We start from the raw sequence: 67,264 nt of genomic DNA, 5'->3' as shown, positions 1-67,264 counted from the left end.
GTTTAGATTAGGGATGGCAAAACAGGCCAGCCTGATTCGTTTTAGCCTGACCTTATATTGGCCCGTCAAAAACAGGTCACGCCAGGTTGGCCTATTAATTGAAAACGGGTTGAAATTTAGAACCTGACCCGTATAAGGACGGAATGGCAGGCTGGTGGGCTGGTCCACTTGTTTTAATTCGCGATCCAGTTGAGCCCAACAGTTTTAATTTTTCTTTTCTTTTACTTCACGATCCAGTTGACGAAGGCCTAATTGTTGTGGCTCTCCCCCATTTCATTTTTCATTTCTCATTCTAGACACTCACTTCACTTATTTCATCTCCTCTCCAAAATCAACTCTCATTTCTTCCCACCATCATCCTCTCCCGAACCTTCATCTTCTCCATCTTAAATCCAAAAACCTCGTAGGGTTTCTTCTTCTTCATCCACGCGAGGGGCTTCTCCCATATTCTTTATCAAGGTTTTTTCTTCTTTATATATCAAAACGTAAACCACAACCTCACCCCAACACTTGTTCTTGCCGTTGGGATTTGCCACTATCGTTTGCCACCGCCACCATGCCATTTTGTTGCCATTGTATTGCGTCGTCACTGATGGTTGTTCACAAGTTAATTTTTCAGGGTTTAATTTCAATTCAACTTAAACACTGCACTGCATTAGAGCTTGATGCTCAATTTTTTCTTAACAAAAGAGTCGGGTAGCGGGTTGACCCGACTTAACCCACAGGCTGACCTATCAAGTTAACAGGTAGGCGACCCAGGTTGGATCGGGTTCATAGGCTGAAAACTCTGACCCAATCCGACTTTTTTGGGTGAGCTGGCAGGCTAGCCCATCAGACTTGATCCATTTTTTCATCCTTAGTTTAGATATTATATAAAATTAGCAATACAGAAAGAAAGAATTACAAACGTTAATCATTAAATACACAGCATTTAAACCCTTAAACCAAAAGGTGAAAAAAAAAAGAGAACAAACTTTAAACAAATGTTAAGCAAAAATGAAAAAAAAGAAGCTTTGATGGGTTTAAAAGAATCTTTGGAAAACCATTACTAGATGTGAAAAAAAATGATGAAAAATTCATATCTTAGTGTTAAACAACAACACATATATACACATTTGAAACCCTAATCATAAAAAAGAAAAAAAAACCTTTCACGGCTTAAAGAAAAAAATTTGAAAACCAAAAAGATATTATACAAAAGGTAGAACATAAATATTAAAGATCCATGACTCAACTTTATAACTTGCCATGATCAATAAAATAGACATTGTGGTGCAGAGATTGAGAGAAGAACGCAAATGAGAGAAAAACATAAACATGAGAAATACAAACTTTAACGGTTTAAAGAAAAAAATAAATTCGAAAAAACAATAACAAAAATAAAAGGGAAATGAAAGAAATATTCAGATCTTGTAAATAAAGAACAATACAAATACACATGATTCGAAACCCTAATCACAAAAAACACACTAAAATTTTGGAGTTCTTACTGATGATTGTCCTTACTTAGTGTGGTATCGAAAGAAAGAAATGGATGAGAGAAAAAAAAAATTGAAAGAAAGAAAAGAATGAGAGAGAATAAAATAAAATAAAAAAACCGTTTCTGGTTGGTTAATGAGAGAGGGGGAGACAAAGTGTGTCTGTGACGATTTGAGAGAAAGGGTGCAACTTGTGAGATGGAAGGAGAATCGCGAGTGGTGAAAATAAATCATATAACGCTTTTAATTATCAAAGTTAATTATTTGTTGATAATATAGAAAAAAAAATTCTCAAATCTCCTAAAAAACTAGAAAAAATATGTAATTCCAGAAATTATTGTAAATTATTTTTAAAAATAAAAATCTAAGTTTTGTATGGATCAAGACAAACTAAAATTGAAAGTTTTTTATTTCCCTTTCTAAAAAGAATTTTCAAATAAGTATTTATCATCATCTTCTCTAATTAAACAAAGATATTATATTTATTTAAAAATTTGCAACATTCACTGTTAAAAAAATATATGAGTGATATAGTTGCAATAGAAAATCGAAAGAGAAAAGAAAATTCTTCAAAATATCGTCCTATATTTACCCCCATATGAATTTTATATATTGTTATGACTTAATTTTATAACACAAAAGAATTATCTAGAGTTTAAAAAGAGTAGCAAATACCTGCGAAGTTAAAATAAAACTATACTAGAAAATAAAGGCTACGAATGTGAGACCATAGTCAACTAACCCAACTTCAAGTAATGGACCCGATCCAAATATTCTCCTGGCCCAGCCCATTAATAAAGTGTGACATAAATAGATAGGCAATGCAACACTCCCTTATGTAGTAAATAGAACTTGTAAGTAGTAAAAATAATTTTTATTTGTATTAGTACGAAATTTATATAATACTTGAAAAGAAATATAATAGTGTACATTCACAAAAGAAGATAAAAATAATTAAAATTTCAAACTTTAATTGTCCTACATATTCAAATTTCACAATAAGTAAACATTAAATTAATTAATATAAACTTCACATGCTAAAATAAAATAAAAAAATTAAGGTTTTTAATTACGCTTTTAGCTTTCTCATAGCGCTAGGAAAATTTTAGTTCTCCATATTTTAATCCTTTAGTTTTCATCCTAAATTTTTATATTGTGTAATTTTGATCATAATATTTTCTACACTATCCAATTCTTTTCCATTAATTAACTTTATATTTCATATATAACAGAGATGCCAATACTATGAACATATGTTCACTCATTAAAATATCCAAATAAAAATTAAACGACAGAAGATATAATTTAATACAGAATATAACGCCATCATTAAAATAAATAATATTCAACATTCTAAGTTAATGTAATTTAATTTTAGAATATCACATAAATTTGTTTAGAAATAATAAATATGTACACACATATATGAGATATAAAATAAGTTATGTATCCTAATGATTCTTGTATGTATAATGTTAAAAGTATAGAATCATGAGTACAAACCCTATAAGCGCACTATAATAAATTATATAGAGATTACAAGCTTAAACTCAATAATTAAACCGTATTTAATATATTTTTATTATTTTTCTCTCTAAAGTGTCCTTTTACGCATGTCTTTTAGTGGTGATTAATTTTGAAGGTTTCTTTTACATTAAATAAATCTATAGCACTATTCATTTAGTTAAGTATATGTTGACTTTTCTACTAAAAATATTAAATAGGAAAAAGGAACAAGTGAGTTTGCTAGCTATTCGTAGGACAAATATAGTACATGCTACTATATTGCAAATTTATTAATTGCCACATGCATTTAATTAGAGAGTCAATTATAGTTAAATTACATGTTTACATTTTTAGTTAAAAATGATTAAGTTGAATTCTACCCCAGAATTAGTTTTAGTCTTTCAAACGCTTTAAAATACCAAAGAGTTCTTCAGTCAAAAGACAACGTGGCTCACACTTCCCATGCCCTATAATATCAAATTGCATTTAATAATTTGAATTGCACTAATCACTTTTTTAATTAGTAAAGTATGTTTTCATATGAGTTGTCATGACTTTTGACTACAAAAAGAAGAAGAAAGTTTTGTTAAGTAGAAAGATATGTTATCCTGTTGAATTAATTAGTTATACAAAACCAAAGTACACCAATTTAATCATTCTGAGAAATATTTTACCAATTTATGACCACAAACCGCGTTGTGTTGATCAAGAAGTCTCTTATAAAGAAGACTGAAATTAGTCATAACCTGTTCTTCAGTATTATTCTCAAGGAAATTAAAAATTGTCTACTCCTGACTCTATCAATTCGCACATGGTGATTTGAAGTCCTAATACGACAGATAATAATCATAAATATATATTATAATTTGTGGCAGGGGAATCTGAACACATAAACTGACAAAATGATTGTCAAATCTATATATTCTATATGTAAATGTCATTTAAATGATTGGATAGTTGTATTTGTTATATAAATATTTAAGATTATATAATTAATGAATTGAAATTTTAATCTTATACAAGTTTTTGGTTTGTTTAATCCAGGTATTAGCGGACTACTATGATATTTGTTTCAGCAAGTCACAAAATATATTTCCTTTATAAATTTTAAAGAGACGGTTTATCTTAGTTCTATGTGCTATACATTTAGACTTTTTAGTTTTTATAGGATTGTTCTCAGACATTCTCATTTTTTTTTTTCATGTTGAGAAAAGAAGAACTTTGAGACTCATAGGTACATGACATTGACGATCCTTTTTCATGTTATTGACATTCCTTTTCTTGTATGGTCACATTTCATAAGAGGACATTATAAGATTTTTTTTTTATTGACCAATTTTTACTATGGATGAATATTATCGATAAATTTTAGAATTTAAATTATTATAAAATTCATCGATAATATATTGGTTAGTAAAATCTATCAATAAATTAGAATTTGTATAATCGGCAAATATTGATTAGAATTTGTATAATCGACAAATATTAATGTCGGTAATATATCCGATAAACAATTTTATTGGTAAATTTTATTGATAATTTGTGATTTTTATTGTTAATGAATATTTTCACCAATAAAATAAGCAGTAAATTTTCTTCCAAATTTAATATGTTTTTTTTCTTCTTTTTGTATATTAAGAGATGGATTAGAAGAAGAAGAAGAAGAAGAGAAGGAGAAGGAGGAAGAGGAATAGAATGAGGAGAAAGATATAAAGAAAAAGGAGGAGGAGGAGGCGTGATAGCAAAACCATTGTGGCACGATGGTGACTCATCAGTGGTGAAGGTCAAAGTTGGAGGAGTAAGTGTAAGAAGAGGAGGAGGAAAAGGAAGAGGAAGAGAAAGAGAAGGAGGAGGAGGAGAGGAGAAGAGGAGGAAGAAGAAGAAAAGGAAAAAAAGGAGAGAAAAGGGAAAGGGAAGAAGAAGCCCAAATCATGACATTTACTTATGAATTTTGAGGTTGTTACACTTACCAATGGATTTTTGGCCATTGGTAGGTTGTCAATAAACTTGAATTATCAAATAATTTTTACTATTACGAGAGATTGTGTTCGTCGATAATATGTGATTTTCTTGTAGTGAAAACATTGCAATTAAGGTCCATCACTTTAAGTGAACATTACTTTGGGCGAACTAAAAAGACAAGAGAGGTTATCATTTTACCTTTTAGAAGAGGGTATGGGCTCCCTTCTCTCAAAGGTTAGAATGTTATCTTCTTTTGAGCTAATTTAGTGTCTAAAAGGTGAAGGACTGATCTACCTTCTAGAATCTTTTGTATTGCCCTCTAGCTCGCTCAACTTGACCTATATAAGGAGCCTTTCTCACCTCGTGTAAAGTGTTGATCATTATGAGCAATATATATATATATATATATATATATATATATATATATATATATATATATATATATATATATATATATATATATATATATATATTCAACCAAGTGTGAGTGCTTCTTGAGTTTTCGTAGCTTTTAGGTTTATCTTGAACTTTGGTTGAAGTGGCATCAACTACCACTTATCTTGTGTTGGTTCATCCCCAAGCATAGTAGGATCTTAGTAGTGCCAAGGGTCTTCCCAATTTTTTTTAAAATTTTTAAATATTTTATATTTTTTAAAATATATGTATTATATATTATATTGATGAAAATTAAATTAGATACTTTTTTATAAAGTATAACATTTAATGTTAATAAATAATTAAATATAAAATTAAATATAATAAAGAATAAAAATATTTATTGAGATATTTTGTATGTTCTCCCTCGTTGTCTTTTAAGTTTTTCATATATTGTGTTCATCTTTCATTGTTGCATCTTCTCTTCTTTATGAAAAAAAATATAGAAAGTTAGACACAAAATTCATTCCTTCTACTCTTATTTTTCATCTGTTCTATTCTTTTTTTTTTAAAGATAAATAAGGTAACCCTCTCTTGTATCTTGATAGTGAAATATTAGTTTAATAGTTATTTTTTTCATCTCATGATTTTTTTGTATATTAATTTTTTATGAATGTAGAAGAAAAAGTTATGTCCAATATGTTTTTTCATAACAATTTTTTTAATTGTGACTTGATTATCATAGATTTTTCTTCTAGTAATTACATCTTTCAATTTCCGATTAGATTTTGATAAATTATTTTTTATTCTTAATTTAAAAAAAAAAGGTAAACTTAAAAAAAAAAAGGTATATTGATGAAAAATAAAATAATAGATTCATTTTCTTAAGTGATAAAAGGGAAGATACAAAGTGGAAACAAGACGGATTTAATCTTCACATATTTTTCAAGCATGATACTAAGGATCCAATTGTTGAATTAGAAGAATCATTTATTACAAGATTCACAAAATTATAGGTGGAAAGTTTCATATTAATTCTTTGGAATTTATTCTGGAAAAATGTTCTCACATATGGAATATGCAATGAGTGAAAGAGATGAAATTAGAAACACTTATTTAAAATGTGTTCCATATCAAATACAACTTCAAAACTATCATTCCTCTAAGGAGGAACATATATTAATATTTCAATATCAAGTTATATATATTTTGTTGTTATATTAATAAAAATAATTAAATATATAAATTTTGAATATACTATTTTGACCTCTTCAAAATTTTTGGTCAAAATTCATCATTGTCTAAGTGATGTGCCTCCTCCTTTTCTAACCTCATTCATTCTCTTCATCTTTTATTTCATTTCATGTTCTTAGTTTTTTTTTTTATCTTGTCATCTATACCGTCGCATTCTCTACTTTCAATTCTCTTATATCTCTTTGCATAATTGAACTTTATTTCTCCTCTAGAGATCATAGGAAATGAAAATTTACATCTAAATAACCTAGGAGATTTATCTTTATGTCTAGAGGAGATTTCATCAAACTTTCTTAATCAACTTAACTCACACAATATATGCTAATTATAAAATGAACCTATATTACTCTATATATAATTTAAAATAATTTTAAATAAGAGTAATGAATTAACCAAATATTTTATAATATTTGAAATTTGTAACTTATAATAGGTTTTATTTTCATCAAACTTTCTTGTTGTGATTTTTTGTCATACATATTTTGTTCTTATCTATGTGTTGCGTGTCTTCGAAAGACTTATTCTGCTCCTGTTTGTCTTGACATTTTGACAAATCAAAATTATGAATCAATAAAACCGATCAATTAATGATTCAGTGAAATGTTTTTCTAAATAAAGTCAATATAGCGCAAAATATTCTGTTGATTAGCCTTTGATTTATTTGTTTGAATTAAGTTCAATTCATATTAAAAATGAAAGCCACGAAAAAAAGACTAAAAAACAATTTTTTACGTTGCCACTCATATATTGGAGCCTATAGTGACAATGGGTGACTTGGAACAACAACAGGTGTATAAAACATACGTATATGTACAATATACTTTGTCATTTTTGTTTAATTATGTTTAAAGATTTTATCTTAATAGGAACAAAATCCTTAATAATAACACGATTTATGCAAGAGAAAAAAATAACGAAAAATAGGAAGAATAAAAAAAAATGAAAAGGAAAGAGATGACGTTAAATAAAAGAAGATAAAGGTTAGAAGAATCTTTGGGTGGGGATGCACCACTTAGCTCGAGGTTCCATAGGTTATACTTAATCTCAGAAGTAAACAAAGTCACATAACAAGAATAGAACATTGGGTCAACAACACATGGATTTGGGAATTGGTTTGGAGGAGACAAAGACTTGTTTGGGAGCAAGCTATGGAAGTACAACTCTATCAGCTAATTAATAGTCGTACATTTAGGAAAGGCAATCTGGATACTTGGAGTTGGAAGGAAACTGTAGAAGGAGCATATGCTGTAAGGTCTGCATATATATGAAGATGATAGGTAGCTTCGAAGGGGAAAGTGACAAGGTGTTCACAGAATTATGGAATATAAGAGTGATTCTGAAGGCACAATTATTTGGGTGGAAGCTACTCTTGGATAAGTTACCGACAAAGGATAAATTATCGGTGAAAGGGGTCCAATTACAACATTCTTTGTGTGAGTTATGCCTAGATTGTGAAGAGAGTGCATCACACCTATTTTTCTCTTGTATAATGTCACAAAATGTGTGAAAAATGTGTGATAGCTGGATAGGGGTGAGCTCAGTGCATCACAACCTTAGGATACACTTTCAACACTTTCATATGAGTAGCTTGAACACTAGGCAAAACATAGTGTGGAAAGAAATGTAGTTGGCTATAGTTGGGAAAATTTGGAGACATAGGAATGAGGTGATCTTTAAGTAAAAGAAAGTTGACATTGAAGAGATTTTTAGTCTTGCTCAAGTTAACGCTTGGGCTTGGTTGAAACATAAAATTCCTTCAATAAATTTTTCATATAGTGATTGGTACTTCGCTCCTATTGTGTGTTTAAAATCTCTATGATATGATGCTTTCTGTGTTTAAGTTGTCAAGTGAGCATGAAAGGGATTCCCATGTCTAAAGCAACGAATTCTTCATCAATGATTATACACACTTCTTTGGTTACTTTGTAACAACCAAGAGAACATAGTCTCGGGAGCGCAACAAACCATGCATACATGGTTTTGTATTCACTTTCTGTGTAATCTTGTAGACTGGTCGGGGAAGGTGCAATTTGGGTGGCTAATCTTAAGATTCCTACCCAGCTTGACGTTGGGAAGACATAACTTTTGCATTAAAAGTTCAGTTTTAATTGTTCTGTCAGATTATTATAGTAGTATATTTTGTTGTTGGCGCCTACTCAAACTCTATTTCCTTTTCAAGAATGTTGCTTAGAAAGTCCCTATGATATATATTTTATGCCCAATGTCTAGGAGAGTCTTAGCTTTTGTACATGAAAGTTTTATCGTTATTTTGACAGGTTTTGAAAATACACCGCATCTTTCTCTCATCTTTTTGTAAATTGGTTAAAGCACCTCTCAAGTGCTCTATTATTAATTTAATTTAATTCTTTGTCGATAAAAAAAAGTTTAGAATATGTAGTAATAATGTCATGACATTTTACGGAAGTTAGTGAGAATTGACAAATATATTTCTTGTCTTACAAAAATAACTTTGTTAAAGAAAAAAAAAGGTGAAAGGAAGAAGAAATTATAGGAGATTGAAAGTTTTGATTTCTTCAATTACAAAGATTAAGTGGGTTATTAAACAAATTATAAAATGACTATTGTGGGAGTTATTATATGGTCCAATCAGAACAACTTAATTACCACACGCTAATTAACACACAATCTATTCATGGGGATTAAAAAAAATAGGGATGTTATGTTTGCAAGATATTTTAAGGAAACTAATGCGATTAATTTCAAATAAAAAAAAAACTGAAAAAATAGTCCATAACAATTGGTTTAGTAAAAAACCCGTGATGAGTACATTGAAATAAAGACTCATCAAAGAAAAAATATTTAAAATTGACATAAAACACTATTGAAATTTTAATATATCATATAAGGAAATTATTAAATAATAATCAATTATAGATTAAAAAAATAATTAATCATTATATAAACTAATTTTGATACTAATTTATAAATTAAAAATTATTTGTGCATAAAGAATAAAAATTATAATTAATTTATGAATTAAAGTTTAAATTGTTCTTTAATATGTAGTGTTAAAAATTTTAAACGCGAGAAAAAACTTTGTTAAACATTTTGTCGTACTTGAACACTCAAAGCGGAGAGTTGTGTTTCGTTAAGATATCACATGACGTTCTTATGCATGAAGTTCTCAAATTTTCCGTTTCTTTTTCCTGTTTCAAGAGTTTACTAAGCTGTTGCAAATACGGTATAAGAGATTGTTTTCCACTGATAAGTTATGCATCCCAAAACTTTTCATTATATAAACACACTTTGAGACTTTGAACTAGAGCAATTTCTATAATTTAATAACATCAAATAATTACGATGCTGGATTTTTAAATATTAGATCAATATAAAACCTTTAAATATCAACTAATTTTAAAACATAATCAGTCATGATGATAAATTTAGATATTAATTTATAAATTAAAAATTATTAATATCTAATAATAATATTTATTTTAAATAAAAGATATATAATTGGATCGTGAATTGATGACTAAACTAGGTTTTAACTTTAACTAAAGATTTTGATAAAATAATTTAATGTCTATATCTCTAATTGTTTAAGTATATACAAATTAGTTATTACATCCTAGTATCACTATTTATATACATTTTTTTTACTCACGAAAAAAGATAGTTCCTGATATTATAATATAATATATGTATACGTAATACTTAATATTACTTTCTCATAATATTTAAGTCACGAATTCAACTATGACTTCAATATTCGTTTGGCGTGAATAAGATGCTTTCCAAGAGGAAATTACTCTTAAAAAAGAAAAAGAAAAAGAAAAAAAATTACTTTAGTAAAGTTACAGCGTAACTTTCTGGTTCGAATAGTTAATTTTTTTTAAGAAAAGAACTATGTTGAAAAATAATAATAAATGCTTAAAATTTTAAATGATTTTAATCCTTGTTACCAATGAATAATCTGTAAATATCATAATATAAAATAGTAACATGTTTGGAAAAGAATAAAGTGTATCTTTATGAAATCTTCATTATTAATGATGTCAGCGTCAAAAAGAAAAAAAAAACGGCTCTCAGATTAAGAGTAAAGGAAGAAAAAGAAGGCAGGATTGGATCTCCCAAACACACAATACAATTCCAATTTTAGGAAAAAGTCTAATTTCAGTTTTACTTTCAGAAAAAAAAAAAGTAATTTTTATTTTAATTATTACGTTCAGTTTCTTAAAAATTATTAGTTTAAATATCGTTTTGATTTCTGAGATATGTTTGAATATTTTAGTTTCAAAATATTTGTTTTCACCTATAATCTCTAGATAAGATTTTATATTTTATGCATGTAAATATAATTCTATTAAGAAATCTACAAATTCTCACCGTAAGAAAATTATTAAATAAATTAGAGACAAAATATTATTAGTCAATTACTAAGTTAAATACTATTTTATAAATTCAAATTATTAGTATTTAAAATATTCTTTATTGTTAATAAAAAATTATAATTAATTTATGAATTATAATTTAAATTGATTTATAATATTAATTATAAAGATTTTAACTATTTATTATTATTGATTCTAAATTAATTTTTATTTTTAAATTAGAGAATAATTAATTAAAATCTTAATAAAATTAAATTATTTAGAGTCTAACTGACAAATTAATTATGATATTTTATTAATAATGGAACTTATTTTGGATATTAATAATTTTAATTTATAAAATAATGTTTTAATTTTTTTATTTAAGTTTAATTTTTATTTAATAATTTTCTTGTTGATTTTTTTTTATCTTGAAGTGTTTTCGATATATTATTTTGGTGCTGGAATTCTTTTAGTATTAGATGGGGACCTGTAAATCGAAGAGAATCAATATAAAAACAGAAAGAAAATATAGTTATACATTTAAAAAATAAAAAAAGATATTTAAGAAAAAACAAATATATATATATATATATATATATATGTTTTTAATACTGAGAACACCTGTTGACTTGACGTGAGTTTACTGTTTGCAGGTTGTGTTTTGTGCTCGTGGATTTTCCTCACGTGTGTTGATTTTAATAAGGAGGGTTCATGTTTCGTGTTACGTTCCTGGAAGATACTAGCGACCATTATGTCTCTATCCTTACACATTAAAGCAAAGTATAAACACATTTTTTGACCGTTTATAATAACGTCACAGGTTAGAGCCTGCTGAGAAAGACCCTTATTCGGAAGTCACACGAATCTTTTCTTAATCTCAATCAATTTAATATAGTATAAACAAATAGTATATACAACATGAAACACGTTTTGGATGTGAACGCGTTCACCATATAAATAAGTAACTCACCATTCACACAATGAAACCATTCTCACACACACACCAACACAACTGAAACATCCTCTCACATCAACGCAAAAACCACAAACTCAAATTCCCACAGAACTGAGTGAGTGAGTTCACTAGTTTTTCACAAAGATGGTGAGAACCCCGTCTTGTGACAAAAGTGGGTTAAGGAAAGGTACTTGGACTCCGGAAGAAGATATGAAGTTGGTTGCTTATGTTACTAGGTATGGATGCTGGAATTGGCGACAACTTCCCAAGTTTGCAGGTATATGTTTGAAAAAACACTTTTTGAAAATTAAGCTGAACAATTACTCAGGATTTATAGACATAGGAGAAAAGAGTAATAACTCTCTATCTGATGATGCATTTCAGGTCTTGCAAGGTGTGGGAAAAGTTGCAGATTGAGATGGATGAACTATCTAAGGCCTAATCTCAAAAGAGGGAACTTCACCCCACAAGAAGAAGAATGCATCATCAGAATGCTCAAAAAACTTGGTAACAGGTAGATATCTATCATCACTTCCTAATACCTTGCAAATTGTTATTTGAAATGGGTGAAAAACGTGGATATTGTAAAATTGGAAGCTAATGTCTGATGATTCCTTCATTTGCAGATGGTCGGCTATTGCGGCTGAGTTACCAGGAAGAACAGATAACGAAATAAAAAACCACTGGCACACCACTCTCAAGAAAAGGTGTCAACAAAGTACAGTGACAAATGAAGAAGCCAGAGCCTCCAAATCGAAGAATAAAGAATCCAGGGCAGGGACAAACTCGGTTCCGAACAAAAATGGTGTTACTGTTAGTGTTCCAGCCACTTCCCAGATTTCAGATAACTCATCAGACTCATTCTCGCCGGTTTCATCCTCCAGCAGCGAGTTTTCTTCCATAACTTCAGATCGTTCTAGCATGGGAAATTTGGTGTTTGAAGATGATTTCGGTTTTCTTGATTCGTATGTGAATGAAAGTTTCTGGAAAGAACTGAATCTTGATGGAGATACTAGTTGTACAGAGATGGTTGATTCTTGTGCATTATCTCCGAATCAATCATCGAGTGAAAGTGTGGTTGTGGAGAATGACTTTGGCAGCTTTCTGGATGCATATGGTGAGGTAACATTCGATAACTTTTGGTCGGAACCATATGTGGCTGACGTGTCCCACGTTCCTAGCGAGCTACTTGTTCCCTCCGTGGTAGAATCTGAATATTTTACACCTATGTACGATGATCTGTGGGGTCAAAGTCATTTTGTACAATGAAAGTTTTTAGCTTTATCTATCCTAATCAACAGCTTGTAGTGACTTATATACTTGTACAATAGTGATCTTGCAGTGGCTATCTGTATTTCTCCTTTATAATTTTAATATAGAAAGTTGCTTCTGCTCTACTTCTTTTCTTACCGTACATGTCTTAAGGTTTTCTCTATGACTTGTCACTTAGATATACTCGGTGAGAAAACTTATGTTGGTTCGGACATACGATTAAATATATTTTTTTTTCATTTTTTTTTTTTAAAATTGGAATTAATATCTTTTTAAAATTTAATTCAATTTAGTTAACTTTAAAAATACATGAATTTAGTTATTTCAATCGAATTTTATTAATTTTATTTGACGTTTTAAATATATTTTATTGATAACTTTTGAATTATTTTGGATCATTCAATATATTTTTGCATTAATGTTAACTAAAAAATACGTTATGGTAGGCTACCCACCCCCTCCCTCTTTTCTTTTCTTTCACATTTCTCACTTGTTGAATCGAAGAAAAAAAAAATGAGTGGTTTCCAATGTTTCCTTCTCTTTAGGCCTGTGCAACAAAATAAACATCCGGCATGAGAGAAAGCAAGGATACACACTCCAAATACTTTTCATGCTCCATTATCTTAATGACAGAATTTTACATCAATAAATTAACCTTCAATATATTATTTTCATCAAGAACTCTACCAAGTTTAGTTCTTTTACAACCTTGCAATGCAGACAAGAGATTGAATAGAAAAAGTCTTCCACAAATCATCTCTGATACACAACTAGAAACGAACCTCCAAAAAGTGTTACAAAAAGAGAATCTAATTTTAGGATCTTTAGTCACAAAATCGAAGATTAGAAAACAAATTGAAGAAAATACGAATTTATGGGTGTGGTCAAACTTGTGGATGTGGTTGTCGTCGTGGGTGTTGTCGCTAATGATGGAGGGAAAAAGCATTCTTTGCAAGTGGATTTGTTTCGTTCTCTCTCTTTCTATCTACCTCCTCTCTCTCTCTCTCTCTCTCTCTCTCTCTCTCTCTCTCTCTCCCTCCATGTTGCGTGCGGGTTTGTCTTATTGTTGAAGACGAGCAAATGAAGGGTGGTTGAACCAGTGGGTGTGGTCGCCACTGTGGGTCGCCACTGTGTTTGTCTTATGAATTGAGGCAGATTGAGATTTTTATGCCTCGGTTTTAAATTGAACTGATGTAGAATGAGGGGCTTTTATGCCTCGGTTTTAAATTTAACTAAGGCAGAAGGGTAAGGTTAATAAACGCTAAATGAGAAACAAATTTCCTTTCTTCGTCTGCGAGAACATCTTCTTCTCCATTTTCTTCGTTGTGCGCGCAATGAACCATCACCACACCATGTTGTCGTTGCGTCGTCGCGTCCACCTACTACGCCTACTACCATCGTTGTGCCTCTAACCATTGTTGCACGACGACGAGAACGACAGTTGCACCACCATGTTTGTCAATGATTAACAATGGTATTTTTTGCATTTTTGTTTCGCAATTTGAGTCCATCTTTTTTGCCCATTTTTTGATACATTTTTGTTGTGGTGTACTGAAGTGATGATTGGTTTGTACCTATTCTTGAATTTTCAACTTCAAATTTGAGATTATGATGATTTAAGAGTTGTTGGCGTTGTTAGTTAGTTTGGCCAACTAAAACCCAAACTAGCATACTAACCAAAGCTAAGCCCAAGGGTGACAAGATGGAACTTGCAGGACGATGATCGAACGACAGTGACAAGGAGAAACTCAGCAACCATCGAACGACAATGACAAAGAGGAATTCAAGCGACGATTTATCGAGGGGAGAAAGTGCAAGTGAGAACGAGAGTGGGTTTTTTTTTATTTATTTTTAATCTCACTTTTCTACCTCGATTGCCTTAGAACCGAGGTAGTAAGGGCTAAATATGCCTTGGTTGTGAACCGAGACAGAAAGGTCACCATTTTTACATCGACTAAATATGTCTTAGGTCTTAAAATAAAGCCAAATGGCCAAAATAACCACGGCCGGAACCTTTTCCTGCATTGGTGGTTGAGTCACCCCTCTTCCTCAACTTACTTACATTTTTTTCTCATTTAACTCAAGTTATCTTCCAACCTCGGGACCCCAACTCCATCTAAATTTTCTTTATATTTTCTTAATCTCATCACAAGCACAAGATATTTCTTCAAGAAAGATACATAGTACGATAAAGTTATAAGAACAAATTTAAATGGGAACACTCGACCTATAAAGGAAAAAAAGAAACTATCTTTCCCTCTTGTTAATTTATTCTTATTTTATTCACCACTCATTCCCAAACATAACACGTTTCATTTAGTTGTTTGTCTAACAACTGTATATAGCCTTTCTCCAATTATTGAAAATAAGAAAGGAGTTAATAAATCACCATTTTTGAGTCCTTTTGTTGGCTTAAACTCACGAGTTGGACTTTCAATAACCATAATTGAAATTGTGGATGATTTTACCCATCTCTATCCACCTAACCCATGAACTCCATAAACTCCATCTATCCAACATGTAGAAAAGAAAGTCAATCAAGTCATAAGATTTTTTATAATTCACTTTGACTATTACACATTGCTTCCTTTTGAATCTTTTCACCACTTTATTAGCCACTAAAACACTATCCAATAACTCTCCACCCTTAATGAATGTTCATTGAGTAATATCAAGAATGGACACACTTTAGTCTACATTTAAGCTAACAGGGTTGTCAGTTTTAGGCATAACAGATATAAAGGATGACGAATTACAACCCTTTTGTATAGACACATTTAAACAAAAACTCTTTGTTCTCTCATATTGCCAAATGCATTTTTTAATCTCAACCTCTTATATGCAACATGTAACTATAAGAATGTTGGGTACTAGCCATCCTTAAATAGCATCAATTAAAAAGGAGACATTATCAGAGTCGATCAAGCAAACTCTAACACAACAAAAAATAAAATATAAAGAATAGAGTGGGTCAAGCACACTCTAAATGGATGCAAATTAACCAATAAATATAATAACATTAAACATTGTGCGGGCCAAGTTGACTACAAAATAATTTTTTATTTATATACATGTCAGTTTATCCGCCACTAAGGTATGTCTAACCAATAGGTTTTAGGAATAAACATATGCAAAAGGATGTCAAATTTTGCTTAAATTCTTTTTATTAGGGAGTTGTTAACACATTTTAATTCATGAACAATACCATTATGTGTAAAGGAAACAAATAAAAGGAATCATGTGTTGTATTTTATTGAAAGAAATAAAAAAATATATACAATAGAGAGTATCTATGATTAATATATACAATTCCTACAATTACTCTATTATTCCTATAATAATACAAAAACATGCAAAATTGTTCCTATAATTATAATAATACAACCAACTTGCGCTTCATTGTAGAGAAAACTTCTTTTCTCAGTGGTTTAGTGAACACGTCAACAAATTGTTCAGCGAAAGGTACATATTTTGTTGCAACTGAACCATCTTGAATCTTATCACGAATGAAGTGGCAATCCATCTTTATGTGTCTAGTTCTTTCATGAAATACTGAGTTAGCCGCAATGTGTAAGGCAATTTTATTGTCACAATACAACAATGTCGGTTTAGGATGAATTATCCATAAATCTTTCAACAAAGGATCGTAACCAAGTCAACTCACAACAAGTACCCATCAATGCTCTATATTCAGCTTCTGCTAAGGTTAGAGAAATTGTCGTCTGCCTCTCTGTTCGCCAAGAGATGAGGGAGGATCCAACAAAAAACACAATAACCTGTAGTTGATTTTTGGGATACAGGACAACCTTTCCAATCTGAATCACATAAAGGGCACAAAAATAAATCATTTTGTGAAGGAAAAAACAGACCTTGAATTATTCTAAATTTACATTCTCGGATCAGCATATAAGTACATTATCACCATTTGCAATTCTAATGAATTATATTTTAATGATTTGACATGAGGTTAGAAAAAGAAATCATATGATCAGTTGCTGTTGAATAAAAATCCAAACACCCTAAGACAAAGGTCAATATTATTAAATGTACTTTTACCTTTCAATGGTAGAGGATATATAAACCTTTCATGGTATAGGTATATATAAATCAAAGAACTTAATGGTGATTCAATAATTGTTTTCATATGATATAATTTCCCTTTAAATGCTTCCATACTAACAAACAAAAATGGTAATAAAGATTCAATCCTCATCTCTTTCATTTATAAAATAGTACTATATCAGAAGTGTATTAATGAGTCTCCTCTTAGTAATATACAATAGATTCTCAAAATGGATTTTTGAGGACTGAACAATTCTAGAAAAAAAGTCCAAATTTGTTTTCATGAGCTCAATTAATGTCAAACAATATACTTAAGAGTTAGTTGCATGACTATTAATACCAAAGCGTTTACAGAGTCAAGTATATATTTTAACATTTTGTTAAGGTTAAGTTGAATTGTATCTGTGATAGATTTGCACACGCTTCGTATTACCAAAGAGTTCAATAGTCAAAAACAAACGTGATTCACATATCCCATGCATAATAATATAAAATTGCATTTAATTAATAAAAATCACGTAGTTTTACTCCGGTAATACCTTTCTGACCACGTTTTTGTCTACTATTCATGATCTGCAGTCAGAGAAAACTATATGGTAGATGAATATTTCTACACTAACTGCCACGAGTTTTGACCAAGAACTTTTGGATATAAAAGAAGAAAGTTTAGTAAAGTACAAAAATGGTAACCTAATTGGTTAAGTAGTTAATAGAAAACAGAAGTGTCTGCCATAAGTAAACCAGAAAGTGTCTTCTCTATTTTCAAAACCTGTTTGTTTCTTCTGAGTAATATTTTACTGGTTTATATATATACCAGAAACCGCGTTGTTCTTCGTAATAACCACAAAAGACTGACTTGACCTCAAATTCTCGATCAAATTGAAAAATACCTATGTTCCTGAATCTAGCAATTAGCACATGACAAATTGAAACCCTACAAAAGACATAATAATAATAATAATAATAATAATATTAAATAAATAAATATTAGCATGATATGTTTTTTTGTGTATTATAGTAGCTAGTTGAAGGGGAATCCCATGCTGAATTATTCTTCTCTGGTGTTTTCGTGTACTGACAAAAGGTTTTATCATATTAATATTATGTCCAACTTAACGTCTTATTCGCAATCTAAGCTACTATAAGGCTCATCACTGCTTCTGACGTACGTTGTGAGTATTATATGAAAGAAATAATAAGTTTTGGTGGGGTTTCTGAATTTTTTAATTAGATTTCGAGATTATAAATTTCTTTGATGAGCAATTTCGAGATTGTAATGTATACATTTTGATCATTGTTCTTCTACGTCTTTTTCTTTTAATTTCATTGCGCAGATTATTATTTTTTTTAAAAAAATCTAAATGAATCAAATCACTTCCAAGTTTTACTTTTAACTTTTTTTTTTATTTCAAATGATGAATTTAAGAGGGTGAAAAAGGAAAAAAATGAGACTGAGGAAAAATAACAGTGAAAATGATTATTTGGATTAGAGGTAAAGAATTCGAAATGAAAGAAAAATTGGTGAAAATTTGTGAACAAATCGATAAATATAATAATTTTAAAACAAAATTATAAAACGAATAAATTATCTTTATTATTATAAATTTATTTTAACTAATTATTAAATTATAATTTTATTATTGATATTAATAACATTATTATTTATTGTTTAATAATTTTTTACAAATGTTATATTTCAGAAGACAAATTAAAATTGTTTTACATTAATTAAGTTAAAAATTTCAAAATTAATTGCTTGAATTAAAAAAAGAATCTCAAATTTATAATTTTATGTCTACATGTATAATAACAAACTGGGGTAAGGAGGACAAAGACGAAAAAAAAAGCATGATACCACTTTCTTTCTCCTCATTTTATCTCCTCAACCCCAGCAACCTTGTTTTTTTCCCCCACATTTCTGAAAATAAACAGCATATACAAACACCTACTATCCATGCCCTTCACCATTTATTGTTGAAAATTCAAGTGTGAGTCTAAGTTTCATACTGAGTAAAAATGAAAATATTGAGCACTATATATATAAGGATGAAGACCCATAAACCCAACGGCGGACCATCATAGGGATAGGGGGAGCCACGGCTCCCCCAAAATTTTTTGGATTTTTTTTATATATATTTATATATAGATTTTAAATTATAATTATATATTATTTATATTAAGTTTATATTATGGAAAATAATAATAAAAAATAAAATAACAAATGTAATGGAAACATTGATTTATAAAAGAGATTAAGGTTTTGTTTTTGCTATAAAATTTTTCTACCATGTAAGTTATTATGAAAGTGTGTGAGGGCGAAAAAAAATACGAAGAGATAGATTGGAAACAGAGGTTGGAAAACACATAGATTGAGATTGAAATATACATTTATGGATGATCTCTCACATATCAAGCTTATATCTTATAATGATTCATGTATGTTAGATTTATGACTCTTCTTAGGATGTTTATCCAAAATTAGTATAAACCCTAATTATGATTTTAGGGATTTTTTATGAAATTGGTATGAACCCTATTTATAATTTTTTCCAAATTAGTATAATCTTTAATTATGAAATTTAGGAATTTTGTGTTTTCCTGCCTATGGTAAATTTTGTAAAATTTTGAATCTATATAGGAGAGATGATAAATTTATATTAGAAAGATTATAATAAAGAGTAAAAGAATTAATTCTTCTTTTTTTTTTGAAGGAGGAAAGTTTGTGATAAAGGTGAAAAAAATTGCATCTATGTTAACTAAACTTGAGAAATTTCATGAGAACTAAAAATTCTAGACAATGAAAAACAAATCTCTAAAGTTCCTAGAGTTACATATAATGAATTTAAAAATTCATTAGAACGCAATCCGAGTTCAAATTTCACAATACTCACCAAATAAAATTAATGAGATACGAAGGGGGCTTATCTAAAATGATATTCATGGTTTGGTATTATGATATAATAACGAATGATAGTCATATTTTTCTGAATTTTATTATTATGTGTGGTTGTTTTAAGTAGAAGAAACGAGAAAAGAAAATGAAGAGCTTTTTTTAACTAATATATATACATATATATATATATACATATATATATATATATATATATATGTATATATATATACATATATATATGTATATATATATATATATATATATATATATATATATATGTATATGTATATATACATATATATATACATATACATATACATATATACATATACATATATATATATACATATACATATATATATATATATATATATATATACATATATATATATATATGTATATGTATATATATATATGTATATATATACATATACATATACATATATATATATATATATATACATATATATATATATATATATATATATATGTATATGTATATGTATATATATATATGTATATGTATATGTATATATGTATATGTATATGTATATATATATGTATATATACATATATATATATATATATATATATATATATATATATAATATAATTTGGCACCCCCAAATTTTTTGTCCAAGTTCTGCCACTGCATAAACCTTTTACCTTAAAATTTTGAGTTAAATGTGGTGTTAATCTCTTATGTGTGGATTGAACTCATGTCCTATTAATGTTGTATCTCTCCAATAATTCCCTATCGAAAGACCTAACAATGGTTTCATAAGCCTGATTCGTGTAGTGATTGGCTTAGACATATAGTGTGGTATATCAGAGTCTATTTCATGTGGTGATCAGCTTAGACAATGCCCAATATCGAAAGTCTTCCTGATAGTGGGTCAGGTAAACATGTCTAGTTAAGATGAACAACGATACTAGTAAGGGGGTACTCGTGGCTAAAATGTTTCCGATTGTTGAGAATCCAAGTATGAGTTTAAATCTCATATTGAGTAAATATGAGAAAGTTGAGTACCATATAAGGATGAAGATCCATATGAGGATGAAGATCAATAAACCTATTGTCTTAAAGTTTTTGGTTAAAGGTTGTGTCAATCTCTTATGTGTGAGTTCAACTCATATTTTATTAGTGTTGTATCTCCTCAGTTATTCTCTTTCGAAACATCCAACATTTGTAAAAGGTAAATAAGTGATGTATCAATTTATTTTAATATCAAATTTATTCAAACTTAATAAATAAAAAATATAATTAAAGAATATGACACTAAAAATAACTAGCCAAATTAAAAACATAGCAGGTATTTATGTTATGCTATTATTAGTATAATTGTGTCTTAGTTAAAGACATAACATCTCTGCATTACAACTTAGTTGGGATGAGAAGATCGGAAGGAGATATTCTTTAAGAGTATGAGTGAGTTTGGGAGGTCTATGGATTTGAATTTTTTTATTGAGTTTTTTTACCGTTTTTATGCTGTATTTTAAAATATATCATTAGGTTAAATATGTTTTTGTCCTTTAATTCTCAGTAAAAATTTGAATTAGTCTCTCTTCAAAACTTTGACCTAATTTAGTCTTCCAACTTTAAAAATGCGTGGATTTACTTATTTATAAAGAAGAAGCACTAAATTGGTTAAAAGCTTCGAAAAGTAACTAATTCTAATTTTCACTGAAACTTGATGGACTAAAAACATATTTAACCATATCTCATTGATTTTTTTATATATATTAAAAAAATATTTAATATATAATATTTTGAAGAGTCAATAAAAGACAATACTAAAAAATTAAAAAAAAATGGACTCGAGTTCCAAAGAATATCATTTTTCATTTTTCTTTACACAATTTATTCACAGTTTTGTAAATATTTATATCTAAAATACTCTTATTTGTTCTTGAGAAAAAAAACGTATAAGATATTTGCAAGGATGCAACAGAAATAGGAACACCGATTGGAAGTTACATTTTTATTTTTTTTAGAAAAGGTTACATATGTAGAATCAATTCTATCTGAAATAGATAAAGGTGAATTCAAAATTGACCTATTTTAGTGATCGTAAGGTTTATCCGAATTTCTTGATCCCAGCCAAGACTCAAGACTCCTGTGTGACTCAGAGTAGAATAACAGCACAAGATAAGGTACATATATAATATAAATCACAAAATGCAATAAATACATATGTATTCAATGAGGCTCAACTCAATAACCCAACAAAATATAAATATAGAGAATTTAAAAGTTCCGTTATATTTATGTATTTATTTATTTCGTTGACAAAAAATATAAGTTATAAGACAATTATATGGAATGTTGGTTATTTGCAAAAGAATTTAATAAAATCTTTGAGGCTTTCGAGATAACTGCAATTGGAAATATCCTATCTGTTTCCTACTTATTATTATTCTTTTCTATAAAACATAAAAGTTGGCATCTCCTATTTTGTTAGCTTTTTTCTATAATGGGAAAGCTAGTAATAAAGACAAATTATTAGCTTTAGTATCATTCATAATCTTTTTAAGGATCGACCGGAGCATAAAACACGAGTCAATTATATAAGATGGTATGCTACTTCTTTTAATTTAAAATTTTAAGATCATATGTGTCAGCCTTTTCTTTATATATTACCTTTTTTTTTATTTAATAAAAAAATTTCAACTTATTATTTAAATTTCCAACCCTAACAAAAATTAAATTAAATTAAAAAAAACATAATATAAACTGACCTGGAAAACCAAACCAAACAAAAGAAAAGTTACAAATATATATATATATATATATATATATACATATATATATATATATATTATTTATTTGTGACTTTTTTTTTCTAAACCAAACAACTCTATTTCTAATTGAATTCTATGAAATTTCTGTGCAGGAGCAACATTTTCTTTTAAGAGTTTCTATTTACTTTGTATAGCATAATAGTACTCCCAATTGGAATTCCACTAAGGCTGTGTAGGTCCAACTGAAGTTCAGCTGAAATTGATGTTAAAAGGTACTCTCTTTGTTGGGTTTTCTTTGCCATCTAATAAGCTACTCTGAATTATCACTATATTAAAACTGAATCCAACCTTAATTTACTTTAAATTAAAAAAAAAAAACAAAACCACATATTTTTAATAGTTCGAAAGTCATTAATTAATTTAACTGGCTTTTTTGTCGACCGATGCATCACCCTTACAAAAATATATATGAAAGTGTTACATTTTTTGAGTTAGTTATATCACCATGGTGTACTGATACTTCAATTTGGATCACGTATCCAGATCTGGTATGTATATGTGTCCAATACTTTATTCGTATTCGATATTTTAAGATATTTTACTGATACTTATCAATAAAGTATCTAATCAATAAAACATTAATACTTTTGTAATGATAATAATTTATAATTTTTTATGTTGAAACTTTAATATATATATTATTTTAATTTAGATTCACACAATAACAATCATATATATTTATCATGTGTTTAAGAATTATTTTATATTTTTCAATAGGCATATATCGTATTCTTGCATCATGGATTCATAGGTGATTTGTGATACCGGTTAAAGTGTTAGTATAAGATGTTAACCTATTTTTATCTTCTGATTTTCCGTAAATACTGATTAAATGTATTTAGAAAATTTGAATTTATAGTTTTAATTCGGATGAAAGAGTTGTTTCTATAATTATGTTGATTTACATTTATGAAAATTAGGCATATGTCATGCAACTTGATTTGTATAATTTTTATTCCATTGTATTCTCATAGTTCTAATTCTTAATTAAACACAAATCAGAAATATAATTCAAACTTTTTCCTTTTTTATTTATTTCGACATAAAGTCTTTTATTTTTTAATTCTTTAATCAATATATTTAACACGCTCCTCGGTAAGATTTATACTGTTCCGAAAGAAAATACTAAATAAAAAGCTGAAGGCATATAACGTTTTAAAATTAAAAAAAATAATTAAATGCTTTTTTCCTCTGAGGTAATGATTATTCCTAGAAAAGGAGATTAATAAAAATATATTGTTCAACCAATTAATTTTTTCTTACCACATGCATTAATTGGTAGAACTTATAGAGGACGGGGTAACCTCGTCTCCCAATTTTATTGTCAGATTCACTATTTTGGAAACCTTTTTCAATGTTACACTTTGCTGGAATATATTATTTTAATCTCCTAAAATCATTTATTGAAATTCGTCATTCAATATATTCAGGCATTAAATTTTGCTCAGCTTAATAATATCAAATAATCACGTTGCAGAATTTAAAAACAGAAAAATATGATTTTTTTTTTTTTACGTTTAATAATCTTTGAGTAGATTGCCTATTTTCTAGCCTAAAGGTTTTCTCCTGCTACTTTTCATAAAATTAGTTTTAAAAGAATTTAATTATGTTTTGGGTTATACTGAATATATATATATATATATATATATATATATATATATATATATATATATATATATATATATATATATATATATATATATATATATATATATATATATATATATATATAAAGAGAGAGAGAGAGAGAGAGAGAATATATTTTTAATGAAATAATGTAAAAAAACTTCTACAAATGCATTTACGAAGGATTGATCCTTGAGTATTAATTTGGCCGGAATAAGATATTGCAAAGGAAACTACCATCCAAGAAGAAGAAAAAAATAGTTTTAATACTTTCACCGAATTTACCACATCGTGATTCCAGAAAAAAAAAAGTAGCTTTAAGTAAAGTCATTATTCTTAATAATATTAGAATTGAAAAAAAAAAAAGTTTTCCAGAAGAAATAACAAAAGTAGCTTTAGTGAAGTCATTATGATTAATGACACAAAATTCGTTGGTTGAAAGTAGTTAAAAGTAATTTTAATACCTTTTCATATATTTTTTTCACGCAAACAACTTTCTCTAAAAAAAATATATGATTTCCAATTTCAAAAATAATATTTATTTTGTACATATTTTAGTTTCCCTATCATAGAAAAAACAAAAGAGAAAACGCTCTCGCTTTGTTGAATGCGTAATTGAATCAACACAGTGAAAACTGTTACTTTTTGTATTATTACGTTGAACTTCTCCAAATATATATTATTTTGGTGCAAAGTATGAGCGGTTACAAGAGTTGACCGTAATTATGAGTTGCGTTTATGTTGTAGATTTTGGTCACGTGTGGAAATGCAAAAGCGGACACAAATTTCGTGTTACGTTCGTGGAAGATACTAAGTAGAAGTTTACAGATGATGTCGCTATCACCCAATATATTTTAGTGCAATAATAAGTGTGAAAGCTCAGAGAAACACTTTGTTTGACTAGTAAGTACGAAACATGATCACGTGAACGGTTACTAGCAGCTGAGAAAGACCCGTATTCGGAAGTCACATGTATTTCTTAATTATGGTGCTTTGTGGTATAATTGAACATGATACACGTTTTGAAATGTGAACGCGGTGAGAGTATAAATAAGTGACTGGTCAGACACAAACCATTCTTGCTTCAACACACTGGATTCAACACAACCAAAATTTCCTCTTCCATCCAAACGTAAACACTGACTCACAAAGATGGTAAGAACCCCATCTTGTGACAAAAGTGGACTCAGGAAGGGTACTTGGACTCCCGAGGAAGATAGAAAATTAATTGCATATGTTACTAGATATGGTTCCTGGAATTGGCGCCAACTTCCCAGGTTTGCAGGTACATATTTCAACACTTCTCAAAACTAAATAACCCAAACAAAATTTATTCAGATAGTAAAAAAACCAAAAAATAATTACCTTTTTGCATTGATTTTTAGGTCTGGCAAGATGTGGGAAAAGTTGTAGATTGAGATGGATGAATTATCTGAGGCCTAACGTCAAAAGAGGGAACTTCACTCCACAAGAAGAAGAATGCATCATCAGAATGCACAAGAAACTTGGTAACAGGTATATATCATCATTTCCTTATATCTACCCTTCAATGGCGTGAATATTGAAACACTGGAATGTTAATCTTATGATTCCGTTGGTCGCAGGTGGTCGGCTATTGCGGCTGAGTTACCAGGAAGAACAGATAACGAAATAAAAAACCATTGGCACACTACTCTCAAGAAAAGGTCTGAACAAAACACACACACAAATGAAGAAGCTAGAGCCTTCAAATCAAAGAACAAAGAATCCAACCAAAGTGGTGTTACTGTTACTCTTCCATCCAATTCCCAGGCTTCTGATAATGCATCAGCCTCGGTCTCACCACTGTCATCTTCAAGCGGCGTGTTTTCCTCCACAGCTTCAGATGATTGCAGTGCTGCCAGCATGAAAAGTTTGGTTTTTGAAGATGGTGACTTTGGTTTTCTGGATTCGTACATGGAGCCGATGAATGAGAGTTTCTGGAGCGAGCTAAATCTTGATGACATCTCCCACAGTGCAGCATGTGAAATAGTGTCAGGAGATACTACTAGTGGCGCGATTCAAAGCACGGATGATACTAGCGTTCATGATTCTTGTGCAATGTCTCCGCATGGATCGAGCAGCGAAAGTGTTGTTGTCGATAATGGGTCTGGCAGTTTTCTCGATGCATATGCAGAGGCAACGGTTGAGAATTTTTGGATGCAGCCATATGTGGCTGACATGTCCCACGTTCCGAGCGAACTTCTTGTCCCCTCCGAGGTAGAATCTGAATATTTTACTCCGATCTACGATGATCTGTGGGGACAAAGTCATTTCTATTAGGTTACGCTCGTGAACGAAACCACTAGTTGTTTTTAGAGAAACCATAGTTTTGAGAGTATTATACAGAGTTATGAATAATGATGTAAGATAACTGCTGTTACTTATTCGAGGTGTGTATTAGTCAGGCTAAACAACACTATATATAAATAAAGTATTTTGAAGTTGTTTCAGTTTTTTTCTTTCGCTCCTAAATCTAAATTTGGCAAATTTCTTGTTGTGATACTGGTAGTTGTTGTTTCTATAATCATAGTAAAGAGCAGACATTTAATGTACCAATAGATCATTTAATGGAGGAATGGACATTCAATGTGAAATCCAAAAATGTTTGCTTAAAAGAGTAGAAATAAAACGGTTAAAAAATATACTGATTTAGTTCACGGATCAGTAGTGAATATAGTGACTATATCTAAATTAGTGATCAATATAACTAATTCTTTTTTTTCTTTTAATTGATTGTTATTTAAGATTTTTCTTATACTGTTACCTACGGATTAGGTAGAAGAAAAGTTGCAAACCAAAAGAAGAGGGAGGAGCATGGATTAAAGACATTAGGTAGTACTAATATATCATTACAAGCTAAATGAAGATGGAGTAGGAGTAAAAAAACAAGGGCCAAGGAAGGATATTTTAGAGTCTAAGTTTGCCTCATGGAGAAGCTTAAATGTCAAAAAAAACACAACATATAAATCTTGATGATGGAGAGATGTAAGAACAAAAACATAATTGGTTTGATAACCCTGTTGTGTGGAAGGTCAGATCAAGTAATAAGATGAATTTTGGAAGAATAAATGGTTTGGTGAAATATTACTAAGTAACAAGTTTCATAAACTATACAGTATGACAAAACGAAGGTCGTGTGCTAATAATAGCCAACCTTGTGGATTACACAATGTAATTGCAACAAATATCAATAGAGGGATTGAAACTAGATTTCTAAGATATAGTAATAACCATAGTGTAAATTATAGAGATGATATGGATATGAGCTTGCACAAAAAGAAAACTATTCACATAAGTATTGGGTTAATTAAGAGTTGGAAATGCAAAGGTAGACATGTAAAGAACAAGGATAATCATTAAGGTACATGCAAAAACAATAGGGGAGGTGCCATTCTTAAACAATTTTGTTAGGAGACATGGTTTACTATATGGGAGAGTAAGAATAAAAACTAATAACATAAAACCATAAAGATGAAGTACAGATGATAATAGGTCGAATCGAAAATATATAGCGTCTATCCAATATTCGCCTTACTATCCACTAGATATATACAAAAGAATACCCACAAATTTGTTTATACCTGTGCGTACCTATAAATATCCACTAGATATATACAAAAGAATACCCACAAATTTGTTTATACCTGTGCGTACCTATAAATACCTGCAGATACTTTTCTAATTTATTTATTTTTAATTTAAATAAAAGTATTCTAAATCTAAACTTACATAAAAAAGTTAATTTTAAAATATAATTCAAATAAAATTACACACTAGAATGTTAATGTTAATAAATTTGATCTCTATAAAAAGGGTTAAATATATTTTTGGTCCCTTAACTTTTAGTGAAAATTGGAATCAGTCCCTCTCCAAAATTTTGGTCTAATTTAGTCGTCTAACTTTACAAATTTTTGGATTTAGTCCTTTTAACAAAATTTTGTTAAGTTTATTTGACGTTTCAAACGTATTTTAAGACAATTTCTTAGTTAACATTGAAGCAGAAATGTGTCAAACGGGATAAACACTCAAATGCTTTCATGAAACACGTTTAAAACGTTAAATAAATGTTAAAAAAATTGGTTAAAAGAACTAAATCCAAATATTTGTAAAGTTAGAGAACTAAATTAGACCAAGGTTTCGAAAAGGGACTAATTCCAATTTTCACTTAACGTTAAGGGACCAAAAACATATTTAACCCCTATAAAAAATATAAATGAATTGCACCAAAATATAAATTTTAATTTAAAAAATAAATAGCTTCAATTTCATAGTTTTAAATACAAGAAATATAACTATGAAGTCAAATTTTACTCAATTCTTCAATAATTAATATTCATTTCATTAATAACCTTATTTTAATCACTTTATTTAAAAAGTAAATCTCAAATAAAATTCACTAATCATTATTATTGTGTAATGAATATCCGTAATATTTATTGCTCTATCAGCAAACAGACAGTTAAATATCCATACTTACCTATTACAGATGTCCACCTAACATTTGTCACAAATTTTTTCTGGAAATCTCAAACATAATTTTCTTTTGTCATTTCTAAAATGGAGTAAGACGGAATAACAAGCATACAAATAATAAAAGCTTGCGGGAGAAATAAGTTGCAAATTTTGTACAGCACTTGACTATGACACATTAATAATCTTGTTTTAATCACTTGATTTACAAAAATTCAAATAAAATTAACTAATAATTGTCAGCAGGTGGTGAATCACCCTATTAATAGTATTAATAGGTGGATAATTAAATATTTATACCCGTTATTTGTATATATCAATTAAAATATCTATCCAGCCTTCATTATGATTTTTTTTCTCAAAATTTTTACGTCATTCCTAAAATGGAGTAAGAGAATAACAAGCATATAAATAATAAAACGTTGTGGGGGAAATGAGCTGCAAATTTTATTGCAATACTGCAATTGACTATGACACTAGGCGAAATAGAAATAGAAATAGTTACAATCAAGGGATTTGACCCGACTCATACAAGTTGATTCATTAAGAGTTAGGTTAAAAATGAGTGAATTTAATCCGGTTTACTTAATAGTGAATGTGAGTCATGAATTTTGATCCGGCTCAACCTACTATGAGTTGGTGGATTAAGTCGGTTAGTTCACCAACTCACATAAAAATATTATTTATTTATTAATTTTTAAGTATTCAAATATTTTAATTTTTAAGCAACTCATGAGATAACAACTACAGTAAAATTAAGAACCAATGTCTTCATCATGCTTACCACCAATATATGATGAATTGTTTCCAATAATAGTGTCTATATAGTCCAAGAAAGCATGAGTAATATTACACATTTTCTGTCATGTTATTCAACAAAATATAAATAAAAAAAAACTACAAATTTGTGTCATGCTAATTTAGAAAGTAATTTATTATAAAGATTATAGTTAAATATTAAAGTATCAACGTATATAACTTGACAATCAAATTAATTAAACATTCAAACTATTTAAATATTATTGAGCAATATTCTAGCATTTAAAAATATGAAATTGTGAACATATATAATTAGAAGTACTAAATAATTATTAAAAAAATTGTAAAAAAATTGTGGATTAAGTGGATCAACCCACCTTCAATCTGGCTCGAATCCATTTAACCTGTGGGTTAAGTGAGCCGGGTTGAGTTCAACCCACTTTTAAAAAAACTGATTTTTTCTCAGTTCAGCTCGGTTCAAACCCGTGATGAGCAGGATTGGTTCACGGATTGATACATATTTTGACATCTCTAACTCCAGAGAATAGATCTATGATTACCGAAGAGTGTTACACCTGGAAAAAATAACACATATATATAAGTAATAGTTTTTTTAATTTATTCAATTAAAAATATTAGTATGATTAAATATATTTTAATATATACTAAAATAAAAAATGAAAAAATATAAATAAAAAAAAATAACTGACCTATGGTGAAACTGGTCAAAATTTCTAGCTTGTCGATCTATTTTTTACGGACCAGATCAAAAGCAACGGCCAAATGGGCCGAGCTACCCGTTTTCCTATTACTCGTATATAATTCAAAATCTACTGTGTTGTTGGAAGCACATAATTTATGTTTTGTTGTCTAGAAAATACGAAATAATAAAAAAAAAAATGGTTCTTGTCTGATTCTTCTTAGTATATGACTCTAAATAAAATACTGATGAACGGCTTTTAATTAGGATTTATCTTGGTCAATCCTTCTAATACGGAGATTCATTGAAACTAGAATGAAACAACTTCGATAATTGATAAGAACGATATGAATAATGTGATGATTCTTTGACGCAACATGCTTACGCTTATTTCTTTTGGTGTATGTCACCCTATGTTGTCGTGACTCGGTACATAAATCAATAATTAATTATGTGCTTGAGTGTGCTAAATTCAATTATGAATACTACTATTGATTACTATAGTTATACAAACGTGCGGGAACTTAAATTAATCAAGAACGAAAATTCCATCAAGTAGTATTATCTATCTATAGGAATATTAGCGAAACGCGTAGACGAAATCACGTAAGTAATATTATAAGATTTTTATTTAATTAAATTGCATGTTGTAAAATATTTTCTTTAATATTAGAAAAAAATTAGTGTGGAAAAAGGCTTTGACACCCGTTGTTTTGACCATTATACACTGTTCGACAACAGAAACATATCCGGATGAAGTGAAAAGGTGTGAATTTTGGCATCAAATATCAACTAAGACATAAACTTCAATCTTAAGTCTCAGTTCTAGAGAACCAAAACATAAAATCATTAATAAATAATAATAATAATAATAATAATAATAAATAATAAGAATTTCAGAGTGTGAAAGTTGAGCAACAATGGAGATGGAGGAGGATGCAATCTTGGACGTATTCTGGAGAGCTAATCAATCTCGTCACAATGCAATGGTACCTTAACAACAATCGCTGAAAAAAAGTTCAAACTTTACAAAACAAGAACTCAAGAAAGATATGAACTCTATAAAAAAATGCAAGAAAATTCAAAACAAAACACTCACCAGACGTTGAGTGGTAATATATTGAAGTTCTTCACTTACGTGACAGAGAATAAAGGGTAGGAAGAATGATGGAGAACGACGCAGAAAAGAAGAAGAAGAAGAAGAAATCAATAAGAAAAAGAAGAAGAATCACAAAGTAGTTGGGAGAAGAAGCAATGAAGACAAAGAAAAATGCACAACAACAACAAATTTTACAAAGAAAAATAAGAAATGAAGACTCTGCATTTTTTTGCAAAATTTAACCCAAGGTTATAGGACTCAATTATTAAAAAGCCTTAGGCAGTGGCGGATCTTCGACCAATATTTCGGGGGTGCCAAAATTTTGGTTGAATTACTCTTTTGTTCCATTTTTTGTTAAAAAATGTCAAGTTGGTTTTCTATTTTTTTTAGCCTCAATTTGGTTCAATTTTTTTAAAAATTGATGCAATTTGTTATCACGACTGACTCTAAGATTAGGTCAGTTACACAAACAAAGCAAATCATCTTTATTCACAACTTCAATTTTGATTAAAAAATCTTAATTTGATTCAAAAAATTTAATGAAAAATAACCAAATTGCATCATTTTTTCAAAAATCGAGAATAAATTGGAACTAAAAAAATTGGAGGACTAACTTCACATTTTTGAACGAAAATAAAAATTAAAAGATTAATTTCAAAATATTTATATAAACTGGTAAAAACATTGTATTTACTTTTTTTAAGATAATAAAAAATAATAAAATTATAATTATTGTTATAATTATAATTATAAAATAAATACAAATAGTTTTTATAATTTTACTATAATTATTTTTCATTTATAATAGTTAAGTTTCAAATAAAAATAGTTAAATAGAAAAATGATTAAATTAAATAAGTGATCACTTGAAAGATAATGTTAATAAAATAATTAGTTTTATTTTTAAAAATATTAAAAAGGTAAAATTGAAAATGTGAAAAACAAAGAAAAAAGAATAAAAATATATTAAATATAGATATATAAAAAATTTTAAAATTTTAAAATATTAAAAATATTAATTTTTAAATATACATTTAAATTATATATTAATTAAATTATGTAGATATAAAAATTTTGGACGACCATGACCTCCTATATCCCTTCATAGGTCCGCTTCTAACCTTTGGCCTAAGTTGGTTTCTTTAATAATTAAGGCCTAAACATCTACTTTAAGTAAATTAATTAACAAAAATAGTACAATTTTTAAAATTTTATTATAGGTTTCAATTTTAAAAAAACGGAAGCATTTAACCTGTATATGTCTCAATTTTGAAACAATCAACACCTAGATATCAGTATAAAATAAAATAATTAAAATAAGTGACAATTTTAAAATTTTAAAAAACATCTCAATTTTGAAATAAAGATCTCAATTTTGAAATAATTGATATATATGGTCTGTTCTGATTCTTTAAAAGTGTCCATTTTCCCATTTATGCATATAATTTTTTTAAAACGGTATAAAATATTTTTTTGTCATCTTCTTTCTCTTACTTTTCATGAATTCGTATATGAAAACAGATGACTCTTTTTCCTTTTCATGTTTAATTAAATTTACAGTTTAATTAAATGAAAATTTCAAAATTTATTAAAATGTGATAAATGTTGACGTATTATGCTTTAGTTACTAATAATTTATTAATATTTGTTAGTATAGTATTTTCTAACCAAAACTAAACTTTCAATATCGTAAAGTTATACTGAAAAATTATTAGAGAATGAAGTAGAGGAATGGTATAAAATTTTGTAGAACACGAAATGAGATATATTTGAGTCTAAAAACTGTATGAATAAGACGTTTCCTAATAATTTATTTATGCAATAAAAGCATTTAATGAGTAGTAGACTTGAATAATGGGAATGCAATAAAAGTATTTAATGAGTAGTAGATTTGAATAATGAGGGAAAGCGAGAAAGAAAAGGTGAATTAAAGTGGTGTGACATGGAGCACGGAGCAGCTTGACTGTGACTTGGAATTCCAAGTCTTTCTATCTTTGTCCTTCTCCTTCTCGGAAGGAGCAATTCTTTCAAAACAGTAACAACAAATTAATAATGTTTGACAATGATGTTTCTCTTTTTGAACACGAGTCTAAGAATTTGGAGATGAAACACGTTTTCGTCGAATTTAAAGATTTCAAGTCAGCTGGTCACAGTAAGAACAGAAAACCACTATTCCTGGTACGCCAAAACAATACCCTACTTAAGTCAGTTTTGGTTTTTCTTCTTTTTCTTTTTACGATGTCGTTACTAATTTTTTTGTTTTTTTTTTTCCTTTTCAGGATTTTGCTCATAAATTAATTAGGGTTAAATATATATATATATATTTTTTTTTTAATTTTCAATAAAAATTAGAATCAGTCCCTTTCAAAATTTTTGATTCAATTTAGTCTATTAACTTTAAAATCGTCTGAATTTAATTTTTTAAACTAAATTTTATTAAATTTATTTAATATTTCAAATAAATTTCATGAAAATACGTGTTAAATGTTAAATAAATTTAATAAATATTGATTCAAATGATTAAATAAGCACAATTCCTAAAATTGAAAGACTATAGGATCAAAGTTTCCAAGATATACTAATTTTAATTTTTCCTATAGATAAGGGACAAAAAATATATTTAATCCTAATTATTAATTAGAATAATTTATAGTATATAAATAAGATAATTTTTTAATTATTTTATAAGTAGTTTTGTAAAGATAAATTAATTATAAATTTATCTTTTAATATAATATTAAAATTTATATTATTTATTATTGGACAACTTACAAATATCTTACATAATATAAAGGAGAATAATTTTTTTTTTAAAATCCAATTTTGTAACGGTGAATTAAATTTAAATTCACCTCCTAATATTTCTTTTATGCAAAATTACTTCACAAATTTTAATAGGCTTATAAACTATTTTACAAAATAAAGTCTTTGAATTTTTATGTGTTTTTCAATATATGAAAATTATTTGAATTAGTTTTGTAATATTTATTTGAGATAAATAAATTTTACCATGATCCATAAAATAACACAATAAATCATACTTCTCGAGTGTCAAACCCTTCAATGAACGAGTAGTGGAGTATCCAAGATCTTTGGTGTGTGTAGTCACCATGTAGGTTTTTGAGAAAAATGATAGCTCAGTCTCACGATGGATGCAAAAATGTTTCGGGTGTCGAGTCGAATGTCGACTTAAACAATTTTTAAGTCTTTCTAGTCTCTTGTCTTGCTCTTTGTCTGATGTTCATGTTTGTCAACCGATCGGGGGGTACTTCTTAAAGGTACGATGCTAAAGTTAGCATATGATCTATCAATTAAAGTAATAAGTTGTTATAATTAATGCAAGATAAAATTCTCAACAACCATACATTTGACCTATATTTATTATAGTTTTGCTCATGGGCCCGTGATCAGGGTCGGCCTAAACGGCTCAATCCTCCTTAATCCTGATTACTTACCTATTTATTTTAATTAAATGATTAACTGACTTTTAGGTGTACTGTTCGGTCGACCGATAGACGACACATAATTTGTATAAAGGACAAAGATTGGAATCTTGTGCACAGTCCAATTGACGTCTCCTTGAAGGAACTACACGGTGCGAGCGAGCTCACTTATTTATAGGAATGGTACAAAGGTTAGCATGTCCTAAGCCGAGTGTGTTCCCTGATGGCAGGTTGTGGAGTCCCAATTGTAATTCTCAGTAAGATGACAATGACTAAAAAATTGAATATGTGGTAATAGGCACATAATTTCCCATAATCAGTTAAAGGTGTGTTATAACCAACAAGTCGATAGAATCTCTAGAAACCTTCTTAGAAGTACCCTTCGTGATCGGTTCTTGTTGAGTTGAGCAGCCTGCCACTCTCGACTTGACTAACTCGCCCATACAGTATACCAATCATAATTGAATGTAAATATAAATAAATAAATATAACTAATGCATGATATAAATAAAATAATAGAAGAAAGATAAATTAGTACTAAAAATAATAATAATAATAATAATAATAATAATAATAATAATAATAACAATAATAAATTATAATAGAATATTCAATGATATTAGAATCATAGAGTTAAATATGTCTTTTTTCCTTATATTAAAAAAATTGTGTTTACTCCCTAAACTAAATACAAGTCTATTTCATCCATATACTTTATGAGACCATGTTTAGTCGGTTATGAAACATCTTTGTTAGTTAGTCATGAAACTATGTTTTTGACTAGGGATGACAACAGGGTGGGACGGAACGAGTTTTGCTATCCCATACTCATCCCTATAAAGAAAATACATCTCCATCCTCATACCTAAACCTAACGGGTATCAAATTTTTGACTCATCCTCATGCCCATCGAGTAACGGGTATATTCTCGTACTCATACCCGTATCCATTGTCTTACTATTTCAATATTAATTGATTAATTTTTATAAAATAATAAAAAAATTATGGTAAATGAACACATAAATTATCAAATATTCAATATTAAGAGGATGATTGTTTCTTCAATATCAAATATTTAGAAAGAAATTATAATTGTATACGTTTCAAATTAGAATACCAAATAAAATTTTATGAGAACCAAAATATTTATTAAATTTGCAAACATTAATGGAAACTAGTTGATGAAATTTAAAAATATTTTTACAAAAATATAAAAGGAAAATAAATATTCAAAAAAAAAATCTATTTTAAATGTCTATTTAGTTCAATTTTTTAAGTTCTAATGAATATCTTATTTATACTCTAATAAAAGTTATAATACATCAATTGATCAAAATCATGCAAAAAAAACAAATATTAAACTAGTAATAATAAAATTTTAACATAGATCATGTATCTTTTGAACTTCAATATATTTTGGATAGTGATAAAAAAAATTTAATAGCAATTACATTAAATTTTTATATTATAGTATTAATAAAATTTATTTATACAGTTATTTTACAGTAAGATTAATAATGAGTTAGAAAATAAAAAATAATTATATAAAATATATCAAAATAGTATTCTACATGATAAAAATAAAAAACAAATAAAAATACTAAAAATTATTAAATGTCTACCTTAGAAACAAACTATTGAATAAAATCGCATAAAGAAAAAAAATATATATAATTAAGGATATGATAAGATAAAAAAATGCCTTAGAGTTTTCAAATATCAACATAGTCAGTAGTTGAGAAATAACAAAAATTATTTTAGCAAACAAAAGAATTATTCAAATGAAACAAAAACTAATAATAAAATAGTAAAGAAGATAAATTTTTTATATTACCTAGTAAATGAAAGTTTTATACTTTTAGACACTAAAATTGAAAGTGTTAAACATTCTCATTTAAAAGAAAAATATATAATAAATAAAAATATTAAAAAATAAAAATATTCAAATGTGAGATATAAAAAATATTCAATTGACATACATCATTTGAATATAATTGCATAAATGTTGTGATAAGATGAAAAATACATTGGACATGCGAATAAATTTCATGAATTATGACAAATCAAACAATTAGAAGAAATAAAAAATATAAAGTGTGCAGTAATATATATATATATATATATATATATATATATATATATATATATATATAATTAATTAATTGTGAATATTTTTATAATTTAAATGGGATGGAGATATGACGAAGACAAATATGTACATCTCATATTATATTTTTCTAAAATTATTTTTATATAATATTTTTTAAATAGTAGCAAAATAATTAAATTATCTAAAAGTATAACTTTAGATCATATTATCAACTTTAAGATCTAGAAAGTGTGAAAGAAGAATCAATCAGGTCTAACAGGGAAACAACACCAACAATTTTTGCTTTGGGTTAAGGTAAAATTACAAAAAGTATTATAAGTGATTTGTATGCATTTCAAAATGCTGATACAAGTACTTATGTTATACTTTTATTTGGGTTTTGTCTATTAAAATTATAAATGTTAATGGAAAAATTTGATTTTAACACAAATAATACGCTGCGTAATTAGTTAATTCTTCTATTCTGGCAATAATTTATTTATTTTTATATTAAAACTTATTTCTGGGTGAAGAACATTATTGGAATTAGTTATTTAGGTTTTAAGATCATAAATGACGTTAATAACTATTAGAAAAATGCTATAATTATTTGGGCCAAATAAAGGGTCCAGCAGGTGAGCTACGCGCCCAATTCATAGCCACGTCCTGCATATTGATACTTTCCTTCTCCACCTCCATAACTTTCTTCCTGTATTCTTATATAAAAGAAATTTCCCATTTTATCCTGAATTAATAAGTAATTTTTTTCACTTCCATGTTATACAATCTAAAAAGGAAATTTTTATAAGAAAACTTCCGAATTGTAAAATCTAAAAGTAAAAATTAAATTTTAGATTATATAATCAAAAAATTAGAGATGTCAAAATGGGTTGGAATTTGTGAGCCAACTCAGCTCACCACGGGTTCGGACCGGGTTGGGTTGAAATTTTTTTATAAATTTCAATACGGCTTGATTTTTGACCCGGCTCATCTAGAACCCAGTTCACCCGGGTTGAACCCGTGGTGAGCCGGGTTGGCCCACAAACCCGCAGATAAAATGGTCACACAAGTGTTTTTTATTAAGTTGGGTTTTACATTTGAGTCATGTTAGATTGTTTTTTTAACCAACACATAAATAATTTGTATTTTTTTTATTTTGGTTTGTATTAGGATTGTATTAAAGTTTATTTAGATTTTAATTAGAATTATAATTTAGTTTTGACTGAAAAAAAATAAAAAAATGTATTTTTTTAATTATATGAACCCGTGAGCCAACTCGTTTAACCCGCTAACTCGTGGTAGGCCGGGCTGGGTTCGAATTTTTTTTGACTCGCTAAAAAATGAGTCGGGTTGAGTTGGCTTACTAAATCATCAACCTGTGGTGGGTTGAGTCGGGTCGAGTCAAATTATTCGTTTTGGCAGCTCTAAAAAATGAAATGATTTTTAAATTATATAATTTAAAAATTATTTTCGATTATTTATTATATAATTCAAAAGTCAGAACATTTTATGTAATTCAAAAAGATAATTTTCCAAATTCCGTTATTTGTATAACCAAGTATCATTTTTAACATCCAAATTATACAACCTAACAAGTTTCAACAAACACAATTTCAATTTTTTTATTTATTTTCATATTACATAATCTATATAGGACAAAATGAGAAAATAATTTTATGTGGAAGTGCAGAAAGAAACTGTCATGACATATATCTATATATGGTAAGTTCTCCTTTTTACCTACCTACACTTTTATTCAACAAAAAAAAAAAAATAGTAAATACCTATTTCGATTTTGACTTCTGTATAATTTCTACATTTTATTACTAACATATATTTTAAGACGTTCTTTTATGTGAGCCATCAACACCTTAAAAATAAATATTAGATGATGAATTCAGGAAATTAGTTTAAGAGCAATATGAAAGTTGAAGAACGAATACTGAAAAAAACAAGAAATTGAAGTTAGGAAAATATTATAAATAAAAAAAGTATGAGTTCTCATTTTTTCAAGACAGTAACCACTTTTAAAACTCTTTCCCTAATTTTCTATGACCTTTTTCTTAGATTGCTTGATCACCTTTTATCTTTTTAAGAATCAAAGACCCTGAAAGTGTTTCTCTTGTCAAGTACTACAAAATTTCGATCAATTTTTTTATTTGGGTTAGTCAATTTTTCCTTCCTTTAAGCTTCAATCTAACATGTGAGTGTATGTGACTTCTCTTGGTTGCATGTAGTGTTTTTATGTCCAGACTCGGTATATATGATTCTATAAATTGAACAGTATGATCCAATCGTCAAATGAATCTTTCTTAGTGTAGAAAGAAATAAGATTAGAAGAACGACTCAAACTCCGACGAGTTTGAACTTGTGAGAAAATAGATAGGTCGGATCATGAATTTTAATCCATCGATCAATACCAACCCGATTCATTTGGCCCTTAAACCAATTGGGTTGCACATGAGAACGATTTGAATTTAAGAACTAAGAACAATATATTAAAATATTCAAATATGAGAGTCTTCGTCATATGTAATTGTGTGAAATTAAAAGTTTTAATTACAGTCATAAGCTACTGCTAATCTTGTTTTCATCAAAGTCACTTGGATAAATCCAATGCAGAGTTTCCAAGAAAAACAACTTTTAAGTCCAAATCCTTCATTCAGATACATCCAATGCAAACATTTCAAAGATGCCGAATGTTCAGTCAAAAATTCTACCGAAAGTCTTTGCACGCAGTAAAATGTTTATGCATTCCTTTTTTTTTTTTTTTTATGGTTTATTCATCAACTTTTGACTTTTGTTTTCACATCTTTTCTTTCTTTTAGTTCCTTCCTTTTCATTTTTCATTTCTGAACTTGGATCTCGGATATCAAGGACTTTGCATTAGTAAAACTGTTCCTTCATAAATTCTTAATAGTATTTTATTCTATTTGATTAATTTCTAGAATAAGTTAATTAGATTAAGATTGTGTGAAAAGGTTGACATTTAATTACGCAGCACAGGTTTCCATTTTCAATGTGTTTAAACTGAGAAGATTTGCTTAACCGAAATTCCAAGTCATCAATAAAAATCCATTGATAAAATATATATATATAATAATATATACTCTTTCTTTCTCTCAGAGTCTATTTTTTATTTTATTTTAATCACAGTCAAGTGACAAGAATTAGTTTATGATCCGTGTTCAATCTAATAAAAATTAATTATTTATGCAAAGACTCTGAAATTCACATAAAACAATATCATGAAGTGGTATTACTTACACACAACACATGATTATCCAACAATAAAATCAAATACTGCATTCACATCTATATTTTAACATTATAATTCAGTGACATCAGGAAATGGAGAGCAAAAAAAAAAAATGATGGTAAACAACTAGTAAATTAATGCGTGGACCTAGATTGGGTTTTGGTCCATTTTTTAATCTATTTTAGGGTTGTTTAATTTAGGGAACTATTAATCTATAGATGAAACGCGTTTTAGTTTATATATATTCCCCAAAGAAAGTCTGAAGACTGTGCTTCATAAGTTTTCTGGGATTTGGAGAAATCTTTACTTAAGAGATGGTAAGAACTCCTTTCTATGACAAAAATGGAATGAAGAAAGGTGCATGGAGCAAAGAAGAAGATGATAAATTAAGAGCTTATGTTCACAGATATGGTCACTCTAATTGGCGTCAACTCCCCAAGTTTGCAGGTATTATTATTCTCTAAGATCATGATCATGATCAATGCTTATAATGGTAAACATTGTGATGAGGTTTCAACGTTGCTTTTGTATATTTTTGTTGCAGGTTTAGCAAGGTGTGGGAAAAGTTGCAGACTTCGATGGTTGAATTACTTGAGACCAAATCTAAAACACGGGAACTACACCCGAGAGGAAGAAGAAATAATCATCAGATTACACCAACAATTTGGAAATAGGTATATATATGTGTGTGTTAAAAGTTAAAACTCAACTCAACCCTAATCTAAACCTGATATATAGAGTTATTAATAGAATTTTGATATATGGTGTTGACTTCATAGATGGTCCTTGATTGCTGAAAAACTTCCTGGAAGAACAGACAACGAGGTAAAGAACTATTGGCATAGCCATCTGAAGAAGAGCTTGAAGATGAATGAAATCACAGCATCTGAGTTGAAGTCCAGGGCATGCGATAACAACAGTTTTGAAGGAAATTTAAAGGAGAGTCGTGAATATGAAAATTCTGAAAAACTAGGAGGAAATAGTGGTGATATCTTCCCTCATATTTTAGAAAGTTCAATGGCCATTTCCGCAGAAACACCAGAAGGAGAAAACTATTCGCTTAATGATGAAGAAGATGGTGTTCCTCCATTAGTATCGTACAAAGAATTCAGTGGTGATTTTTGGTCTGAGCCGTTCCTCGTAGAAGATAGTATTGATGATACTTATAAAGATGAGATTTGCAGTGGTAAAGGAATGGCTTTGTTGATTCCAAGCTTCGATGGCGCATATTTTTTGTAAAAAAATGTTTGAGATTGCGTCTTATTTTCGAAGATAATTGCGACCACATATTATTAAGTGGATTGACTTTGGTTTAATTTGAGCATAAGTGTTTGTTAATTATATGGGATACTATGTAACCATGACAAGTGTGCTGCGTTATGTAATTAATAATCTATATGGCATAAGTAATTAGGATAAAATATGATTGTACTTTTTTTGACTATTTACAGAAATACTACAGTAAATATTTTATATTTTGTTTGGAGATGGATATCTCCATTTTATCTTCTAGAGGATTGAGCTGACTATTATTAAACACCCAATCCCCTCCATCCTAACATATAATAATAATAATAATAAGGATTAAATATGTTTTTGGTCCCTTAATTTTCAGTGAATTTTTAAATTAGTCAATTTTGAAACTTTGAACCAATTTAGTACTTCTCTTTCAAAATACGTGAATTTAGTCATTTTAATAAAATTTTTTAGGTTTATTTGGTGTTTCGTACCCATTTCAAGATTGTATTTTAGTTGTTTATACTATTTGACACATTTTTACTTTAATGTTAAGTCAAATACTATTATGAAACGTGTTTGAAATGTCATTAAATGAAGAGAAATTTTATTCCACATCAACGCCTCTGTATAAGGGCTGGTGAAGTTGTAAAAAAAGAAGAATAGAGGGACAATATATGTGAGGTATTATGTGAGAGAGAAAGAGTAAAAAAAAAAAGGATAAAGACAAAGAGACACAATCAAATAATAGAGTAAATTTCCTACAACTACTAAGGTAAGGGGAGGAGTCATATACCATTTTGCATTTTTTTTTTTTACATATTTTATGCTATTTTATTGTGTAGGATGTCTCTAATCTCATTTTATTTCTTTAACTTACTTATCCTATACTATTGTGTGGGATGACCCTAAACCCATCTTTATAATTATTACATACTATCCCTAAATATTATTATTTTAATATATATATATATATATATATATATATATGAGAAATGATACAATGATTACTATTTCTTACCACTTCTCTTACCACATTACATGTCATTTGTTATTGAATTTTAATTTATTTTTTTCCTTAACTTAAAAGCTGCAGGGGAAACTGAAAAATCACTCGCGCGTGGTGCCAAACACTCACACTCTCTTACCATTACACCATTCTTTCAAACAAAACCCATTTCCTCTCCACCCTAAAAAATTCCCAAACCACCGAAGCTTCCATTGAAGAACCCCAGCCCCATTCTTTTCCACCCAGTAAGGCTTGTGTTAGGCATTGTCGAAGGTGGCATTTTCGGGCCCCCCTCTCTTCTCCCCAGAACCCCACAACAATTGCGAAACTCCGTCCTCCCTTTCATTTCCGGTAGGCGTCGTCGAGAATGAAGATCAGGTATGCATTTTGTAACCCTTCCATTTTCTTTCTTCGTTTCCACCCACGAAAAATAAGTATTCATCTTCTCCTTTCATCTTGACTTCCATGTTTGTGCTTGGTCACCATAGATTAGGGGTTTTGGACGCTTTCTGTTTGAATTTGAAAGGAATCCCATTAGTGAAAAAGATTAATTATTTCTCCATTTTCCCTTAGGGTTTTTGTGTGAACCCATTGATTGATTGCAAATAAATGGTCATTGTGTGAATTTTATGGTTTTAAGATAGATAAATTGTGATTTTTTACGTCTTCATTGATGGATTGCAAAGAAATTAGTCATTCCTTGATTTTTAAGTTTTTTAGCATTTCGAATTTTTGAGTTGTGATTTTAAGCATTTTTTATCATTTGTGATTTTGTGGTGTTTGGGGAAGTTCTGTATGGTTGTGTATGCATATTTAATGGCACTATCGTTGTGGTGAAGTCAAACGGTAATAATTCGATGTGGTGTTGGCTGTTATGTTATTTGAATACTTGTGTTATGTTAATTGTTTACCTTAATTAACTATTTTGGACATCGAAGCATTATATTGAAACCAATTTCATTACAATGATTTTTATCTCCATAGTTTATAGGAGTTTTTGCGTTAAAGTTGTTGCAGGTCCTTGTAGATGGGCATTGTATATATTTTGAAATTGAAATATATAAATGGTATACCATTGGGACTAAACATTAGGCATTTGTATGCAGACAAACAATCATTCTTATCATTTTGGTGCCTATTTCGTTCATGAAGATGAAGAAGGTCGAAATAGAAATGAAGATAGTGAGCAATTGGAGGAATGCAATATATATGCGCAAATGAAGCATCAACCACACAGACACTACAAAAGTCGTTGTATTCGAACTCCATTTGCGAGTTATGGTAGGAGGAAGTTGCTTAATTAGTTGGAAACTTTTTTGAAATGTTTAATTGTTAGAACTCTTTATATGTTAGAATGAAGTTTAAAAGTTATATTATTTGACTAAGTTACGACCTTTATAGGTATGAACATGATGTGTTTGTATGTGAGATTCACATGTTCTTAGTAAATAAGTTGTTGAGATGTATGCTTAAGTTGTGGTATTTGTCAGGGAGAGAATTTTGTTTCCCCTTACATTTTTGAAAGTTGTAATTGTTGTTATTGGGTTGCAAGATTATTTCCAAATGGAGGAGGGAAGTTTTTCCCCAAATGCACTTATATTTGCTTTAGAAGAACTGAAATGAGGTGTGTTATATGTCAGCACAGATGGGGTTCACCATGTGAGATAGGGAATTTTGTTTGCACCTGCACTTTTGAGATGTCTCAATTGTTTTTTCGTGCAAAATTCATGTATGGGTTACAACTTAATTGGTCTTGGGTTGCAAGTTAAATTAAAAAAAATGTGCTAGGGAAGTTTTTCTAGAAATACACTCATACTTCGTTTAAGAGAATTACAATGGTGTGTTATGTTTGTATAGTTGGGGTCCACAATGTTAAAGAGAGAATTTTGTTTCCCCGTGCACTTTCCAAATGTTTTTTTTGTGCAAAAAGTCAACTATGGGTAACAACTTAAATGGTTATGTCTTGCAAGTTAAATTAAAAAATGTTCAAGGAAAGTTTTTCCAATAATGCACTTAACTTGGTTTAGAAGAAATGGATGGGGTGTGTTATGTATGTGCACAGCTGGGATCCACCATGTCAGAGAGGGAATTATGTTTCCCCATGCACTTTCCAAATGTATAAAAAACATTTCGTGCAAAAAGTCAATTGTGGGTAACAACATAATTGATATTGGGTTGCAAGTTAAATTCAAAAATGTGCGTGAGAAGTTTTTTCATAAGTGCACTTATACTTGGTTTAAAAGAACTAAGATGAGGTATGTTATGTGTGTGCACAACTAGGGTTCACTATGTTAGAGAGGGAATTATGTTTTCCCCTACACTTTCCAAATGTATAAAAAAAAATTCGTGCAAAAAGTGAATTGTGAGTAACAACTTAAATGGTTTTGGGTTGCAAGTTAAATTCAAAATTGTGTCAGGGAAGTTTTTTCAGAAATGCACTTATACTTTGTTTAGAAGAACTGGGATTATGTGTGTTATGTCTGTGCATAGCAGGGATCCACCATTTCAAAGAGGGAATTATGTTTCCCCCTGCACTTTCCAAATGTATAAAAAAAAATTTCGTGCAAAAAGTCAATTGTGGGTAACAAAATAATTGGTATTGGGTTGCAAGTTAAATTCAAAAATGTGCCTGGGAAGTTTTTTCATAAGTGCACTTATACTTGGTTTAAAAGAACTAAGATGGGGAATGTTATGTTTCTGCACAACTGGGATCCACTTTCAAAATGTATAATTTTTTTTTGTCGAAAAAGTCATCTCTTGGTAACAACCTAATTGATTTTGTGTTGCAAGTTAAATTCATAAATAGGACAGGTTCACAAATGCAATTATAGTTGGTTTAGAAGAATTGGAATGGAGTGAGATATTATTGTGCAATCTTTAGGTCTCACCCTCATACTTCCTGTTGCACTTTCCAAATTTGTTATTGTTATTTTGTGCAAAAAATCCTTCATGAGTTACAACTTAATTGGTCTTGAGTTGCATGTTAATTTCAAAAAATTGTCGGCCATATTAGTATGAACAATTGTTAGCCATGTCTTTTTCAAAGCCACAAACAGAGGTAAAGTTGCAGTACTAAAATAGTTTCCTCTTCCATTTGCAAAACGCATTTCATCATGGAATGAAAGGCATACCAACAAATAAATTAAAATAATATTTTTCAAAAGGTGGAGAAGGTCTTAAGCGGACACATAAATAAAATACACTAGAAATCTTGAAACATTATTGAAAAAGGATAACTCATGACCAACAAAGCTTTAAACTTCAGAGGTTGCAACATCAAAGGTGGCATCATCATAGGCAAGTGCATTAGATGTTTCAGCTTCTGAGCTTCCAACAACCGAAAAACCAAAACCAGAAGAGAATGCAGCAACAGATGTGCCGCTAGCAGATGTTCCTGTATAGAAATGCTATCGAATGTTTAGTCACAATGGTATACCATTTATATGTTTCAATTTCAAAATATATACACTGCCCATCTGCATGGACCTACAACAACTTTAGTGCAAAACTTCCCATAAACTATGGAGATGGAAATCATTGTAATGAAAATGGTTTCAAATATAATGTTTCGATGTCCAAAATAGTTAACTAAGATAAACAATTAACATAACGCATGTATTCAAATAACATAGTAGCCAACACCACATCTAATTATTACAACACGACTTAACCACAACGGTAGTGCAATTAAATATGCATACACAACCATATGAAAATTCCCTACACACCACACAATCACAAACGATCCAAATTCTTAAAACCACAACTCAAAAAAATTCGAAATGCTAGAAAACCTAAAAACGAAAGAATGACCCATTTCTTTGCAATCCATCTATGTAGACACAAAAAATCACAATTTATCTATCTTAAAACCATAAAATCCACACAATGACCATTTATTTGTAATCAATCAATGGGTTCACACAAAAACCCTAAGGGAAAATGGAGAAATAATTAATCTTTTTCACTAATGGGATTCCTTTCAAATTCAAATAGAAAGCGTCCAAAACCCCTAATCTGTGGAGACCAAGCACAAACGTAGAAGTCAAGATGAAAGGAGAAGATGAATACTGATTTTTCGTGGGTGGAAACGAAGAAAGAAAATGGAAGGGTTACAAAATGCATACTTGATCTTCATTCTCGACGACGCCTACCGGAAATGAAAGGGAGGACGAAGTTTCGCAATTGTTGTGGGGTTCCGGGGAGAAGAGAGGGGAGCCCGAAAATGCCACCTTCGACAATGCCTAACCTCCTTAGTGGGTGGAAAAGAATGGGGCTGGGGTTCTTCAATGGAAGCTTCGGTGGTTTGGGAATTTTTTAGGGTGGAGAGGAAATGGGTTCTGTTTGAAAGAATGGTGTAATGGTAAGAGAGTGTGAGTGTTTGGCACAACGTGCAAGTGATTTTTCAGTTTCCCCTGCAGCTTTTAAGTTAAGGAAAAAAACAAATTAAAATTCAATAACAAATGACACGTAATGTGGTAAGAGAAGTGGTAAGAAATAGTAGTCATTGTATCATTTATATATATATATATATATATATATATATATATATATATATATATATATATATATATATATAATGTGCAACCTTCAACTGGAGGGACAAGTTGGCATTATCCTAGAGAGCAGTTGTGAGATTGGCCTGACATTATCCTAATGTGTAACCTTCGACCGACTGGTCCCGGGGTGACTCGCTTACACAACATAACTACCCTTAAACAAAATTCAGAGACCACAGTTAGCACAAGCCCAGATTCTCTACTGGTTTTTTTGGTGTTGTTCTCTACTGAGCATTAAAAGTACACTGTACTAATATTTTAAATATCTTATTAATATATTTTAAAATGTCAAAATAAGTGGTAATCAGTGTATTATGAAGACACAGTAGAGAAACAGTACAAAAAAACCAGCAGAGAATCCAAATTCCAGTTAGCACTTTGCCATCAGACCCTTCATTAACTCCTTCTCTTTGGAGTTTAGATGGAAGGTGACATTCTCCCCCAAGTGCAAGCTAGTCCATAACACACCACCAACAATGGAAGTTGACGCTTCGTCGTGGCGACTCCTTTGGGCGATCAGCCGGAAGGGGACAGTTTCCCCCAAGCCTACTTTTTCTTTTTTCAGGCGGACCCACCATGATCACATTGGGAGGAGCCACCATTATTTCAGAAATCAATATCTTACAAAATTATTAGAGACCGCATCTATCACATTAGGTTGTTACAGTGTTGAATATCACGACAAAATTGCCACAATAATTTAAAATCTTTCAAAATGTGTGGTGGGGTGAAATGAAACGGGTTTGATAAGAGGAGCCTAGAATACAAAAAAAAAAAACAAAAAGACAGTGTATAAAAACACACATGTTTTTTAAATTGTTAAGAGATCGACAACCTCTAGAAAGGTGGTATACACACTGATTATGAAATGTTTCGCCAAACATATGGGTGATGAGCCTGTATAAGAAGGTAGGCTAAATTTAAAAAATGAGAATAAATTTGGATTAGTCAAAGGTAGAAAACATGGGTAACATAGCCAGTACACCAAGAAGGCTATGTGTTCTTCAAGGGTAACAGGCACGTTGGGGTCATCAACAAAGTGCTCTATTATAAAGAGTCGATAAGCCTTCTTTTCCCATCAAATTTTTTCTTCAAGATTAGTGTTATGGGGAAAGCAACAAGGTGATAGGTGTCACCTAGAAGCTCAAGGCTTGTAATAGCAACAACCTCGAAGAGGTTTGGAGGAGCGTATGGCCCATAAGGTAGCTCCATTGCATTGAGCTCCTTGTTCCAGAGATGAATAGCCATAGTGAACATAGGCATGCTCAGGTGAGAGCACATTGCTTCAAGTGGTTCTTGTAGGCAACACTATAGCCCTATCTAACAATCTTATCTAAGGCAGTTTTTTAGTCAATAGGCCAGCTCGATAGATTTTGCTTGCTTGATTGCAAAAGTCCACTTGAATATTTTTGTGCTCATTTATAATTTTAGGTTTGTTGGAGCAAGGGAAGTTAGCGAATGGCTCCAAAGAAGAGGAGGTGTTTAGAGAGTCCTCGAAGGCATAAGTAGTGTCCCCGACAAAGTAAGGAATTAATGTTTGTGTTTCACATTGAAAGATGAGGATATTGAGCACAAGATTAAAGAAAGAGGGTTACACATGGTATCGAAAAAGAGAAAGTCGAAATAAAGCCGACACAAGATTAAATGTCAAAAAATGACCGAGGATTCAAGAGATGCATAGAGAAAAACATTCGCTAGAAAAAAATGAGATTGAAAAGGGTGTTAGCATATGGTAACTCTCGCAAAGCATGAGCTTAGAAGGCATAACCGACACGACATAAACAATTTTTAAACTATTATTACAAATTATTTATTTTTTATTTTATTTTAACTTAACGATTAGAAATAAGGAAAGAAAATATAAACAGGTTGTACATGTACAAAATTGGGGTGACAAATTATATGTACACGTCAAAATTCTAAAAATGTCACAGTGACAAATCTAGTGATGATTATTGTAACATAGGTCACTCAACAATTTTTGTTATCCTTAATAATTTAGTTTCCAACAATCTATATTCAAACTTTCTTTCAATCAACACAATAAAGTAATATTACTTCTACGCAATCCAAATTTATAATTTCTTATTTTCTATTAAAGTGTATTTTTAGAAGAGCTGAATTCATTTTTTTGTACTATCTTGTATCATATTAGTTTAACAAAGCCTATATATTTACTTATACTTATACTGTGTTTCATATCTTTAAAATAAATTCTTTGAATGATTTGAAGGATTTAATTATTTAGAAATTAACTTACTAAATATTCAAAGGGTTATGATAGTATAGTCCAATGTACAATATACCTGCCGCTTTTATTAAAATAGTATATTCAATTTCCTTATTTAGATAAAATGATTGACTTTCTCACCTATTTTTCTTAAAAGTTTAATGTTAAACTTTCCAAAATTAAATATTAGTGAACTCTTAAATATTTAACAATCCAGTAAAAGAACATAAATAAATATATATTAAATAATTCCATTATTAAATATATTAATAATAGTTTATAATTAAAAATACATATAATTTTGTGTGTGTTTTCTTTCTGCACAGGAAAGTCTTTTCAGCAGAGGTTGTGTGCATTGAATAAAGAGATATTGAGCATAATGAATAATAAAGACATCACTACTTGTGGTTCTTCTAGCTAGCTTTCTGCTCTATTTTTCTGTCAAATGAAAGCATCTCAAAAGAATACCAGAATAATAATAATAACACATCAATAATATAAGTTAATTGGAATGCATTGTTATCATTAATATGAATGTGTTGGCTATGAATCAATAATTTTGTGTGGTGCATAGTGAAGCAAGCCTAAAAATTACTATACATGCCTGAATTCCAAGAGTTTTTCACTTGATTGCAACAGCTATATATATAATATATATAAAGCATCAGAATCAATCCATGTTGGCAATTTAAACCAATCACAAGTGATGTTAATGCAAAGTTCCTTTTGAAATTAAGGATCATAGCTTGAGTTTGGAGATGCAGGTGGAAGTGGTCTGAAAAGCAGATATGTTCAAAGAGATGGTACAAGAGAGATAAACCTTCGCCTTCAACCTAATAATATTCGCCATCCTCACTTTCCCAGAAAGTTTGGCCTCTGATGTCATATTGAAGACCCCACCTTCCACAGCAGACAAAAAGTTTGGATCTTTTATCAATTTATGTGTCTGAATATCTGCAGTAGTGGTCACATCTGTAGTGCTTCTTGCAGGGTAGGATCTTTGTTCTAAGGGAATTCCTGCTATAATGGTGTCACCATATTTAAGATAGCCACTGCAATTTCTATGCTTGAAACTTGCATAGTTTGGGTTCTGAATTGTGATCACCAAGGCCAAAGGGGCACCTCTTGAATTTGGTGAGAGTACTTGAAAGTGTTTAAGGTCAACAGGGTGGACGAATACCGAAGGGTCCTTGGGCTTAAAGATGGTAAAAATTAAGATCATGATCACAGCAACGAGGATCAAAAGTGAGGACAAGCACAAACAGATTCTAAGGCCTCTTCGTCTTTTTAGAAGGTGGGTGGCCATGGATTCTGGCTAATAGGGGTAATAGGGATTAGGGCCTTTGAAAACTTGTTTTTGAGGAAAAAACAGTGTTCTTGATGAACGCAGAAGAAAGTGTGTGATCTTATCGTCATTATATAGAAAATTTTTGGGACTCAAAATTTTGGGATTAAGTTGGTAGAAATCGAAAGAATTGGATTTTGCCTAAAAGTTAGGGTTGAATCCTACTTGAGAACAAACCCGTGTAAACAAATTAATGTCACCAACGACTAAAAGCTACTCATACATTGCATTTGCGATTAAAACTGTCAATGAAAAAAGATTAAAATGAGTATGAATCGTGATAAGTAGAGCACCGTCAGGTTATTAAAGAGAAAAAACGTTATCATTAACTTGTCGTATTATAAAATAAAGTTAATAAAAAAAAAAGGAAGAGTAGAGAATGAAGATAAAGATGTGAATGTGTTTGGTTAAGGTTTATAATTCAATAGGTTTAATTATGTTTTTATCTTTATTTTTAGATCAAAATCTCAATTTGATCTCTCTTTTTTCAACTGTCTCAATTAGGTTTCCAATTTAGTTAAAATGTTTCAAAATTATTATTTCTGTTAAGTTTTTTTAAACTCTGAACAGTAATATGACATAGTTGGTCAATGAAAGAGTGACAAGGACATAAATCGGTGATGTGGCAGCAAAAAGAAAGCTGATTTAAGAATTAAAATTAGAAATTTTGCGGCTTTTATGCTGGTGCAGTGGAGGTTTCGTTCTTCTCCTTCGAGGCATGGTGGCGCGGTTGGTTCGTGTGTAGACCTACAGGTGCTTCGGCGTCGAGGTGCAACAATGGTGGATGTGCGTCTTTCTCGTTCAGGCGTCATGGTGAAGATCTGGTTTGTGAGTTGCGTTGAGTCTGTTGATCTTGCGAAACAATGGCAACGAGTTCACGTTCCAGAGCAGTGATTGTGGTTACGCAATGCGTGGTGATGCGTGAAGGTTTCGCTGCTGCAAGTTGACGGTTGCGCGAAGAAAGCTTGTGCAGGGATCTGTGTTCTCGTCTCCGTCAATGGTGCGAGAAGGTGGTGTTTCAGGTGCGGTGTTGAACATTGCAATGGAGATGATAATGGCAGATCTGTGATGCTGATGCGCGCTACAATGGCTGAAACGTGTTCGTGGTGTGCGAAGGTGCTTTGTCCACTGGAGGTGAGTTCCAAAACTGCTGCAGATTCTTGGTGGTTCGATGGTTGTGGATTGAACACCGCATGGAGAAAGCCATGGCATCAACGAAAGAAGCATGAAGCCCCTCTCTTCTATTCTCTTCTCTTGTTCATAGACTATTCTTCTGCTTCTTTTTCTTTTTCTTCTTCCTCCTTTTTTTTCTTTCTATTGTTGTGTTGAGTTGGTTTCTGGATCAAATTATCTTGATTCGAGAGTTGCACACGCAGTCTGTGGTGTTTGGGTCTGAAACCACTGAATTTGAGCTTGACTTTTGATGAATTTGTTGATGATTGTTGTTTATGTTATCAATGTGAGTGGAGGAGTGAGTGAGGTTGTTACTTTTTTTCTTTTAAAAATTATTGTTTTAATGGGAGAAGGGAAAGGTGAGGGGAAGAAGCTTTAGGCATTCATGACTCAATAAAAGAGAAGAAGCTTTAGGCATTTCATACAATAAAACGATTTTCACACTACATTACACGTCTTATTCACACATTTTAGTAACACAAATCCACCTCAGCAATCACAAACTACGTTTACAAAAACTTAACAAAAATGGTAATTTTAAGATATTTAACTAAATTGGGTACCTAATTGAGACGGCTGAAAAAAGAAAAACAAAATTGAGATTTTGACCCGAAAATAGGGATCAAAGACATAATTAAACCAATTCAATATATGCAAGAAAGTAGTGGTTATCCTCGATAAAGATGGAATCAATAATAATGCATTGTTCAATTGAAATGATGATATAGATATCCAAAAGACTCATTCATGTGAGAATTTATAAAGTATATTTAAAGTCTTTGTTAAAAAGAACTTTTGAACAAATGATTCACAACTTTTAAACTCTGACATCTTAATTATATAAGTTTATATCAAGAGATAAATAAAATATATAATGAATAATATTATATTAAAAATTATAGAATAATGTTAGAAGTATCACCTTAATGAATGGGCAATAACATCGATCTTTTAAGTTACGGGAATGTTTGTTTCTTTAAAAATTATGCATTTGGGTCGGTTGCATCACTGGACTTACAAACTTCAATCTTTTTTTCAAGTTTTATTCAGTGAGATACTATCCTATTTTAATTTAATTTTCAAGGATTAAGTAGTGTCATATTATTTGAGCCCATCATTAAAATGAATCATAGACTCTAATATTATTGATTTTTTTTTTTGAGAAAAAATATTCAATAACAACAATGATACTTGTAGTTTATGGATAGATAAGTGAAAGGATGAATTTAAGAAAACATACAAGAAATTCTGAATCATTTGTTTTAATGAATGAATAGGTGAATATTAAAAATTAAAAAAAAAGTTTGTGATTAAATTGATAGATGTAATAGATAAAACAATTTTATAAATTAAGATGTAAGATCACAAGTTTACACTTGTGATTAAAATTAATATAAAATAAAATCTAATCAGTTAAAATTAATTTAATGTAATTAGATTTTTAATAAAAAAATATTAGGTTTAATTTATTTTAAAATAAAATTAAAAGCAATTGGTTGAAAATATTTTTAATTAAATATTACACGAAAATAAATTAATATTATTATTAATATGTTATATTGTCATTAATAAATTACTATTAATAAATTATAACTAATAAGTCATTAATATCATTAATAAATTATTGTTGTCATTAATAAATTATTAATATTATTAGTATTAAATTATTTATTGTTAATTGAGATATCTTAGAAATTTTTGACGTTATTTTTATTTATTATACTTTAATTTTGTTTTTATTTCTAAAACTGTTGGGTCAAATTATAAAATTGTTAAAAAGAATTTATGTATATATATAATGTGCTTGACACAACGTTGCTTCTAGATAGGGATGTAAAAAGTATCCCTAACCATGGGTATCCATGGATAAAATCCACAATGAGTAGGAAATGAATATTAAAAATGGATACCTGTTACTCGTGGGTACGGGTAATTTTGATACCCGCATGTTAATGGGGCGGGTACGAGTATTATAGTATCTGTACCCGTGGATACCCGTACCCGCTAAACTTTAATTCACAAAAATACTCTTATATATATATATATATATATATATATTAGTAAAAAACATTTTGTCCTAATTTTTTATAAGCTGCACATCTTGTCTTCTGTCTTCATTATTCCAATTTCAAGTATTGGTATGTTTTCTTCTTCCAAGCACATCCCTTGACATTCTTCTCTTTCCCTTCTTTGAAATTGGACATATACATCAAACCCTATATAGACAATGACGTTTATGGCATGCTTGTTGTCAAATGATGAAATCAAAATAAGAATACTTGGCACGTGACAGTTGAGGTTTATTATTTGATTATTTTTCAGGAATCAGTCGGAGAAAGTAGGCTTGTTGATCAAAACACTAATTAAATAATTTCCATTGTGTTGAACGTCATTTTATATTTATTTTTATAATTATTTGGACTTGTATGGACTTGAGTTAGTTTGAAATTTATTTAAAATTTATAACAGTGATGTATTTTATTTTATTTTATTTGAATTTATGATTAAATATTTATTTTTTAAATACCTGCTGGTACCCGTGGATATCCGCGGATATGAAAAAAATAGACGAGTACCCGCATAACGGATACCCGACGGATATGAGTACGGGTACATGACAAATATTTATCCAGCGGGTAAGATACAGAGAAACTACTACCCGTACCCTACCCGCCCTGTTGACATCCCTACTTCCAGATATGCAGAGCAAACACCATCCAAAGGGCTGAAGTTCACACGATGGACACATGATAGTGTTGCGTTGCAAAGGAAATAGGAACGAGATGAAGAGTATGAAAGGAAACCTAATTTTCTTTTTAATAATTTAATAATTTCGTTATATGATTTAATAAGCTGAGTTTTGATTTAACGCATCACAATCCAATCACAATTTTACACTTTATTAACCTTTCGTAATTCTTTCATTATAATATATTTTATTCAACCACAAAAAGAACTTTCAAATTCTTTTTTAATATAATTATTTAAATATCAAATAGTATATTATTTTAAAATATAGTTATTTAAAATTTCTAATTAATGTAGTTTTTAAATATTAATTAATATATTATTTATATCTATATATTATGTAAATATAATTACTTAAAAATTTTGATTAATATAACTATTTAAATAGTATTTAGATTTTAAATATTAATTAATATATTATTTATATTTATATACTATTTAAACATAATTATTTAAAATTTCTTATTAATACAATTATTTAAACATAAACTTTTTTATAAATTTTATATATATATATATATATATATATATATATATATATATATATATATATATATATATATATATATAAAAGAATACAAGAATGTGCATTCAACGTATTGGTTGAATGAAACAAAAGATCCCAAATGGTCTTAATCAGCTGATGTTGTTCTTGTAAATCAAGAAGGATTTTCCATAACTAAACCATGAGTTACAAAGAGTAAAATCCTTCTTTAGTAACATGAAAAATTTATAAATATATGTTCATTGACATATTATGGTAAGTTATCATTTTTTTGTTGGATTTAATGTCTAAAATATCCTTTTCACTAGATTTTAGATTTTAGAGCCACCGATCACATGACAACATTTCCTAAATTCTTTTCCACATATTTTTCATGTTCTAGTAATAAAAGAACCTCCACACTTGATGCAAAGATGATAATTGTAGCAAGTCAAGGAGATACAATAGTATACCTAACCATACTCTTGAAAAATGTCCTACATGTTCCTAAATTGTCCACAAATATGACATCCATTAAAAATCTTACCAATAACCTCTCTTGTAATGTGATTTTTCATAGAAGTTCTTGTATATTACAGGACAAGAAATCGAGGAGGACAATTGGACATGTTAGAGATTGAAATGACCTTCACTATATGGGAGACTTGAACCAGCCTATTATGAGTCACTCTTGCATGACTGAATCATCAATACATGATCAGGAAAAAATTCAGTTGCATCATTATTGTCTTGGACGTCCCTCATTTTTGTGTAATAAAATGTTGGCTTCCTTCTTTGTTCAAGGCTTTTGAATTTGAACATGCATAATCTTCATTGTGAGGTTGGTGAATTGGCAAAACACCAATGTGTTTCATTTCCTCCTACTTGCTATAAAATATGTTATAATCCTTTTTATTTGATTCATATTCATGTCTGAGTCCCTCTAATGTTTCAAATATTTTAGGAGCTAAATGATTTGTTACTTTTATTGATGATTGTACAAGGATAACGTGACTTTTTCTCCTTAAAAACAAATTTGAGGTTAGTTTTGTTGTAATGAATTTTGTGACACTAGTTAAAAATCAATTTGGGATGGTTATCAAGAAATTTAGATATAATAATGCTAAGAATTATTTTAATCCTTAGACTTTTTTTTTTTCAAAATGAAGGGATAATTTATGAATCTTCATGTGTTTATACACCCCCAACAAAATGAAGTTGTTGAACAAAAAATGCACATCTTTTAGAACAAACAAGCGCACTCCTCTTTCAAAACAATGTTCTAAAAATATTTTAGGGGAAGTCATTCTCTCTACCACTTATTTAATTAACATGTTACCCTCTACTGTTTTACAATTAAAATGTTCAGTGGAGGTATTTCATTTTTTTACCCGCATATAAATCATTCTATTAGCTTTCCTCATAAAATATTTGATTGTGTTTCTTTTGTCCATGTTCATAAACAACAAAGAGGAAAACTTGAAGGGAAATATATCCATATGAAAAGAAAAAAAAAACTTGAAGGAAAATATATCCATATGAAAAGAAAAAAAAAACAAGGGACTCACCTTGAGGGGAGATTGTTGGGAATAGTCTAAGTGTGAGTCAAAGTCCCACATTAGATAGAATAGACACCAGTGCAAAAAGGGCCTTTGGCAGCGGTTGTTTTTAATATTCTGCACCGGTTCAGGAACCGAAGCATATTGGGGCGAGGCCAAAAGGTCATAGCTTTTTGCCTCGGTTAAGAACCGAAGCCATAGAGTCCCCTTCTGCCTCGGTTTTGGGTACACCCGAGGCCATAAGGGCTTTTTTCGATACCCTTTTGGCCTCGGTTTTGGATGCACCCGAGGCCATATGGGCTTCTTTTTTTTCCACCACTTCCCTTTCTGCTTTTTCTGCCTTCCAGCTTGACCCCCCTGCTGCTGCTGTTTCAAACCTTCTCTTGGGTCTTGTTCCGCCCAACCCTGACCTCTGGGCTCTACGTAGGTCAGAGAGGGCCTCACTCTCTGATCCTTTGAACAGTGCAATGCAAACCCTGCAGACCATGGAAGCCATGAACGTTCACGGCAGCCTTGCCTCTTCAATTGAGTCGCTCAGCAACATCAACCAAGACTTGCACCTGAAGCTGCTGCAGCAGCGCATGGCGACAATGATGTTCGGTGGGGACAGCCAGAAAGGTGAGAGCAGCGTTGCGGTAAATGGGTTTGGGAATCAGAAGCTGCTACAACCGGTTTCGTTTCAGAACCTTGCGATTTCAAAGCCAGAGAACTTGCCAGCTGGCAGTTCCATAAATGGTGGTCCAAGTCGCGTGGTGGTCTCGCGTGGTGGTGGACGGACGCGAGACGAGACGGCGGCAGGGGGCTCGCGTGGTGGTCCCGCGTGGTGGTGGCTGGACGCGAGATGAGACGGCGGTGGCAGGAGGCTCGCGTGGTGGTCTCGAGTGGTGGGCTCGCCGGAAGTCGCGGAGAGAAGAAGAAACAGCGACGATGGCAGCGCAACAGCGGCAGTGGCAGCGGCAGCACGAGAGGCGATGGCAGTGGCAGCACGAATTTGCAGAGAGAAATGGCAGCTGCATGCGAGGAAGAAGGGGTTCTGTTTTTGAGCCCTAATTAAACAATATGGCCTCGGTTCCACTTAGAACCGAGGCCTATACCCGGTTTTGGCACCGGCTTTTCCCCAACCGAAGCCTATAGGTCCCAACGTCAATGGCATTTTTGAAATTTCTGGCAATCTTTTTGGCTTCGGGCCTCCTTAACCGAGGCCTATTACAGCGTTTGGCACCGGTTTCTTCAGAACCGAGGCCTATAAGTTGCCTTTAATTTCAAAATTGTCACCGCACCGTTATATGCTTCGGTTGCTGGTCAACCGAGGCCTATAAGGCGAGGTAAAATCGCAATTCTGCACTAGTGAGACAAAGTTAAACACTATATAAGAATAAAGATAAAAGACTTATATATGAAAAAATATTGCCTTAAGATTTTGGGATAAAAGTGGTGTCAAATGTCTTATATGTGTAAGACTTATATATGAAAAAATATAACCCAACAATATAGGACTTTTAAATATAAAAGATTTAAATGATGATTCAATTATTATCTTTAAACCATGCAATTATAATAAATCAAAATAAAATTGATTTTTTAAGCTTAAGCTTTTATATGGTAAAATAATTTTAAGAAAATATTTAAATTTATCAATATATCAAAATTTTTTAAAAAGATAAGATAATTTTGCAAAGATATTAAAATTTTATTAATATTAAAATATTTTTGTTAGGTTTGATAAGATCTAATCAAACATAAGATTTGAAATATAATAAGATTTCAAATAAAAAATAATAAGATTTGAATATAAGACTTGAAATATGATAAAATTGTCTTATCTAAACAAGGCAAATAAATTTGAAATATAAGATAATTTTAAAAAGTTTATATTTGAAAATATAAGATGATATTGAAAAGATATATTAATATGTAAATTAACATCACAAATAAATTATATATTAATATCACACGAATGAAAATATATATATATATATATATATATATATATATATATATATATATATATATATATATATGATAAGATATTATCAAACAATAGACTTGAAATATAAGATAGTTTTGAAAATCTTTTAAATGCAAGATAATAAGATTTGAAATATAAGATAAAATTTTCTTTTTTAGATAAAGAAATTTTAAAAAATTTGAAATATAAGATAATTTTGAAAAGATTATATTTGAAAATATAAGATGATATTGAAAAGATGTGTCATGTTTTATATGTAAATTAACATTACGGATATATTACATATTAATAGTATATATATATATATATATATATATATATATATTGTATTGTAAAAAATTAGACTTGAAATATGAGATAATTTTGAAAATTTTTGAAATGTAAGATGATAAGATTTGAAATATAAGATAAAATTGCCTTATTTAGATAAGACAATTTTAAAAATTTTGAAATATAAGATAATTATGAAAAGATATGTCATGTTTTATGTAAATTAACATTACAGATGTATTATATATTTATAGCACACAAATGCAAAAGAGAAAGAAAATTCTATAGATATGTCATTTTCAGTTTTTCATTAATCATTGATAGCAAAATCGATAAAAACAAGAATATTATATATATATATATATATATATATATATATATATATATATATATTATGATTTATTAATGATTTTAATTTCTTAAAAATATAACCCTTTTATATTAAATATATTTATTATATTGATTTAAGAAGAAGTTTGTAAATTATAGAATCAATTTTATCAAATATCTATATATAATAATCCTTTATTTTAAAATTTAATCTTTTTTCAAATTATCTTATCTATTAAACATGAATATTTTAATATTTTCTAAAATTATTATATCATATAAAAGATTAAGTTAAAAATCAAATATTTTTTATTTATTATAATTACATTGTTTAAAGATAATTACTATATCATTATCTAAATCTTTTTATCTTTAAAAGTCCTATATAATAACACATTTGTTTCAGAAAAGTCTCACTTCAATCATAAACTCTTTCACTTCAATCAAAAGCTCTCCATTCAATTTTTGTTCATACATTTCTTCTTACATAGAGATGACGGATATGATTATTAGGAGTGATTATGATGTATATATACATTTTATTATTTATTTGATTTGGAATTGATTTTAGGATTTGTGTTTCTCGAGAAGGTTGTTCTGATGTATTTATATGTGTTAAATGAAATTTTAGATAAAGCAAGGTGAAGAGGGTCAAAAAATGAATGATCTTTTCCAAATAGGAAAAAAAAGAAAAAGAAATGAGAGAAGCTATGCTGAAATAACTTTCTCAGTCATGAATGTCATGACTGAGTTTGAAGTTGCTGTTGAGGAGGATGTTGATCTTTACCGACAGGGAAAACTTGTCATTAATAAACTTAAGAAGTTGCCACTTTTGATCGAGGTCCTCTCAAAGTATGTGGTTAATTTAAATTTAATTTTTAATTTTTGATAATAACTTTATCCTTATTCTAATAACTTTTTCATCAACTATTTTGCAGGAATCATCTTCAACAAGAGTTTTTAGATCAAGGATCGTTGACTGTATTAAAGAAATGGCTTGAGCCACATCCTCATGGAAGCTTGCCAAATCTAACCATACGCACAGAAATTTTGAAGATTTTGAATAATGTATATTGAATTTGCACCAATATAATATTATATTTTACATGATTATGTTTATTAGAAAAAATTATTTAGAATCACATTTTATTTTTTTCATTATGTAGATAGATTTAGAGCACCATGATAGAAAGGAACAACTGAAGAATAGTGGCATTGGAAATGTAGGGTTTCTCATGTGACTAACTTGCTTTCTTAAAATACCCCCTAAAATGTTTCTATCCTAATCATAATTTGAACATTTTACTGTGGCAGGTAATCATGCTTCTATCAAAATCTGATGAAGAAATTAATATAAATAGGAAACTGGTCGAGGAATTGGTTAACAAATGGGTAAGTAATACACCATTTAACTTTTGATCCATTATATACGATAGACATTCGTTTAAGTCCACATTCATTTAAGTATGCATCCCATCTAAATCTGAATTTAAAAGAAAGAAAAATTCTTAGACATATATATATATATATATATATATATATATATATATATATAATAAAATAACATGTTCTTTCATATAACATATTTTTTATATTTATCATATATCTCATATTTTCATAATCCCTACAAATTTCTAACACCCATAATATTTCATAGTATAATTATATGATGTTCTATATTCTAATTATATAACTCTTAAAATTCCATAAGTTCACATCCTAATTAAATTCGGATCAAACTTTACATATTAATATGCAGATTTAAACGAATGTTTAATGTATTTTATTGATTCCTTATTTGTTTTCATAATTAATCTCTCTTTTTATTTTTATTTTTGTTTAATTGTTATGTTTATGTCAATTGTATCTTGTACTTGCAGCTTCGATCCTTATACAATAATAAAGATACAATTTCATTTAGAAGATCAGAGCTTACAAAACAAGTGAAGAGCGCTCTCCCAAATCACCAACATATTAATAAAAAATTGCAAAAGTTGAAGACATCAGGCAGAAGCAGCTTCAAGCAGCAAAACCGATTTTGATACTCAAATATTTGTAAAATACAATACTATGTAACAAAATTGTAAGATTATTTTAGATCGTAACACAAAATATTGAAATAAATAAATTTGTTTCTCTATACCTTTTATCCTATCTTTTATATTTGTAATTTCTAATTTCAAATAATATACATATCAGATAAAATAGAATTATATTAATGTATTTGATTTTAATTTAAGGAAGATAGTTTTGCATTTTTTTTTTCGAATTTTAAGATATTATATGACTTGTAAAAATTGTTTAGAAGAATATTGTTGTAATGATTAAATTTTTAATTAACTTTATTCATTTGTACAATGATATTTAGATGAAAACAATATCCTTTGTTAAAATAATTATGTATATTCTTGAATGATCAGATATACATCAAGGATAAGAATGAAATTAATCAAAACTAACAATTATTTTGTTATTAATAGATTTTTACGATTAATAAATATTCACGATATATATTAGGTTTAATTATGTTTTAAGTTAATAAATTTGAAAACTTTTAATTATTGAGTCGAAGTGGTCTGTTCATTACTTAATAAATTTAATTTTTTCAACTGAGTCACCCTAGTTAACAATATGTGTTAACTAGGTGATAAACCAACGTAGTTATTATCTTGTCAGTTCACCTTATTGATCATATGTCATTTTATTATTTTAAAATTTTATAACTCATAATTTTATAATATATGATTACAAAATTACAAAATTACAAAATTACAAACTTATAAAACTATAAGATTATAAGATTATAAGGTTATAAGATTATCAAATTATCAAATTATAAAAGTACAAAATTATCAAATTATAAAAGTATATTGTATTTCGTTTTCAGAAACATTTTCACCATATACATGTGTCAATATCCCAAATAACCTTTTTATTGTATTTCGTGCACTTGTATGACGAAGATTAATGTCATCCAAACCTCTTATTCTTCATTTTCCATTTGTGGATGAAATTAAAATTGGAAGGATTAAACTTTAACCACACGTGGAACATCAGTATAGGCATTGAATGAGGTCAGGAAAATTTCTTTGAAAAACTTAGACTATGTTTCTCATTCATGTCACGGTAAGGAGTGGATTTCACAAAACAAATATTAAACACACCAAAACAACAACATTAAAGTCAGAAAACACACCTTGACAATGGGTGGAAGGTGCTTGTTGGTCGAAGTAAATGATGATATTAAGTGATTCTTGAACCTCTTGAATGCATCAAAAAATGCTACAGTTGTTATGCGTTCAACATAAACGCTAGATTTTATTTGCTTTAATGGTGTTTAATTATTTTAATTTATTTTGTCCAAGCTAAAGAATCAGATAGTGGGTTTCAAGGCAATGAATGCAATTTAATAAGAGTGGCTTACGAGACAACTTTGAGAGAGTGTTTTGTAGAAGACGTGAGATAAGCAATGTAACAGGAATGGACTTAAAAGGGGGAAAATGTCATGTCAATTAAATCTTTAAGGGTAATTTTGTCAAAACAAATTTTCTTACTTTAATATTATGAAAGTTACCACTACAAATAAAACCCACTGAACGAGTTTACTTCCTTAGTTTTTTATTATTGTGTGTATGTGTAGTAGGGAGAATGGAACCATGGCGGGCTCTAGAAGTAGACAAATCTGACTTGCACACATTCATGCGACGTTACAGTGAAACAACGTCTTTCATTCTTGGTTTTGTAAGAAATTTCCAAGCAGTGATGATGAACTGTGAGGTAGGTCAAGGCCAATCAACACAATAATTTATGGAGAACATCGCTGCAACAACATTTGCTCGTGATTTTGGAAAAAATGCATGGAAATGGGCCACAAGGTTCATCAAACACCATGGTAATATAATATTGGAATAACCTTTTCTAAATATAAATAATGAACCTAAATTTGTTTTCACAAGTGAAATGAATTGAATGGCTTAACTAATACCAAGTGCAGGTTTAGTGGAAGAGGGTGACATCAAAAATGTGACTCCGATGTTTACCACAAAGCTTGTTGACATGTTGTCTTTTGTGACCTGTGTTGTGAAGCATTGTAAACCAAATGAGTTGGGTGGTCTGCTATCATTGTGAAGGTTATTTTTCTAATCTTGCATATGCTCCGAATTTGTCCCAAAATAACATGCTAAATACAAATTATAATAATGACACTATTTTATTTCAGGACCAAAAACATATTGCCCAGGCCAGCGTCCATAAAAAATAGTTTTACATCCTGAATGTGGTCAACAAATTGGTGTTGGGTCTATCATATTACTGAAAGAAGTTGGCATATTCAAGCCCACTCTTGATAAGCTTGTACATAAACATCACACTAAGGAATATTTTTAAGGTCTGATATTTAATAATTTATTCATTAATTTGGGGTTTTCTCATAATAGATATTTAGTTTCATAATTTATCATCATAGGTCTTCAAACATAACATCAGCAGTCATCTGCTCTACTATACTGTTACTTATCTTTTATATTTAGTATGTCATTCATTCAATGTCCTTAAAGTACTCTAAGGTAGATAGGGGTGGCAATTAGGGCATGGCTTGTCGGGCTGGCCCGAAGGCTCGCAAAAAAAATATGGGACGGGCCAGGGTAGTGAGCCCGTAGGCCCATAGTGCCTCGGCCCGCATAAGCTTGCAGTCCGTGAGGGCTGGCGCGCGGCCCGCAAGCCCGCACAAAAAAAACTTGCACTTGTGTATATTAGTTACTTTTTTTATGGACTTTTGCATTAACGTTTCAAATTCTTGTATAATTGGAAAAGACAATTATTATGTATTTTTTTAATGTGCTAAAATTTAAAGAATACATTGGGTATGTCATAGTATGAATATGATGAAAATGTTGAATTATCAATTTATCTTCTAATTCCCCAAAGTCTTTACTTAATTTTATGAACTTCTTAAAGTTTCCCAATTTTTAAACATGGAAAGTTTTATCATAAAAATAAAAAAAAGTAAAAAAAAGTAAAAAAAATAAAAAAAATAAAAAAAAAGCAGGCCGGCACGGGGGCCACGAACTAAGGAATATGCAAGGTGAGCCAGTGTTTGCAGTCCGGATAAAGTGTGTGGGGCGGGGCAGGCCAGCTCGCATTGTGGGGTCCTTATGCGGGCCGAGCCTAAACGGGTCGGACCGACCCACATTGCCACCCCTAAAGGTAGATCTAGACCATTTCCTGCTTCCTGCATCCTAGAACCTAAGAATTTCATATCCATGTTGTAACATCTCAAAATTTATACCACAATATTTTGAGTATATTAACACCTAAAATTTTATAATACATTACTTTTTATGTATGTTGTATCTAATCTAATAAACTATGAACGGAAAAATATAAAAATTATAAATATCTAAGGGATAAAAATTGGTTAAATAATTACAATAAGATAATTTTTTTCAGATATAATAAAATAATAATAATAATAATAATATTATTATTATTATTGATGACATAATCTTAAAGGATAAACTATATTAATCGTAAAAGTATGGCATGTATTTATGATACATATAAATCATTATTGCTTTTATTTAAAAAGAAATAAAAATTAATAATTATTATCGTAAAGGCAAATATTACATGATAACATAAAAAAGTTAGGGAGATTTTTATCTCATTATAATTAATTTTATTTTTATATTTATTATAAGTGAGGTGTCCTGACCTCATCTAACTTATATATAATTCTTATTTTTATTTATTTATATTTATCTTCAGTTGTGCATGGTTCTATTTATTCAATTTATATTTATCCTCTTTTATTTATATTTATCACCATCACGTACTAGTCTTCTTTATTTTTTATATTTATTTTTAGTTATGCAATGATCTTATTTATACAATTATATGATTTAATATCATAATAAAACTTATGATAAATAAAGATTTGATTTTTGTAGATAGAGGTATAACCTTGAGGATTTAAATGAGTAGTTAGTACTCAAGATGGGATGTTTCTGAGTTACTTTGTTGGCCATGTTGAGACTCAGTTATCTTGACTAATTACTACAAAATTAATCAAAATCTTTATAAAATAAAATAAAGATCCAAGTTTTATGGATCTATGTCAAAATTTTATTATTATGTTTATTATTTGTTCTTTGCGTCATTTTGATCAAGTGATGTATTATAACTTTGTTTAGTGTATAAAAAAAGATTCATTAGAATTTAAAAATTTGAATTAAACAAACATTTAAAATATATTTTAATTTGAATATTTATTTTCCTTTTATATTCTCTTAAAAATATTGTTAAATTTTATCAACCAGGTTTCATTAGTGTTTACAAATTTAATAAATGTTTTGGTTCTCATGAAATTTTATTTGGTATTTTAATCTAAAATGTAAAAAATTATAATTTTTTTAAAAGTACTTGATATCGAAGAAACAATCATCCTCCTAATATTGAATATTTGATAATATTATGTTTCATTTACCGTAATTTTTTATTATTTTATAAAAATGAATTAAAATTAATATTGAAACAGTAAAAAAACGGGTACGGATATGGGTACAAGATTATACCTATTATCCGGTGGAAATGGGAATGAGACAAAAGTTTAATACATGTTAGATTTTAGTAAGGGATAATTTTTTTCTACAGGAGTATAGGATATCGAAACTCATCCTCACTCCGCCATGTTGTCATCCTTAGACATAACCAACATGACATGAATGATATTTAGGAAATTGTTGCAAATTAGACCACTTTTATCTTATTTTATTTATTTTAGTTTAACTATCAGAAAAGGGGAGAAAAATATAAATAGATTGTTCATGTACATGACAAATTATATTTACACGTCAAACACTCTCAAAACATCACAAATAAGAAAATGACAAATCCAGTCATAATTGTTGCAATTTGTGTTACCATTTTCGTTGATTGCTTATACCAAATATCTTTTGTGATTTAGTTTCCTGCAATTTATATTCTTGCACCTTTACATTTCCGGTTTGTCAAGAAATTCCACTTCGATTCATATTCTTCTTCTTCATTCTTTTTTACAACATTTAATCTCCATTATTCAATCTTTATCTAAAAATACAAAAATACAATTATTGGAAACAAATGCATGAATTTCTGATTAACATTAATATACATAAAATGATAATTCAACGAATTGGACTTTTTGTAAAATTGACACACAGAGTGCACGTCAACTTTATGTTAATTGTGGAGTCCTAAATTAATATATTCTAATTGATACAAAATCTACATCAAATTGATTTAATTCACTAAAACGATACTCCATAATATTTACCAACAGAAATCCCAAAAAGCTAGGGAAATGACATTCAACATAAAGTGATCCACTAGAAAATAAAGTGGTGGAATTAGAAAAAGGTGATGGTTGAAGCATTATTATTATTATTGGGGACAACTAGGTATTGCAGTATTTGCTTTCTGTTTTAAGGGCTGTGCCACTTTTTTTGTAGACACAATGATAGAACTATTTACATGTGTTATTGTAGAAGTACACGGTGCATACCACTTAAGTCTATTTTTCCCAATGAGAAGAAACACTGAATGAGGCACCACCCTTTTTAATCTAATATTGCTTCTTCCATCACCTTAAATGCCCCCAACAGGATCAATAGGATCATAAGCTATGATAGACTGATATTTTAATTTGGATCACGTATCCGTATCTGACATGTAGTGTGTTCGATATTTTAGGATATTTTAATAATACTTATCAATAAAGTATATAATTTATAAAGTCGTAATATATTATAGTAAAATCTTTTAATAGTGACCAATTTTAATGACAAAAATTAATTAGTCACTATATTGTGACTAAATTAGTTTAAAAAAATTATAATTAGTTTCTAAATTGATAATTAAAATAGTTTCAATTATGAATTGGTTTTTAAATTGGTCACTAATTAGAAAATTTGGATTCACATTAATAATCATAGATTTATTATGTTACACTTTT

The 67,264-nt window shown here is 29.3% G+C and overlaps 5 protein-coding genes across 5 annotated transcripts; 4 read left to right on the top strand and 1 right to left on the bottom strand.

Annotated features, from left to right (window-relative positions):
- Positions 1-11,874: 11,874 nt before the first annotated feature.
- Positions 11,875-13,264, top strand: LOC114168556 (uncharacterized). The gene is made up of 3 exons (XM_028053432.2): positions 11,875-12,144; positions 12,252-12,381; positions 12,494-13,264. The coding sequence occupies exons 1-3, from the start codon at positions 12,012-12,014 to the stop codon at positions 13,134-13,136; spliced, it is 906 nt and encodes a 301-aa protein (XP_027909233.1). The 5' UTR covers positions 11,875-12,011; the 3' UTR covers positions 13,137-13,264.
- A 12,334-nt stretch (positions 13,265-25,598) lies between these two features.
- LOC114168757 (uncharacterized) lies at positions 25,599-26,993 on the top strand. Its single transcript, XM_028053677.2, has 3 exons — positions 25,599-25,807; positions 25,908-26,037; positions 26,127-26,993. The coding sequence occupies exons 1-3, from the start codon at positions 25,675-25,677 to the stop codon at positions 26,821-26,823; spliced, it is 960 nt and encodes a 319-aa protein (XP_027909478.1). The 5' UTR covers positions 25,599-25,674; the 3' UTR covers positions 26,824-26,993.
- Positions 26,994-40,662: 13,669 nt separating this feature from the next.
- On the top strand, positions 40,663-41,701 carry LOC114170521 (transcription factor MYB63-like). Its single transcript, XM_028056016.2, has 3 exons — positions 40,663-40,809; positions 40,907-41,036; positions 41,142-41,701. Exons 1-3 carry the CDS (start codon positions 40,677-40,679, stop codon positions 41,599-41,601), a joined length of 723 nt encoding a protein of 240 aa, XP_027911817.1. The 5' UTR covers positions 40,663-40,676; the 3' UTR covers positions 41,602-41,701.
- Positions 41,702-49,879: 8,178 nt separating this feature from the next.
- LOC114168364 (uncharacterized) lies at positions 49,880-50,762 on the bottom strand. Its single transcript, XM_028053148.2, has one exon. The coding sequence runs from the start codon at positions 50,700-50,702 to the stop codon at positions 50,136-50,138; it is 567 nt and encodes a 188-aa protein (XP_027908949.1). The 5' UTR covers positions 50,703-50,762; the 3' UTR covers positions 49,880-50,135.
- A 9,170-nt stretch (positions 50,763-59,932) lies between these two features.
- LOC114170364 (protein IWS1 homolog 1-like) lies at positions 59,933-61,316 on the top strand. The gene is made up of 5 exons (XM_028055838.2): positions 59,933-60,126; positions 60,213-60,342; positions 60,441-60,497; positions 60,589-60,666; positions 61,155-61,316. Exons 1-5 carry the CDS (start codon positions 59,933-59,935, stop codon positions 61,314-61,316), a joined length of 621 nt encoding a protein of 206 aa, XP_027911639.2.
- Positions 61,317-67,264: the final 5,948 nt, after the last annotated feature.

Source organism: Vigna unguiculata, chromosome 11 (assembly GCF_037176805.1).
Source record: "Vigna unguiculata cultivar grain cowpea cultivar isolate G323 ecotype 2 chromosome 11, ASM3717680v1, whole genome shotgun sequence".
Taxonomy (NCBI): Eukaryota; Viridiplantae; Streptophyta; class Magnoliopsida; order Fabales; family Fabaceae; genus Vigna; species Vigna unguiculata.
Note: the sequence above shows the minus strand (reverse complement) of the source record. Positions and strands in the feature narration are given on the sequence as shown.

What these genes read in the sequence shown, in the direction of transcription:
- LOC114168757 (XM_028053677.2), top strand. Translation starts at nt 25,675, where the DNA reads ATGGTAAGAACCCCATCTTGTGACAAAAGTGGACTCAGGAAGGGTACT. An exon ending in CCAACTTCCCAGGTTTGCAG is followed by an intron (nt 25,808 to 25,907) that starts GTACATATTTCA and finishes ATTGATTTTTAG; the next exon opens with GTCTGGCAAGATGTGGGAAA. An exon ending in CACAAGAAACTTGGTAACAG is followed by an intron (nt 26,038 to 26,126) that starts GTATATATCATC and finishes CGTTGGTCGCAG; the next exon opens with GTGGTCGGCTATTGCGGCTG.
- LOC114170521 (XM_028056016.2), top strand. Translation starts at nt 40,677, where the DNA reads ATGGTAAGAACTCCTTTCTATGACAAAAATGGAATGAAGAAAGGTGCA. An exon ending in TCAACTCCCCAAGTTTGCAG is followed by an intron (nt 40,810 to 40,906) that starts GTATTATTATTC and finishes TTTTTGTTGCAG; the next exon opens with GTTTAGCAAGGTGTGGGAAA. An exon ending in CACCAACAATTTGGAAATAG is followed by an intron (nt 41,037 to 41,141) that starts GTATATATATGT and finishes TTGACTTCATAG; the next exon opens with ATGGTCCTTGATTGCTGAAA.
- LOC114168556 (XM_028053432.2), top strand. Translation starts at nt 12,012, where the DNA reads ATGGTGAGAACCCCGTCTTGTGACAAAAGTGGGTTAAGGAAAGGTACT. An exon ending in ACAACTTCCCAAGTTTGCAG is followed by an intron (nt 12,145 to 12,251) that starts GTATATGTTTGA and finishes GATGCATTTCAG; the next exon opens with GTCTTGCAAGGTGTGGGAAA. An exon ending in CTCAAAAAACTTGGTAACAG is followed by an intron (nt 12,382 to 12,493) that starts GTAGATATCTAT and finishes CTTCATTTGCAG; the next exon opens with ATGGTCGGCTATTGCGGCTG.
- LOC114168364 (XM_028053148.2), bottom strand. Translation starts at nt 50,702, where the DNA reads ATGGCCACCCACCTTCTAAAAAGACGAAGAGGCCTTAGAATCTGTTTG.
- LOC114170364 (XM_028055838.2), top strand. Translation starts at nt 59,933, where the DNA reads ATGAATGATCTTTTCCAAATAGGAAAAAAAAGAAAAAGAAATGAGAGA. An exon ending in TTGATCGAGGTCCTCTCAAA is followed by an intron (nt 60,127 to 60,212) that starts GTATGTGGTTAA and finishes ACTATTTTGCAG; the next exon opens with GAATCATCTTCAACAAGAGT. An exon ending in TTTTGAAGATTTTGAATAAT is followed by an intron (nt 60,343 to 60,440) that starts GTATATTGAATT and finishes TTCATTATGTAG; the next exon opens with ATAGATTTAGAGCACCATGA.